The sequence below is a fragment of the Musca domestica genome, unplaced genomic scaffold (assembly GCF_030504385.1).
Source record: "Musca domestica strain aabys unplaced genomic scaffold, Musca_domestica.polishedcontigs.V.1.1 13, whole genome shotgun sequence".
NCBI classification, from domain to species: domain Eukaryota; kingdom Metazoa; phylum Arthropoda; class Insecta; order Diptera; family Muscidae; genus Musca; species Musca domestica.
In genome coordinates this window covers 9,366,645-9,438,733 of record NW_026712172.1, presented here as the reverse complement: position 1 = coordinate 9,438,733, position 72,089 = coordinate 9,366,645, and the positions used below count along the sequence as shown (strand labels likewise).

The 72,089-nt window shown below is 36.9% G+C and overlaps 4 protein-coding genes across 5 annotated transcripts in view; 3 read left to right on the top strand and 1 right to left on the bottom strand.

Annotated features, from left to right (window-relative positions):
• The window catches only part of LOC101893400 (protein NipSnap), a 6,992-nt gene extending 6,323 nt beyond the window's left edge, over positions 1 to 669 (top strand). For both annotated transcript variants that reach the window (XM_005176595.4, XM_011297902.3), the window contains exon 7: positions 42 to 669. In XM_005176595.4, coding sequence (XP_005176652.1) covers positions 42 to 190 — 149 coding nt within the window. In that variant the 3' untranslated portion in view covers positions 191 to 669. The remainder of the gene's footprint in view (positions 1 to 41) is intronic.
• Positions 670 to 3,333: 2,664 nt separating this feature from the next.
• Positions 3,334 to 32,662, top strand: LOC101892997 (dual specificity mitogen-activated protein kinase kinase hemipterous). The gene is made up of 11 exons (XM_011297899.3): positions 3,334 to 3,650; positions 3,711 to 3,995; positions 10,116 to 10,591; positions 10,677 to 10,856; positions 10,919 to 11,139; positions 13,098 to 13,241; positions 16,872 to 17,641; positions 17,708 to 18,163; positions 21,240 to 22,031; positions 25,155 to 25,728; positions 28,281 to 32,662. The coding sequence occupies exons 2-11, from the start codon at positions 3,875 to 3,877 to the stop codon at positions 28,417 to 28,419; spliced, it is 3,873 nt and encodes a 1,290-aa protein (XP_011296201.1). The 5' UTR covers positions 3,334 to 3,650; positions 3,711 to 3,874; the 3' UTR covers positions 28,420 to 32,662.
• Positions 32,663 to 38,406: 5,744 nt separating this feature from the next.
• Positions 38,407 to 56,234, top strand: LOC101892826 (mitochondrial 2-oxodicarboxylate carrier). The gene is made up of 3 exons (XM_005176591.4): positions 38,407 to 38,870; positions 48,550 to 48,732; positions 55,438 to 56,234. Exons 1-3 carry the CDS (start codon positions 38,718 to 38,720, stop codon positions 56,008 to 56,010), a joined length of 909 nt encoding a protein of 302 aa, XP_005176648.1. The 5' UTR covers positions 38,407 to 38,717; the 3' UTR covers positions 56,011 to 56,234.
• A 3,026-nt stretch (positions 56,235 to 59,260) lies between these two features.
• LOC101894737 (translation initiation factor IF-2) lies at positions 59,261 to 61,012 on the bottom strand. The gene is made up of 2 exons (XM_005176603.4): positions 60,076 to 61,012; positions 59,261 to 60,014 (listed from the first exon to the last, which is right to left on the bottom strand). Exons 1-2 carry the CDS (start codon positions 60,935 to 60,937, stop codon positions 59,422 to 59,424), a joined length of 1,455 nt encoding a protein of 484 aa, XP_005176660.1. The 5' UTR covers positions 60,938 to 61,012; the 3' UTR covers positions 59,261 to 59,421.
• Positions 61,013 to 72,089: the final 11,077 nt, after the last annotated feature.

The following is a 72,089-nucleotide window of genomic DNA, read 5'->3' as shown; positions in this document are numbered from 1 at the left end:
TTTTCAATTAAATTCCAATAATTTTGACAATCCTTTTTCAGGTTACAAATCTTTGCAAGATCGTAAAGAAACACGTGAAGCTGCCTGGCGTTCACCCGGTTGGGATGAATGTGTTGCTTATACCGTCCCCCTTATTAGAGAAATGCATTGTCGCATTTTGTCTCCTACAGTCTTTTCACCAACTCAATAAAGTGGTGGATGAAATATGGTTTCTGCGTTTGGGTTTTTGTTTTGTGACTGAAGCCAGCCCCCCCTGTAATACTAACGAATAACGTACATAGAAAACCAAAATGTTTAAACATTGTGATTTGAGCTTCAACGAAAACAACGCACATTTATGCATTCATTATTTTTTTTTTTTTTTTTTTTTTTTTTTTTTTGTTCTTTTCTGCTCTTATTAGCTTTGAGAATTATTGTTATCATATACATACACCCATATATATATATTCATATACAGAAATGGTTATATTGAAACGAAAAATCATAGAAACTTTGTTGGTATATTTGAAGAAAGTGTTTGAAACAAAAATTGTTAAGATTTTAATATAAAGTGCATATTATTAATTATAAACAAAGAAAACTGTAAAGCAGCATTTATATTATAAAAAAAAAAAACAAAAAACAATAAATTAAGAAAAACAAATATGTTTTGTAAACAAGAAGAACCAATGCTATATTTTTGAACTATTCCTAGGTTGAGTCGTGGGAGTTTCATAGCATACATTTACTCTTAATGATTCCAGAATCGATGAAAAATCAAAACCATTGACGTAACGGCTGTAGTTCACATTTTGAAAACTAATTTTAGAAATCGTCAGCAAAGTCGGGAAAATCGGTTACTGTAGTAAAAACTTTTACATTCTTGCAGTTCTGGATTAGACCCTATTTTTTGTGGTAAAAAAAGCAAAATATGCTCTCAAAAATGAAAAAGTACGGGAACGGAACAGTAGCAACACTGAGCTAATAATAATAACAAGTTGAAAGATATGTGTGTTTGCAGATTTTTATACCCTCCACCATAGTATGGAGGTTATATTAAGTTTGTCATTCCGTTTGTAACACCTCGAAATATACATTTTAGACCCCACAAAGTATATATATATTCTTGATCAGCATAAAATTCCATGTCGATTTAGCGATGTCCGTCCGTCTATCCGTCTGTGGAAACCACTTTAGCTTCCGAACGAAACGAAGTAGATTGATAAAATTTTACTCAAATGTATTTTATGTCTACAGGACTTTTGGTATTAAAAATGTATTAAAAAGTTCGTAATGGATACTGCAGCCTAAGGCAGAAAATTGTTTGTGCAAGTCCACATTTTGGTATAGCCCCCAATAGTACCTCTCTATATTGATGATTTTAGCTTAATTTTTTAGCTTTTATTATTATAATACGATCCAAATGGAGAAGGGTATTTAAAGTTCGGCCCGGCCGAACTTACAACTTTTTTAAGGTGCAAGTACATAAAAAGCTTGAAGTCATGGCTAGGCATATTAATGTCAAATTATCATTGAAAACGACGGCAGGACTTTAGTGCGGCTCTGTAATCCTTATATGAAATGTCACACAATATGCCTGGCCATGACTTCAAGCTTTTTATATACTTGAACCTTTACTTGTTTTTTTATAAATTTCAATTTTTAGAACCTTTTAGTTCTGGAACACAACTATAGTTTTACCGCATATAATCCAGTGGTTTTCACCTGAAAATTCCGCGTACGGCATATGTGAAATCCAGTTGATTCCCATGCAAGTACGTTTACATTTACGAAATCTACTCGATCTCAAATATCAATTCCATAGCTTATAGTCAGTAGAGGTTTTTACCATCCACTGTATTAATTAATAGGATGTACCTGATGGAATTGTCATTTTAAATCGAGTGGATTTACTAGACTAATCGCGCCCCACGGAGAGACTTGTAATTCAGTTGAGGCACAGGGTAAAAAAAAAGCGCAACAAAGTGAAACGACATAATTTTTACATTTTTTTAATTTTCATTGAATGAAAGCAAAAAAAAATGTCGGAAATAGCATCAAATTTTAGAATAAGTTTAGATTTCTTTGAATTGGTCACCTTTGGCACGAATTATGGGCTTCAAACGGCCAATGAAACCGTCACACGCTGCCCGAATGTTACTCTGCGGTATCTTGGCCAATTCCAGGCGAAGCGCTTGTTTGAGATGATCGACACTTTGGTATTTTTTAGTGGCAACCTTGCTTTCTAAAATACTCCATACACAATAGTCCAATTCGTTGGTATCCGGAGATTTCGTGGCCATTGTGCGCTGGAAATGAAGCGAGGAACCTCATTTTGTGACCATTTTTGGGTAGCGTGTGTTAAGTACGATGGTGCTGAGTCCTGTTGGAATGTACAATGTCTGCGGCCAAAATGTTTGCGTGCCCTGGGCTTTAATTCACCCTCCAGAAAATCTTCCCGATAACATTCGTCATTTATTCTGAGACTCGGTCGATTAATACGAGCGGAGAGCGACCATCGGCTGTTATGGCGGCCCACACAATCACCATTGCCGGCGCTTGAGTTTTGGTGGCCAACCGAAGGTGCACATTTTCAGCTGACCTCTTTGGCAAGTAAACACGATCATTTTGGCTACACTACCAGTATCACGGTGACGAGCGATGGTACGAGACACAAAAGATTTATTCACATTTAAATGCTGGAGTGCTCTAACGATAGCCACTTGTGGTTTCCCTGCCAAATATAAAGAAGTCACACTATCACGCTTGAATTCCATCACGAATAACTTTTTTTCTGGAGCAACGTGAGCAACGTTTTTTATGTAAAAGTATTTGAGTTGAACTGGTAATAATTGGACTGTTCCAGAACTGCAAGAATGTTAACGTTTTTACTACGATAAGGGATTTTCCCTTCAAGAAATCGAAGAAAATTTGTAAATCTAGTAGATTCCTGCAGGTACTGGAACAGATCAAATATTGGCCGAATTTGAATTAAAATATTAAAATTAAGCAAATTGTTAAAATCAGCAAAATCAAGAACTATCGAATAAAAAAATATACTGCTTTATAAGCGCCAATTGTTGCGGATTTTGCTTTACCTTTACAATAAATAATATATTGTTGTGAAAAACACTTGGTATTGCATGAATTTTTGACTAATATGCTTTCTTATTGGATATCATGGTACTTCTAACTAATTTTCATTTTCATATCAATAACCATAATATAAGTAATGGACAAATAAAACACGACTAAAATTCGATATTTGTTGGTTCAAAAATCGTAACATTTCATAATCGATAAATTTACTTATCGAATTATAACAAAAAAAATGTCGCATAAACGACGAAGGTCTAATAGGTCGGCTTTGTACTCCTCGATGGGGCGAGTTTTTTTTTTACCAAGGAATTGTGGATTTTTTTAAGTAAATTATGGCTAAAACAAAACATGAGGAGAAAATATAATGTGAAAAAATAAAACTCGACAATATACTAAAAAGAATTTGCCATAAGAATAATATGAAATATTTGTACAAGTGAAAGAAAAACGGAATTGCAATTACGGCCACAAAACAAAGGCAAAAAATTGGAAAAAAATATAGATGAAAAAAGAAAAAAGGCAGAGAGAGGAGCAGAGAAAACGAGCGCCACCATCAGTGTCATGTGTATATAGTGTGTTTACCCTGTGTTGTGAAAAAGTAAGATTTTTATATATATATTTTTTATATATAGAATAGAATTGCTTGGTCAAGAATCAAAGAATCGAATCGAAAACGTAACGAAAAAGAAAATAGTGCAACAACCACTGAAGTGGGGTTTTCATATTTCTGAAAGATTATTTTCTATTGCTTGGCTGGTGGCTGAAAAGGAGCAGTGCATATACACTTGTGGGGAAAATGGATGAAATAACTTGGAGACTGCAGTCGCTGGAAAAGCGTTTATTGGAGCAAAATGATTCGTCCAGACTGGTTTACGACACATCACCCGTACCCGAAGTTCGGAGACGGCCTGCAGGGTGTAAGTATTATACGTTGTTGAGCAGTGATTTTGAAAGATGGTCTTCGATGTCCTCGCGCATCTTGCATTGGGTCAAAATGCCAGTGATTTGTGATTGGATTTGTAAAGAAATGTTTTTTTTTTTGTTTTTGCTCCCATGTCGCATTTGAGGGATATTTGTTTGTCTCCGTTCGTCCGCGACTAACAATGAACGTCAATGGGCATATAAATATTTGTTCGATCTCACAACATACTTATGTATCGTACATATAATGCGACGTACATATATACAAACACACACACGCACATATGCTTTTACGTTTCTTGGTTATATTTTATTTTCTTATTCTCTGTTGATTGCTACTTCCACCACTTTTTACCTTCTTCGCTTTGAAAATGTTCAATTAATGTTTGTGCTAGCTGGCTATACCACCCTCGCCACCACCCTCAAAGACGTGATATTAGGTTGGTTGGTTTTTTGCAAAGAAAAACGTCTTCCAATTGTCTATTGTTGTTGTTTTTGTACTCTGCTTTCGCATGTCGCCTTGGTAGGCGTCGCTGCAGTGTTATGCGTGGATTTGTTGAACAAAGTGAGTGTTTGTGCGTGTTTTGTTTTGCTTTTTCATTTTTTTTTAAAGATTCGAGAGAGTAATTTCATGTGACAGGGTATCACGGAGAGAATAAAACGAAGATATTTGACTTGTTGTTGGTTTATTTTGAGATTGAGATTTTTGTTATTTCCGGAGCAAATACTTGGCTTGCAGTTGATATGTGCATATTTTTGGTCGTTGTTTTTGTTGTTGCGGTTTTTATGGTTTTTATGAATGAAAAACAGGAAAAAATGCCTTGAACAAAATATAATGATTGTTTTTTTTGTTGTTGCATTGTTTGACTGGGGCTTGGATTTGGGTTAAATGTGACATACACGTCCTTTTCATTGAAGAGGTTAGGTTTTTTAGGATGTGTGTTTGACATGAGGCCCTTAGCCTATTATCTCATTGTGGTCTGGCAGCAGGGGAAACCAACAAATGTTTAAAATATGAAGGTTAAGATGTGCATTAAGGGAATAACCCAACGATAAGTACGGATCTACGCTGACACTAGTCAAATGTCTGCAACCAATATTAAGAACCCAAGTCTTTAACTATAATCTTTAGAAACTCTTTTTTAGAGTTTCTACCACTGTCGCTTTGTTTTTACAAATAAAAAGAGCTGACATTCTTTCTTTAGTCAAATTGATAAAAAAAAATCATTCCATAATAGGGGTATGAAGGTCTCTTTGGACCAAATCCGTTTCAGGATATTTGGAGTCGCTGGTGCGCACGATAACACTTGAAGGAAGTACCCGACTTAATTCAAACTTGGTGCATCGTAATATTATTTTCAAACTTCGATCGAGTTCGGAGATGGTCAATATCGTACCTTCTGGTACCTTCCCCAAAAAAATGTCAACATTTTCAAAGAAAATAATTTACTGCACAGAAAGGGAGATGATAATCCGATTTTGCTCCAGTTTTGGAAATCCTAACATTTGCAGAACTGCTTGAACTGGTGCGAAAAAAGCGGTCCACTCCATCAAGTAACTCCAACATAAAGGGTGAAAATTTTGACTAATTATAACTCATAGAAAATGATGTAAGAGTAAGAGCATAAAATCCGAAATAAGCATCCGGTTCTCTCCAAATTTCACACATCTCATTATTTCTACCAACACAAGATCTGCTGTGAAGATGGGATCTATAGGCTTATGTTAACTCCCCCACAAAGAGGTCAACATTTTGAATATCCATGAAGCTCATAAAACGCGAAATTAACATCCGATTCCATTCTGACTTGTTACATTTCAATATTTTCTTCAACACAAGATTTGTTGTAAATATGATAGAGATCGAAGCATTTCTTCTGGTACCTCCTCACAAAGGATTTAAGATTTAAAAAAACGAAATGAAAATTGAACAAAGCATCCAACTCTCTTCAAATTTCACACATACAAACGTTTTTGCTGACACAAGATCTGTTGTGAAGATGATATGTATCTGCGAACCTCTTCTGGCACCTCACCCACAAAGGGTCACAATTTCTCTTCTTTTATCTGTCATAACTTGCAAAACAATTCTCTTTATTTTGCAACTTGCTATATCTAAATATTTCTCTCAACCACAAAACCTGAGATGAATTTCACAAGAAATTGGATATAAATGTTCGATTTTCTTGTAATTTTGCACATACCAATATTTTTATTCTATATTAGCTGAAGTATGAAAATGGTGTACTTCCGTCAACATATCTGGTACCTCACCCACATTTAAACATTTTCTAAAAATTATCACAGATCTCATGAAAAGTAAAGGAAGTAACCAATATAGTCCGAACCCGGCATGTCGCAGTATTTATATTATATTTATTTAGGACCGATACGAAATGGACAATATTGGCCCATTCCTTCCGAACCTACCTAGAGGGTCAACAATTTGAATAATCATAACACACGTCATTCCCGCCCATTCCCGGCGAAGCGCTTGCTTGAGGTGATCGACACATTGGTATTTTTTAGCGCCAACCTTGCTTTCCAAAATACTCCAGACACAATTGTCCAACGGATTGGTATCCAAAAAAATTGGTGGCCTTTATGAGCTGCAAATGAAGCGAGGAATCTCATCATTTTGTAACCACTCTTGGGTGGCGCGTGCTGAGTGCAATGGTGCTGAGTCCTGTTGGAATGTCCAAGATCTTCGGCCAAAATGTTTGCGTACCCAGGCTTTAATATGCCCTCCAGAATATTTTCGCGATAATATTCGGCATTTATTCTGATACCACGGTCGATTTATACGAGCGGAGAGCGACCATCGGCTGTTATGGCGGCCCACACATTTTCAGCTACCCCTTTGGCAAGTAAACACGATCATTTTGTTTGTTTACAAACTGTTGGACAACGAATGTTTTCTCATCGGAGAAAACCAAATTCGGCAGTTCATTACTTTCGGCCAAGCTAAGAAACTCTAACTCTTTTGAGTCTATTTTCTTTTTGTTGCGGTGTAAGTTCTTGCACTTTATGGAATTTCAATGGCTTTACCCCGGTCTCATTTTTCAATATTTGTCGGAAATGGAATGTTGCGATATGTTCAGCTCACGAGCCATTTTTCGGCCACAGCGAAGCGGGTTTGGATCAAGTCGCTTCTTTACTTTTCGACCCATTTCTGCTGATGTTGCTGTTTTCTTCCTTCCAATACCTTAACGTCGGGCTACGCTACCAGTATCACGGTAACGGGCGATGGTACAAAAGATTTCTCACATTTAAACGCTGGAGTGCTCTAACGATAGCCACTTGTGGTTTCCAGCCAAATATAAAGAAATCACACTATCACGCTTGAATTCCATCACGAATAACTTTTTTCTAGAAAATTCTCACCAAAATGCTTTTGTACGCTTGTAAACAATATAATAAGCTGTCACTGGAAAAATTTTAACAGCTGTCGGACGAGTGGTTTAGTAATGACAGCAGTCTGAAGTTGGTTGCATCTTTTTCATCTCACGCTGTTCTTTCCTTAACCAGATAGTTCGATTTCATAACTTCTGAACGATGTACTTTTCTAAACCATAGGGATGCTCATTGGTTTGACTTCAATGAGCTCACAATGGTAACTACATAGAACCGTCCACTACTTTTTTGATACCCGTATATCAGAAATGATTTTTCAAGAAATCATGAAAGCTTCAAGAAGCTAATATACAACAGCGGGGATACGTCAAGGCGTTTCCGCAGCTATGGCTCAACTATTTTCAGTATAATATGGCCGTTTTAATTCGTGTTGGGAGCATTATACTGATGTACGAGAAAATGTTAAAGATTTTTGGCTATGATGTCAAGTAGCTGAATTTAGAAATTTTGAATAAATTTGAATTTAGAAACTTAAACTAAATTTTATTAAATGAAGGCAAAAAATGTCGGAAATATCATCCAATTTCAGAATAAGTTTAAATTTGTTCGAGTTGGTCTCCTTTGGCAGGAATTATGGCCTTCAAACGGCCAATGAAACCGTCACGCGCTGCCCAAATGTTGCGATATTTTGGTCCATTCCCGGCAAAGCGCTTGTTTGAGGTGATCGACACTTTGGTATTTTTTATTTCCAACCTTGCTTTCAAAAATACTCCAGACACAATAGTCCAACGGATTTGTAACCGGAGATTTTGGTGGGCATTGTGCGCTAAAAATGAAGCTAGGAATATCATTTTGTAATCATTCTTGGGTGGCGCGTGCTGAGTCCTGTTGGAATGTCCAAGGTCTGCGGCCAAAATGTTTGCGTGCCCAAAGCTTTAATACACCCTCCAGAATATTTCTCGCGATAATATTGGGCATTTATTCTGAAGTCGATTAATACGAGCGGCCCAGACCATCACCATGGCCAGCGCTTGAGTTCTGGTGGCAAACCGAAGGTGCACATTTTCAGGTGACCTCATTGACAAGTAAACACGATCATTTTGTTTCTTTACAAACTGCTGGACAACGAATGTTTTCTCATCAGAGAAAACCAAATTCGACCGTTCACCATTTTCGGCCAAGCGAAGCAACTCTTTAGCTCTTTCGAGTCTATTTTCTTTCTGTTGCGGGGTAAGTTCTTGCGCTTTTTTGGAATTTCAATGGCATTATCCCGAGCTCACTTTTCAATATTTGCCGAATGGAATATTGCGATATGTTCAGCTCGCGAACCATTTTCGGCCACTGTGATGCGGGTTTCGATCAAGTCGCTTCTTTACTTTTTGAACCATTTCTGAACTATGATGTTGCTGTTATCTTGCCTCCACATCCTTGACGTCGGGCAACCCTACCAGTATCACGGTAACGAGCGATGGTACGAGACACAAAAGATTTATTCACATTTAAATGCTGGAGTGCTCTAACGATAGCCACTTGTGGTTTTCCAGCTAAATATAAAGAAATCACACTAACACGCTTGAATTCCATTACAAATAACTTTTTTCTGGAAAATTCTCACCAAAATGCTTTTGTACGCTTGTAAACAATATAATGAGCTGTCACTGGATATATTTTAACAGCTGTCGCTTAGAAATGACAGCAGTCTGAAGTTGGTTGCAGTTTTTTCATCTCAACCTGTATTCGAAAATTTAGAACTCGAGATCGAATGCAAAAAAAAAATTGTGATACAATGGTTTTCTCAATACCTGAATTACTGGCATTTACTGCATCGAAGCCAAATAATGTTGGAATGTGCTCACTAACAAGTTATTTACTCCCTCTATTTTTATCTCACAACACCGTCTAAGACCTTAGCCTGTCAAATTTGCAAAGAATTTCATGAAACTGGTCTAGTGACAATCAATTGCCTAACGATCCACTAATTGAAGGTTGCGGAATATAGTTTTATTTGTTTACTAGGTTTCGTTCCATAATATCCATCTACGGTTTACCTATCCATTTTTTGCTGAAAACTGATAACGCCTGACTAGGCTACATAAAACTGAAAGTTTTCTTTTTTAGTTTTGGACTTAAAGCTATCATGCAAGATGTTTACATTACTTGTTATTCTGGTGACTGAAAAGCCCTTAAGTTTGGAATTTGTTTTTGATCTGTTTCGAAGGAGCAAATTATTTAATATATTTTTCTTTCACAACCATCGGTGTTTGTTATCCGGCAATTTTGCAATGAAATTCGGAATAAATGGACGATTTCGACAAAAAAAAAAAAAAAAAAAAAAAAAAAAAAAAAAAAATGATAGGCATATTAAGCCAAATTCTCATTACGTCTAAAGAAGCACTTTTACTCCACTCTACTTAGATTTCCATAACTAAGCTCTAATCTTGTGGATGGTGTAAGGTCTCATAGATTTTGTAACGTTCTTAAAATTTTTTGATAATTGAGAACAGTAATGAGATATGATTCCTTAGTGATTTACAAAGGGATCTTGCTTAACGTTTGTAGTCTGAATGAAGGTTGTTAATATAAAATTTTATATTTTCCTAGGTTAATGTCATCGAAGACCACCTCTTCTCCTTGAGACTCACATTGTACTATTAAAGCTAAAGTTTTTTTTCTCTTTGTCTTTGTCTTTTACTTTTACATTGGTTTTACATTTGATAAAAATTGGGAATAACTTAAATGCTCCATGTTATTATTCTTTCCAGTGGATAGCATACCAAATCGTAGCAGAATGACATTAAACTTACCACATTCACCTGCCCCAGCTACCGAATCTGAAACGGAACGCAAATTGAGGAAAATTCACAAACAGTCTGGTATTTTAACAATAAATAATAACAAATACAAATCCGACATAAAAGATCTCGAACATCTGGGTGACTTGGGTAATGGCACCAGTGGGAATGTTGTTAAGATGCGCCACAAACAAAGTGGCACCATTATTGCGGTGAAGCAAATGCGTCGTACCAGCAACATCGAAGAGAATAAACGTATTCTCATGGACTTGGATGTGGTACTGAAATCACATGACTGCCCATATATAGTACAATGTTTTGGATGTTTTATAACGGATGCAGATGTGTGGATATGCATGGAATTGATGTCGATGTGTTTCGATAAATTACTAAAGCTATCTAAAAAACCGGTACCAGAACCAATTTTAGGAAAGGTGACTGTGGCGGTAAGTTTCAAAATGATCGTATATTTATGAATTGAAAGAATTTACTAATTGTATTTTGTTGTATTTCCACCTCCCCACAAAAAAGACTGTAAAAGCGTTATCCTATCTTAAGGATACACATGGTGTAATACATCGCGACGTCAAACCTTCAAACATTTTAATCGATGAACGTGGTAACATAAAACTCTGTGATTTTGGCATTAGTGGACGTTTGGTCGATTCCAAAGCAGCCACTAGATCGGCAGGATGTGCCGCATATATGGCCGTAAGCCAATTTGATGTGGTCCTATTGGGAAACATATATAATATATTTTGTTTTTATTGCAGCCTGAGCGCATCGATCCCAAGAAAATCAAATATGACATACGGGCTGATGTTTGGTCTTTGGGTATTACCTTAGTGGAATTGGCAATAGCTCGATCACCATATGAAGGTTGTAAAACAGATTTTGAAGTTCTAACAAAAGTCTTAGACAGCGCTCCACCAACATTACCAGAAGATGAACATTTTCATTTCAGTGACGAATTTCATAGTTTTGTGAAAAAATGGTAAGTAGTTCTTTTTAAATCAGATGATAAAAGTGATATTTTGTAACGACAATAAAACAGAAGGGACTTAAGGGGATCAGAAAAAAATGTAAACTTCTTAAGTGACAAGTATTGTCACAGTTCGTGATATATATAATTGTTAAGATATTCATATCGATTTCAGGATGAAATCAATGTAGTATCTTTAGATTTTTTACAATAATATCAAAACAATCCATAACTAATCTAATTTTAAAGCAATTACAGGGTGAGATAAAAATCTGCAACAAAGTCAAACGACATAATTTTTACATTTTTTTTAAATTTTAGTGAATGAAAGCAAAAAATTTTGGAAGGAGCATCAAATATTAGAATAAGTTTAGATTTGTTCGAATTGGTCACCCTTGGCACGAATTGTGGCCTTCAGACGGCCAATGAAACCGTCACACGGTGCCCGAATGTTGCTCTGCGGTATTTTGGCCCATTCCGAGAAGCGCTTGCTTGAGGTGATCGACACTTTGGTATTTTTTAGTGCCAACCTTGCTTTCCAAAATACTCCAGACACAATAGTCCAACGGATTGGTATCCGGAGATTTTGGTAGCCATTGTGCGCTGGAAATCAAAGTTGGGTGGCGCGTTCTGAATGCGATGGTGCTGCTTTATGGTGTGATTTCTTTATATTTGGCTGGAAAACCACAAGCAGCCATCGTTAAAGCACTCGAGTATTTAAATGTGTATAAATCGTTTGTGTCTCGTACCATCTCTCGTTACCGCGATACTGGTAGCATGTGTACATGCGAAAGAGGTCAGCTGAAAATGTGCACCTTCGGTTGGCCCCCAGAACTCAAGCGCCGGTCATGGTGATGGTGTGGGCCACCATAACAGTCGATGGTCGCTCTCTGCTCGTATTAATCGACCGTGGCATCAGAATAAATGCCGAATACTATCGCGAAAATATTCTGGAGGGTGCATTAAAGCCTTGGGCCACAAACATTTTGGTCGCTGACCTTGGACATTCCAACAGGACTCAGCATGCGCCACCCAAGAATGATTGCAAAATTAGGTTCCTCGCTTCATTTCCAGCGCACAACGGCCACCAAAATCTCCGGATACCAATCCGTTGGAATATTGTGTCTGGAGTATTTTGGAAAGCACTAAAAAATACCAAAGTGTGGGCCAAAGGAATGGGCCAATTTTTATTCGTGGGAAAATGTGCCAAAAATCATCAAAATCTCGAATATCGGGAGGTACCGCTATGTGGGGCTATACAAAAACGTGAACCTATACATACAATGTTTCGCCAACGGAGCTAGAACCCATTATGACCAACAAATACCAATTTTTAGACAAATCCGTGAAAAAATGGTTCAAAAATCATCAAAATACCAAAAATAAATACCAATAAATATGCGGACTATACCAAAACGTGAACCGATATATCTCATTTTCAATACCAACCATCCTAGACACAATACAAATTGTTCTGCTAAATTTTGACGCTCTACGTCAAATAATGTGTGCTGTATCGGGATTTCAACAGACAAACAGATAGACGGACGGACAGGCGAACATCGTTAAATCGAATTAGAATTTTATGCTGATTATGAATATATATACTTTATGGGGTCTACGACGAATATTTAGGAATGTTACAAACGGAATGACAAAGTTAATATACCCTCCTTTCCAAGATGGAGGATATAAAAATTTTAAAATTATGGCGTTTGATTTTGTTGCAGTTTTTTATCTCATCCTGTATATTAGTTTGGAACTACCCATCCAAAATAGTTCAGAAGCAACCCCCTTAAGCAAAACATTTAAGGAATACTAAAATACTATTCTTCTATAATTATGGCATTTCATGACATTAAATTGAAATTGAAATTTCAAAAATTGAAATTAGATTTTAGTTTTTGAAATAACTATTTTATATTTAAATTGTTATGCCTTATTTCGCATTATTTCTGTTTTCATTTCAGTTTGAAAAAAGATCATCTTCAACGTCCCAAATACCCAGAACTTTTGGTGCAGCCTTTTATTATCTATTATGAAAACGCTGAAGTCGATATACCGAAATGGTTTAAATCTGTTGTTGATTCAACGAGTATTAAGACACATCGTAGGTGAGTAATCATGAAATTTATATAGAATTCAATACAACCAATATTGATTATTTTAATTTTGAAAACCAACAACAGACTAGTGCTTGCTTTGAATAATTTTGAAATATAATTAAAAATTATATTTTTTTACATAAAAATCTAATTTTGTATAAATTTAATTTTTCTTTATTTTTTTCTTTATTAACAAAATTAATCATTTCCCTTTTTCGGTTTAAAATATTAATTGGTTATGTTGTTATTTTATTACTTATATTCCGTTTTGTTGTTATATTTGTTGTTTTTATTTTTTTTTTATTAATCTTTTTATTTGTAGGTAACTTTAATTCTAATCCCTATAAACAAACAAACTCCCCTACATACAAAATAAAACAGAAATGAAATAATAAACTGAAAAAAGTTATTATTTTTATACAAAAAAATAATAAAACTGCATCAAAAATCGAAACAAATAAACGTTAAACTTAACAACAACACACATAGTTTGAGTTGTTTTTAAAACAATACAAACAAATTGTAGAATACATTTACATGAATGTACTTTTGTTCGTTCTTCCCCCCCCCAATGTCCCCGTAAGTACTACTTTTTTATTTATTTAATTTCATTGTGATACTTTTTATTTAACTGTTATAAAATGAAATATGGAAACTTTCGAAAAAAATATGTTTAAAAGAATACTTCAAATTATGTAAGATTTAAAATTTAATATTAATTCATTATACTCTTTCAGTAAAATAGAGAAAAAACTTGTTTCCATATTTTTTTTTTGCTTATTTATTATAATTGCATTCTACTTGGTTTCGTGTCTATTTGCTTACCATACTAATCAGATTTGCATGTTTTATATTCCCAAGTAATTAAGATTTCTTACTATTGATTTTTATTTCAATTCTTAAATGTAAATATTTTATCGAAATAAAAAACGCAAATATATTTAAAATCAAACACATTTAAAAACACAAACAATGACAGGCTTATGGAGATAATTTATTTAGATGCCCTTCAGTTTCTAAGAAGCGCACATTAGTGCAGACATTACTGTCAAGTGTCAAGGTTTAAGACATTCTCTATGATAAAAGTATTTTTTGGATTGATTTAGGGATGGGCAGCTTCACGGGAGTCAGTAACTGCTTTACTAGAAGACCTTTGGTCTATTGTTTTCACCTTATGAAGGATAAAGTTGTTGGTGATAAGAGAGATAAATTTTTACATTTCTTTTTAAATTTTATTGAATGAAAGTAAAAATGTCGGAAATAGCATCAAATTTTAGAATAAGTTTAGATTTGTTCGAATTGGTCACCTTTGGCACGAATTATGGCCTTTAAACGGCCGATGAAACCGTCACACGCTGCCCGAAGTTACTCTGCGGTAATTTGGCCCATTCCTGGCGAAGCGTTTACTTGAGGTGATCGACACTTTGGTATTTTTTAGTGTCAACCTTGTTTTCCAAAATACTCCAGATACAATAGTCCAACGGATTCGTATCCGGAGATTTTAGTGGTCATTGTGCGCTCGAAATTAAGCGAGGAACCTCATTTGGTAACCATTTTTGTGTGGCGCGTGCTGAGTCCTGTTGGAATGTCTGAGGTCTTCGGGCAAAATGTTTGCGTGCGTAAGGCTTTTAATTGGTTGCACCTTTTTCATCTCACCCTGTATGTATGAATGAACGTTAGAGTTTTTATCTCCCACCTGCCAAATAGCCTATGTCTCTTGTTGGATAACATGGGACATCTGCATATTAGGTGTTCAATCGTTTTTACTTCTTCATCTTTACATAGTCTACAGTAGTCAGTTATTTCATCTTGAGATCAGATGTGTGATACTGGAGTGGCCAGTCAGTATGCCTATCGCGATAATTAGATCAAACCTACTGAGTGATAGGAGATAGCTTGTTCTTCTTCTCGAAATTAAAGGGCAGATGACCTTAAATATCCTAAAACCGGTCTTTAAGTGCCATATTATTCCAGCTTCTATGATGAGAGATTTTTTGGAGCAGCTGACAGAATAACTCATTGGTGGTTTATTAGTCTCATCACTTGTTGTTGTTGCAGCAGTGAAAGCCAAAGATCCCCTGGACGGAGTTGGGTAGGCTGGACAATTAAACAGGTGCAGCGTATTGTGCGGGCCTGTTTCGCACGCTGGTTAGGCGTGTTCCGTACATCTTTATCAATCCGTGCCCAATATGAATTGAGACGGCTGCACCATCCTTAACGTAGTTGGACCAAAACTACCCTGGTTTGCCGTTGACCGTATCAAAGGCCTTTGGTAGATCAAGAGTCACCGCTACTGTTCTATGGCACGGCCTGTTCTGGTTGAGTCCTCTGACGGATATGTGTGGATCTGGCATGCAACGTTGTTTTGGTACTATTTAGTGGATGGAAACCATGTTGATGGTTAGCAAGTGAATAGCTTCCTCTGATACTCGAGAGTCTTTGCTACTGGCAACAAACGAAATTGGCCTGTATTATTCGCTTTGCTGGCATCTTGCCTGACTTCAGTAGCGGGACCACCCTGTCCATTTTCCAGGCATCGGGAAGTATGTGGGTGGCTAACAACAAATTAAGGACTTTGGTTAAATACTCAACTCCCGGCGTATCCAGTTGCTTCAACATCACCATTGATATTTCGTCCGGGCCCAACGCTTTAAATGACTTGACGTTTCTGATGACATTCGCAACATCACCCATCGTAAACTGTGGAGGTACATCCTCGGCGGGAAGAGGTCTTATACGACGTAGTACTCTCATCAGTCGGTAAATCAATCGACTGAAAACATTATCGAGCTAATTCATTAGCTATCGAGCTAATTTATAAGCATTCCCCACTATTGCAATCACGTGATTCAATGAGGACCAAAGAGTAGACTGATGTGTGAATAGATTCTGAATCCAAGTTTATTTTAGACTCCTGCCAACACTTGAAAATATACTAAGGAAATCTTGTTGATCTCTTAAAACGGGATCTATAGTAGTTTTTGCGGTACCGATGAGATCAACCCATGTAAGTGGTATACAATGAAGAAATATTCAATACTGCCAGAAGAGACCGAAATAGGGTGCCTATTACATCGAAATAGGGGGCCTCCCCATGACAGCTTTTGATAACTGGTTGGTCTCTTAAAACGGCGTCTACCGTAGCTTTTGCTGTACCGGTGAGATCAACCCATATAAGTGGTACACAATGAACTGCCTACCCATGGCACCCATCTTCCGATAACTCACATGTACGCCGACTCAATAGATTGCTTTAGATCAGCAGGACTCAATAGTATTCTGTAATTAAAGAATACTTCCAGCATAATAATATCATCTACCTGCTTGAAATTAGATTTGTATGGAAATAGTTAGGAAATGGTTCTTCTTCAAAGATATTGCCAAATACTTTGAAAACTTGCAGCCAGACACCTTTGGGCCCCCTGAAGGTTCTGTAAATCATAAGTATATTTACACTATACTTGATTTTAATTTTTATGGGATCATATTACGCGCATACTCAAATTCCGATCTTAAGTAGCGCCATTGTCATTGTTTTCAATTGAAAAAACTTTATAAATGTCCGTAAATAACAACTAAAATTGTATTGGATTCAAACATACTTGTAACAATATTTTCTCTTTCCCCTAATTTTTTTAGGACTCAAATACCCACATCGATGATCCCGGCAACATATGATGCTACCAAACATTATAGGAGTCCACACAATGCTTTAATTTTCGATACATCAGCATCGTCGTCGTCATCTGCAGCAGCAGCATCATCATCGTTAAATACTAATCCATTTGTAACAGGAGCTACAACAGCAACAGCAACGACAACAATGACAATAAATACAACAAAATCCTCATTAGCAACAACAGCAGCATCGGCATCATCACAACAATCACACTCACAGATACCAAGCTATTACGGCACAGGAAGCCATTATCAGCCACAACGTAATAACAGTTTTCATAGAGAACATCAGAAGCATCAGCAGCCGTCACAACTACCTCAATCTATAAATCAATATAATGGCAGTAATGCAACAACAAGCACAGCAACGATAAACTACAATCAGGGATCAACGATGACAACAACAACAACAGCAGCAGCAGCCGCTACATCAGGATCAACACCTAACTTTGGTACTGCGAGACCGAGCTTGGAGCGACTACCAAGTGGGTCGGGCAGTAGCAGTGCCACTAGTTCAAGTCCTTTATCACCGCCAAGCATAACTACGCTCACCACAAATCCAGACCGGGATACAAAATTAGTTAACGAAATGCATAAATTATGTCGCAAATCACCATTTATGCCAAAGAAATACAATGGCTCATCTTCAAACAATCGGTACAATGCATCGGCAGCGACAGCGGGTGGAGGTGATGAAAGTCCCAAAAAGGAATCTGTATTGTCTTCAATAGGTAATTCTCGCAATGTAAACGATGACTTTTCAATATCTTACGCATTTGTGTTTTCTTTATTTTTAGGCCAATCAATTTTACGCAACTTAACAACATCACCCTTTAGTCAGAAGAAAAACACTTCCAATACGGTGCAACCGAATCAAATCGATCCACTATTTCGTATGCCTTGTGCCCAGGATGTTAGCTATTCAGCATTTGATACCATGGATCATGCATCAAATGTGAATAAATCGAATGCTACAGATTCACCAGCCCTTCAGCGTAAAAGGTATCAAATGGGCAGTGATTCGAAATATAATACGACCGCTGCCAAAAAACCTTCCACCGACACTAGTCCCAGTACTATTGCTGCATCAACCGGGGTGGATATATTCGAGAGTTTCCAAGATAAACCGCAAGAATTTCACGAAGGCAAAACATCTTCAGTGATACCACCACCAACGACAACAGCAGCAACAACAACATTGACCAAAAATGAAGCTCAACCGCAACGTGTTCCAGGCAATCATAGTCCTTTAGGTAAGTGTGACAAGAACTACAGAAAACAATAAAATAAACGGATGTGTGTCGTCTTCACAAAATCTTAGTTCCAATATTTTATAAAAACTTTATTTTGTTTATCTTGTTTATGTAAAGTTTTTATACCCTCCACCATTCTATGGAGGGTATACTAACTTTGTCATTCCGTTTGCAACTCCTCGAAATATTAATTATAGACCCTACAAAGTATGTATATATTCTGGATCAACGTAAAATTCTAAGACGTCACTGTTGTAATCACGCTATTTTTCGAACAAATTGAGATAGAAGGCTAAAATTTTGCATGCATGCATAGTTTACCAGTAGGCAGGTTCAGTTCGTAAATGGGTCATGTCGGTTCAAGTTTTCGTATAGCCGCCATATAACGGTACCCCCCGATATTCGGTATTTTAAAATTTTATATTTGAACTTCGTAATGGGTACTACAGCCTATGACAAAAATTTTTGTATGCAGGTCCAAGTTTTCGTATAGCCCCCATATGACGGTACCACCCAATACTCGGTATTTTTATGATTTTTGCGACATTGTTCACCGGAATTGTAACAAATTTCGTATTTAAAGTTCGTAATTCGTACTACAGCCTATGACAAAAAAAAGGTTTATATTTTTTTTAAATTTTATTGAATGAAAGCAAGAAATGTCGGAATAGCTTCAAATTTTAGAATAAGTTTAGATTTGTTCGAATTGGTCACCTATGGCACATCAAACGCTGCCCGAATGTTGCTCTGCGTTATTTTGGCCCATTTTGTAACCATTCTTGGGTGGCGCGTGCTGAGTGCGATGGTGCTGAGTCCTGTTGGAATGACCAAGGTCTGCGGCCAAAATATTTGCGTGCCCAAGGCTTTAATACACCCTCCAGAATATTTTCGTGATAATATTCGGCATTTATTCTGATGCCACGGTCGATTAATACGAGCGGAGAGCGACCATCGGCTGTTATGGCGGCCCACACCATCACCATGGCCGGCGCTTGAGTTCTGGTGGCCAACCGAAGGTGCACATTTTCAGCTGACCTCTTTGGGAAGTAAACACGATCATTTTGTTTGTTTACAAACTGCTAGACAACGAATGTTTTCTCATCGGAGCGGAGAAAACCAAATTCGGAAGTTCACCACTTTCGGCCAAGCGAAGCAACTCTTTAGCTCTATTGAGTCTATTTTCTTTCTGTTGCTGTGTAAGTTCTAGCACTTTTTGGAATTTCAAAGGCTTTTACCCGAGTTCATTTTTCAATATTTGCAGAATGGAATATTGCGATATGTTTAGCTCACGAGCCATTTTTCGGCCACTGCGACGCGGGTTTCGATCAAGTCATTTCTTTAATTTTCGAACAATTTCTGCTGATGTTGCTGTTTTCTTCCGTCCACTTTCTTGACGTCGGGCTACGCTACCAGTATCACGGTAACGAGCGATGGTACGAGACACAAAAGATTTATTCACATTTAAATGCTGGAGTGCTCTGACGATAGCTACTTGTGGTTTTTCATTGTGCACCAAATGTACTGAATTTTGGCAATTCCGACTTAGTTTATCCTAGAAACAAGTACTTTAAATTTCGAAAATCGGCTCAGATATAGCTATAGCTCCCATATATATGTTTCATCTGTTTTGGTGTTCCTCATATATGTTATATGAACTCCACAACAATGATATTTTATACCGTACACCAGATACAGCTCCACCATATATGTAATTTCAGCCCAAATTGAATAGATTTTTTCATATCCAACCGAATTTTCCATTTGGTGAAACTCGGTCTGGTATTGCTCCAATAAATATATTTTTAATATAATTCTTATCGAAGTCATATCAAGCACTATACGGCAATGTTATTTGGTACTAAAGGTACAAAATCCTCCGTCAAATTTGTTGAAAATCGATTCAGAGTTGGATAGTGGTCCCAAATTGCGACTACTCTACATGATACGCATTCTAATAAGGTTCATAGTTGTTACGATCTACTTCACAAAAATTACCAATATAAACATTTTTTGGTTACGGGAGATCTATCACAAAGTCGGCCCGGCCGACCTTTGATCTTATTTTACTGGTTTTTAAATGACAAAAAACTTGGCCTTGGTTTTTCTACATGATTGATTATAAAAGCCGTACCACTATACAGAATAGTCTCTGACTAGACATGGTAGAGCAAATTGACATCCTTATGGATAAACTGAACTTTTCCAGTTGTTAAACCCTCCTTCTTGGAAAGGAGGGTATATTAGCTTTGTCATTCCATTTCTAACATCTCTAAATATTCGTCGTAGACCCCATAAAGAATATATATTCATAATCACCACAAAATTCTATGTCGAGTTAAAGGTGTCCGTCTGTGTGTCTGTTGAAACGTAGAACTTCAAAATTTGGCAGAACAATTTGTATTGTTTCTAGGATGGTTGGTATCGAAAATGAGATATATCGGTTCACGTTTTGGTACAGTCCGCATATTTATTGGTATTTATTTTTGGTATTTTGAAGATTTTTGCCACATTTTTTCGCGAATTTGTATTTGTAGGTTACAGGGGGTTTTTGCTTGTGTGGCGAAACATTGTATATATAGGTCCACGTTTTCGTTTAGCTCTCATATAACGGTACCTCCCGATATTCGGTATTTTGATAAAAAAAAAAATGGTATTTGCAGTTCATAATGGGTTCTAGCCCGGTGGCAGAACATTGAATATTTAGTTCCACGTTTTTCTAAAGCGCACATATAACTATACCCACCGATATTCGGTATTTTGATACTTCTAGTCACATTTACCCACATAAATGTTTTAAATTTGGTATTTTAGAACATTTGATAGCCGTTTTGGTATGGCCCCATATAATGGCCTCATTCACTTTATGGTTTTTTGATAAATTTAACGGTATTATGCAAAAGGTCTTACTGGTATATGAAGTTTAAAGTGAAACACGCTTGAATTCAGATAATTTATATAAAAATTTTTGCTTTACCCTAAGGTGGAGGGCATTGCAAGTTCGGCCGGGCCGAACTTAATGTTTTTTTACTTGTTTTATTATATTTTCTTCTAATAAAAACTTGTTCTTTTCTTTCAGTCCTTCAACGTTTCTATCATCAACAAAATCAGCTGCGCGAAAAGGAGCTAGAACGACAACAATATCAACAAAGTCATCACACGTTTTATAATAAAAATTCACCCTCATCATCCAATGATATCACAAATCCCTTTCATCATCCAAATTTGTATCATACATCTGCGTCGTCGCCACAACAGCAACAGCAACAACACCAACATTTTAGTTCTCACATACCAATTGCCTCATCCAGCACACTGTCATCGTATTCTACGTCTAGTCAATCATCTACACAATCTTCTCAATGTTCACAAGTTGGCGGTGATATGCCATCATCAGCTCAACAACAACAGCAGCATCATCACCATGGACCAAGAAGTTTACCATTAATGTCAAGTTATGACAGTAAATTATCTTCATCGCCCACATCACCCCCACAAGCGCAGACAGCAACAATGGGCTTTGGTACGAACGCAACGCAAGCATCACCAACTTCGGCGTCAATCAATGCCACAGGACATTTGCAATATCAACCACTGCCTCAACATTATCTTACAAATACTCCCTATGCAAATGTTATGCGCGGTTCAGGATCACCGCCAATATCGCCACCCGACGATGCGGGTAATCAACGAATGGGTGTCACAAGTCCTACAGTCTCCAAACTAAGTAAACTCTACAATCAACGGCATCAGGGTAATATGTCACCTTCAACAGCTGCTGCGGTGGCAGCCTCAGCTTCAATAACCAATGCAAATAATGCTGGAACATCGTCAGCTGCCACAAAGGAAAATAACTATAAAACGGAAAGCGGTAAGTGTTGTAATGCGTTTTTTTTCGGTTCTTTTTTATTATGGTTTTGTTTTCAGTTCAGTTCTTTTGCATTTCAAAATATTGCTTGGCTTTACATTTGAATATACATGAAAACACATTGCATAATAAGGAAAGGATTAACTATGAAATTTGTATGAAGAAAAAAGGTTTTTGCATTTGTTTGTTATGCTGATACACAAGGTTATAAATAACGAAATGGCAATAAAAGGGTTCATCCAAAGTAAAAAAAAATAATTGTAGGAGAATTGCAGGTTACTATTTTGATTTTGCTTAAAGCAACTCAAGAATAATTGTTCCATCGTCAGGCTCTTAATGAAAGATAAAAGTATACAAAAAAAAAAAAGAAAAAAAAAAAACATAATCCTCCCACTAATAGGAAAAATTGCAATTCACCAATTTCGGCCAAGCGAAGCAACTCCTTAGCTCTTTTAGTCTATTTTCTTTCTGTTGTTGTTGCCATGTAAGTTCTTGCAGTTTTGGAATTTTAATGGCTTTATCTCGAGCTCAATTTTTTCATCACACCTTGTATTTATTGCTATGCCTGGACTTATGTGTCACGACGACTGTACCAGCATGAACGTTGTTGATTTGATTGGACAGCCTATGTTCTTCAACAGCCATGAATTCAACAGCCAACATTCATGCTGTATTAGCTCATAACTATAAATACTACTCAGACCTGTCTTTGTGGGGGAGTTCTATCCACCATACAATGATTTGGATAATTTCCAGGTTAACACTAATGGGGGTACTGAAACGAAAGAATTTGTAAATAATGACGTACGGGAAGAACCTTTGTCTCCTCATGTAAATGGTCCACTGGTGTTGATGAAAAGGCAAGTTTTCAACATATTCATATTCCTCGCCTGGGAGAAGGCGATAAATTCCATGAGATAACTATTAAACCACACAACACATAATGCCATAAATGATAGGATCTAAGTCCAAGATTGTGCAATCGCTCCCATACATAATGATCTCAATTTCGTCTGTTGTTGTTGTAGCAGCTCATACTGCTGTGTTCGATCTCACTCTTCTCATTCGGGTCCTGCCTCCAAGTCCAGTCTCAAAACAAAAAAAAAAAGCAACCTGCAAGTGGGTTGGGTCCACAACGAGACTGGAGTTAGGTGACTAGGTTTGGCCTGACAGCGAAGAAGGTGCAGCGTGTCATGTGGTCCTATGCTACAAGTTGGGCAGAGGCGGAGGCACCATGCGGATCTTAATTGAGCCAAAACTACTCTGGTTTGTCGGGGTAGCTCTCGCTCTTCAGTTGCGATGAGAGGGGGATGGTCTTCTAATACAGTATTCACTCTTTCTTCCATAACATCTGAGACCGCGTTAGATTGAATACTATTCAGTCCCGCTTATAGGACTGTTGATCTAATCTGATCCTTTGTACCTCTCTCTCCTCGCCTGGGCGCAGGTTGCCTATCCACCAGATGGTGATACGGATGGCTACGTCGGTAACACCCAAGCAGGTATTGCATTGACACCACACCGGAGCCGCATAGTTTACGACAGACCGGCCTATCGCGTTGTAAGAGGTCAACAAGGTTTCCTTATCAGCTCCCCAAGTGCTGCCGGCCAGAGACTTGAGAAACTTGTTCCTATTTCTAATCTTATCACAGATGGCTGTGGTATGCGGGGACTACTTGAAAAGCTTATCAAATGTTACCCCTAAGACCTTAGGGTAGTTGGTGGTCGGAATTACAACTCCATCGACCTGCACATTCAAAGACAGCCTCATCTCCGCAGTCCATGTGGTGAAAAGTGTGGCCGTCGATTTAGTGGCGGATATCTTCATATTCTTCGCAGTTAAAAAGGCGGTTAGATCCGCTAAGTAAGCAAAGCCTACAATTTCTTTGATCTTACCTCGGAGACCATCGCAGTTGAATTGGAGAAACGATGCCTTATCCGATGCCGCGCGACTTTCTGTTGTGGAGATTGCGGGGGAGTCTCATACTCCGACGACGATGTAGACGACGAAGATGGCAGGAATCAATGTAGTCCCTATCGCTATACTCCTGTATCAGGTTTAAGCCGGAGCAGTTGCGGAAATGCAGCCACTCCATGCATTTGTTGCATCACACCGATACCGATCTGTGGTGGATGCGATTACGACAAACGGAGCAGAACCATGTTCTGGGGTTGGCCTCGATTCCGGCTCGGACCAAGAGAATACGGAGCAAACATTCCGGGCAATGTTGCTTCCACATCAGAAAAATGGACGAACACAAACGTGTATTTGCTGGGTTGGCGGCCATGGTTGAAGATTTGTTCTTCCGAGTCAATCCGGTACATAGAACCGGCCTCCGTGGGATTGATTCCGTCTGTAATGGGCGGTGGTTGAACAATTGCGGTGATATCACCAAATCTTGGGGAACTCCGTGTTTTACTCGATGGGGTTTGTGTGCATATAATTGATTATCCAACATTACAAGCTTGACCGAAGGGGAGATCTCTCGAGATCCTTAAACAGCGCAACAATGATCATGCGTGGGGTGGTATATGAATATGGCTTTTCTCTCTTCACCTCGAGGATTTTACTTATCTTGTGTGTCAGCTTGTCATTCCATGTCATTCCAACCTTCTAATGGAGAACCAAATCAAAAACAAACTTCAAGAGCTTTTCCTTCCACCTGCTTTGTGAGACATGCCTTTTTTCATTTCTTAACAAATTTGCAAACATTTTCATGACATTAATTAATATTTCACAATATTTTCACTCACAATTTATTTTATTTTTCACTATCTGTTTTTTTCTTTCTTTTTCTCATCACCAATCATTTTGAAACCAAACCAAAACAAAAACCAAATACCAATCCAAAACTTTACCCATAACACGGCTTTGTTGTTGTAATCCATATTTTTACTGCCTTGCACTGCACTGCTCGCTCTATTGATTGTTTGAAAATGCTCTTCTTATGCAAACGAAAAACCAAACCAAACTCAAACACAAATATGTTGCACTTTTGAATTGCAATTATATTTCATCTCGCTACATGCTATGCGTTCCGTATTATATGTATGTTTGTCTGAATGAATGTACGCTTGAAAAAAAAAACACCAAAACAATACCATATCCCCCAAAATAAAACACAGGCTGGTTTAATACATTGGCCGGTGCCATGAAACGCCAGCTGTCCAATTACGTTAAAATACAAACATCCAATAACAATTCTCCTTCAAACTCAGCCACAACATCGCCAACAAATGGAGATACGAATGCACCTCCTCCAGCTGATAATAACAAAGCGAATCTATTTTATCGTACCATGTCAACGGGGAGCAGTAGTTCACCCAGTAATAGTCAAACAACGTCACCTTCGGACGAGGCCGCATTGGCAACGGGAACAGCATTAAAAACTCCAAGCGCGAATGGTTCTGAGGGCTTCTATGAAGGTTCAAGTGCTGGTGGTTTCATACGACGTTATGCGGCATCAACCGGTAGCGGTGGATCAACAGGTGCCGGTTCCAATTTGAATGCTTCGGGTACAAATACATCGATACCAGCGACGCACACACCCCCGCACATTTTGGCAAATTTGGATAGAAGGCATCGTTCGCCAGATCCACCACCACGTTACAATCGTGGTCAATCGCCGTTGCTGTTACGTAAGAATATCTTGGAATTGAGTGGCCAACCACCAGGCACATCACCATTGTTAAATAGAAGGTAAGATATTTTTAGAATTAAGAATTTTCATCACATATATTGGATAAAAGTGGGAAGGATAGAGGCAGTGAGTATCAATCGATTACCTAAATTTTGGATTAAACGATGCTTGTTGTCGGTGTCCACTGTGTGGTTTTTTGGAAACATCACAAAACACTACTCCAGAATCTACATTAAGAAATATAAAAGAACAAAGAGTAAATATTTGATTACACCGAGATGAGAGCAAAAAATGACGGAAATAATATCAAAGCGGCGAATAGCTTGCTTGAACTATGGTATGTTTTAATGCCAACCTTGCTTTCCAAAATACTCCAAACACAATAGTCCAACGGATTAGTATCCGGAGATTTTGGTGGCCATTGTGCGCTGTAAATGAAGCGAGGAATCTCATTTTGTAAACATTCCTGAGTGGCGCGTGCTGGATCCTATTGGATCCAGCTTTAATACACCCTCCAGAATACTTTCGCGATAATATTCGGCATTTATTCTGATGCCACGGTCGATTAATGCGAGCGGATAGTGACCATCGGCTGTTATGGGGCCACACAATCACCATGGCCGGCGCTTGCGCTTGAGTTCTGGTGGGTCTATTTTCTTTCTGTTGCGGTTCTTGCCCTTTTTGGAATTTCAATGGCTTTGACCCGAGCTGGAATATTGCGATATGTTCAGCTCACGAGTCATTTTTTGGCCACTGCGATGTCGCTTTTTTACTTTTCAAGCCATTTCTGCTGATGTTGCTATTTTCTTCCGTCCACTTCCTTGATGTCGGACTACGCTACAAGTATAACGGTAATGAGAGATTTATTGACATTTAAATTCTGGAGTGCTCTAACGATAGCCACTTGTGGTTTTCCTGCCATATATAAAGAAATCACACTATCACGCTTGAATTCCATCACGAATATTGTTTTTTTCTGGAAAATTCTCACCAAAATGCTTTTGTAAGCTTGTAAACAATATGATGAGCTCTCACTGGAATAATTTTAATAGCTGTCGGACGAGTGGCTTAGAAATGACAGCAGTCTGAAGTTGGTTGCAGTTTTTTCATCTCATCCTGTAGTTAGCAGGGTGGTCTGTTTAGCCAGGGAATGCTTTTAGCACACTTTTAGATGATTTATATCTGAAAAGAACGTTAGAGTTTCTATGTCCCACCTCCAAAATAGCCCATATCCCTTGCCCATATATCTACCTCTACTTCATCTTCACTTATACTACAGTAGTCAGGAACATTGTTTTTCCCATCTGGAGGTCAAATATCTGATACTCCAGTGATCAATCAGACCTATTCTTAGATCAGACCTACTTGGTTAGGTTAAAGGATGCGCGGTTGTATTAATAACCACTCCACTCGGAGACCTATTGGTCCATTGTGATCATCCTAATTTAAAGAAGATAGGAGAATAGAATAAAGAGAAGAGAAGGAGATGTATTACGGATAGTGAAGAAGCGAGAATCTGAATAAAGAGTAGAAAAATAGTAGGTTTGCATCCACGGTGTAATCAGCGTGTCGTCCTTTCCCATTTTAGTCTCTTGGCTAACTGAAAAATGACCGCTGGCTCTATGTCGGATTACAAGTCTGGCAGAATTTGCTTACCCAGTAGCCTCAGTCGCTTATAAGAGTTAGGCAGTGGCAGAGTAAGTTCTATACCTTCTCACTGCCCCCTCGTCCTGACAAGGCCTGCAGTATTCAGTGTCGTCACCCCCCATTTGGATGTCATGGCCTTTATGTTGCAGTGTCCTATAATTAGGCCCACGCAAGCTTCAAATCCAGCTATCCAGCGACTAAAGATTTTTTGAAGAAGCTCACAAAATAGCTTTTTGGTGGTCAATCTGTAGACCAGTAGAGTGGGGACCTCCCAACAACAGAGCTTAATGTAATCAAATGAGGGCTTTGGACTTAATGGGACTTGAGTTGAAAGCTTTAAGGTCCTTCTATATATCGATAGTCACTGGCCCCGTTTTGCTATTGCAGAGTTCTTTTACAGTCCTAATGCCTTTTTGTTTGCAAGTATTTCTGCCCGAAACCGATGCAATTGTCAATAACTTATATGAGATCTTAATTACTATATTAGGACAAAATACTCCAGCACCGGTACCTTTATCCATCTTGGTTCTTTGGACAAAATACCGAGAAAAATTAAGGTTTGGTCCTTTGAAAATTTTGCTTTTGAAAAAAATTCTTAGAAATACTCGTTCTGTCCTTTGAATAATATTCTTAAAAAATTGCTTTTTCTTTTTTTAAAAAAATCTTTAACAAAAGGTTTTGTCCTTAGAAAAACTATTTTTTTAAATCCACAGTTAGCTTTTGTTTTTTTTTTATTAAAAAAATTCATGTTTGGTTCTTTGAAGATATTTTTAAAACTCCCTGATTGTTCCTTAGAAAATTATTCGTACTGATTCATTCCAAGATATTACTAAAAAACCCACGTTTGGTTATTGAGAAATTCCTATTTGTGATTTCCAAATAAATCTTGGTAATCCTTATAAATATACGTTTTTTTCTGAAAAATATATTTAACATATATTTACATTTCTATTTCCTTATCCAGATTTGTTAATGCTTCTCCACCACTTCCACCACCAAGACGCGGCTCCGAAAGTGTACCCGGCTCACCACAACACTTCCGTACACGCATCCATTATACACCCGAGCCACAGAGGCGTATCTATCGGACTATAGATCAATGAGTGGCACTACAAATAATGGTTATGTGATATTGGTATGGTTTTGTTGATGATGATAATGTTGATGTTGCTGCTGCTGCTGCGGCCGCAGCTGCGGCCACCACACCCAATCCCCATGCAACGGAGGACCTTGATGTTGATTTCATTATGGGCGGTGGTGCCAATGACAGCAATGCATTGCCTTTGTCATCATCATCTGCCCGGGATTTCTTAACGACACGTTCCTTTAGTCATACGGGCAGTGTCAGTGAACGTTTGGACTCTATGGTGGCATCGTCATCATCATCGACTACACAATTGAATGAAGATTTTCACAATACCCCAGCATCGGCTCCAGCATTTTCTTCATTGTCCTTGGATGCGGCCGATATGTATACGGCCAGAATGCGGCGTGCCAAATATTGGTTACAGAAATAACAACCATTAGCAATGGAGGCGGCGTTTGTGGCTAGTGATTCTAGTGAAGCTGCTGGAATACATTGTGTAAAAAAGCAAGAGATTAAAGAAGGGTCCAAACACAGGAAACAAATATTTATGTTTATTGTATGTTTGTTTTGAAAAAGGAGAGAGTGAGAATGAAAATGAAAATGTAACGAACGTTTGCAACAACTATTTTTGTAAATTTGAATAGTTTGTTATGACCAAACAACACCTAAGAAAATAATTGTAACTCTCCTCAAGAATTTTTGTATTATTTGTTTGTTTTTTGCTTTCCTTGTAATGTTGTAACATAGAAACAAACTCCCCAAATAATTGTTGACGCCGCCTATATATGACGTCTTAAAATTAAAATTAAAAAAAAAAAAACCTAAAATGAAAAGTCTTACGCCAATGCTTTAATGTAAAGGCTTTATATGCCTGCATAAATATATATACAAAAATATATAACGACAAATATTATATAATGGAAAATATTCTCAAATACAAAAAAAAACTACAAAAATAATCACCATAGAACACCAAATTTAAGCAATATTTATTTAAACAAATACATACTTATATCTTATATTGAATAATAGATATAGAATAATATATGAATCTGTAATGGCTCTATGTAGCGGACGTGTACGGAAAATGGAAAAATCTTATATAAGTTGTTCATATGCCTACCCACACACAAACACACTTTTTTGCATGCAACTGTTTGTGAAAAAAAATCCGGAAATGGTGGAAAGCACATAATGTCTTTTTTGTATTGTAGGATTCGTTGTTGCTTCCTTAGCTTCTGACCCGCCCATTTTTAATTTCAACGTTTCTGTTTACATTTTTAGATTAACAAAACAAAAAAAGCAAAATAGTTCCTTTGTAAATTTCTTGTTTAATGCAAAAAAGTTTGCGTTGCTCGATTTTAGGACAGTGGCAAACTTTCTTTATTTTAATTGTCTTTTAAAGAAGCAATGTTGTTTTTTTTTCTCAGTTTTCATTTTTCTATTTTGTGTAAAGTTTTACTCTGACTGAATAATTTTAATTATCTTGTTTTATAATTTAACGACTCACTTTAAACGACCACTGACATAACTTGTATAACTACATACAAAATCGAATTAAATATAAAAGAAAAAAAAACTACTTTTAAAGAAGAAACACAAAATGGACATCTTAAAATGACAATCTTAATTTATTAAAAAAAATGTAAGAGGATATAATATTTTTTTTGTTATTACTACACAACCCTATACCACATAAATATGCTATGGGATACGAATGAGCAGGCAGTCTTATGCATATCTAGTATATGGATTATTATAGTCGAAACGAAAACGCCTTTGAAACGGATCCTGAAACTAAGTATTGTGTTTTGTTTTAGTTAAAGACATGACATTGATTCGCAGACTTCTAAAATTAGTAAATATGTTGCCTTGACTGCAGTCTTACCATCAAATTTCAATCCTTTCCTTAAAACTATCAGAATCTGCAGAATGAGGTAGCGCCATAGCCATCCTAATTACCAACAAGTGGATACACCTCTAACTTTCCGAAATTCCGAGCCCTCCAGACGCCATCGAGATCGTAACATATGCGATACCATCATGGCGTCGGGTCCTGTAGTTGATGACATATGTGTCAGGGTGAACAGCTATCTAGCGGAGCTTGTCGCCTTCTTCCATGCGAGGAATATGAAAATATCCGTCACTAAATCAACGGCCACACTATTTACCACATGGACTGCAGAGATGAGAACACAGCTGAATGTGCAGGTCGAGAGGCATATAATTCCGACCACTAACTACCCCAAAATCCTTGAGGTCACATTCGATAGCATGTTCAAATCTTTCGCGCAAGCCACAGCTATCTGCGATAAACTGAAAAGAATGAACCAGGCCCTCAAGGCCCTAGCCGGCAGCAATTGGGTTGCGGATAAGGAAACCTTGGTGACCCCTAATAAAGCAATAGGTCGGTCTGTGGTTAGCTATGCGGTTAGCTGGCACATCCAGATCTGCCAGAACGCTGCTCTGAGAACAGGTGTCTTCTCATGACACCGGTGGACCATCCACATGAGGAGGCGAAAGTTCTTCCCTTACGTCAGCATAATCATATGCTTTCGTTGCAGTACCTGCTTGGGTGTTACCGAGAGAGTCTTCCCAACCACCGTATGGTGGATAAATCTCCCCCACCAAGGCGTGTTAGGAAGAACAAACACTATCTAGAGAGGGAGGTCCAACGCTATAAGGGAGAACTTCTAGATCGAGAAGCCTATCAGGCAGGTCTGAGTGGTATTCATACCGATGCAGTCGCGGATGCTATCAGCAGATATAAAATGAATGCCGTCCTCGGGGTCAACACCCAATAAATTGTAGCTAAAAAATGCCAGCTGCTTAGACAAACCAGGGTCGTTTTTGCGTAATTGCGCAGGATGGTGTAGTTGTCTCAATTCGTATTGGGCCCGAATTGATGAAGATGTGCGTGACGCCTGCCAGGCGTGTGATACAGGCCCGCACAATACTCTGCACCTCTTTAATTGCACAGTCAAACATACCCAACTCACTCCTGAATATCTCTAGCTACAGCCCATTAAAGTAGCAGAATTTCTGGAACCAGATTAGCAGAACGCAAACATGTACTACTGCTGCAACAACAACAACGATCTAGAGAGAGATGATCATGCCTTTGAAAAGGATCTGTGTAGTATTCACCGAACACCATGCTGCATCTTTTCAATTCCCATGTTAAGTCTATCCAACTCACTCCCGAAGATAGCCGTATTTTTTTAGATATGTAGTTAAAAAGCAGAACCTACAACAACATATCCCATATATTGAGATATGGAATAAGAAATTGGGGTTTCCAGACAATTGTACTCAGTCAAATTGTCTATATTAAATTCTGTTATGCCAAAGGTCTCATTAATATTTTTTATTCGTTTGTATTCGCTGCCTTAGATTCACTTCAAGAACAATTTGCTCAACGTTTTTTTTTATAAAATATACTGGTATAGGTTCCATTCTCCCTTATTTTGTTATATATCTTTCAGATAAGTATAACACAAGGCCTTCTTGACCTGTTTTTACAAATGTGGTGTAGAAAATAATACTGCTAGACCTTTCCTAATATATATTTTAAAGTCCGTTCTGTTTTTTTCTCTCTCTATAAAAATTTTGAATATTCGTTTTGTGTATGATTTGCCCCAAACTTTTTAAAAATAATTTTTTTTAGACATAGGTCTGTAAACAAACATAAAATATTTGTTACTCCTACAGATCCTCTTCATATATAAATTATAATTGAAATTAAGTGGTAATGTATTCATATTTATCATACACACACGCATACATATTTCATACTGTAACTGTTCTTTATTTATATTATATAAAAACAACTACAACAAAAAAGCATAGGAAAAAAGAAAATCATATTATTACACTGTATTCGAAGAAAACAAAAAAAAAAAAAAACGATTTATATGAAACTATCCTTGAAATCAATATTTAACTTGCTCCCGAAATTAAGATCCGACTCTTAAACACACACCCACATACCATTAGGAATTATTACAAACTTAACGAAAAATATTGAATAAACAAAAAACATTGTTTTCTTTCGTATTTAAGTAAAAGAAAAACTAAATGTATATATTGTTATATACCATATAAACAAACAAACCCAAGTAGTAAGTAATAAAATGCTATGTAAAAAAATTATAAAAAAAAAAATCATGAAAAATAATTCGAAAACATACAAAAAACGAAAATAAAACATTAAAAAGTACTAAATTTTAGTACGCGAAAAAAACTATACCACATAAAAACGAATTGTTTGTTTTTATTTTGTTGACTGAGGTTGACTGGAGACATACTGACCCATGGAAAAATAGATTTTTAAACATTTGGAAGGATTTTGGCAATTTTTTAAAAAATAAAATCCATTAAAAATTCTGTTAAAATCTTAAAAATACCGAATATAGCCATAATATACGCCGAAGTGGACATGCCTAGGCAACTTTTGTCATAAACCATTACAATATTCAAATGCGAAACTTGAATAAAAAATTCGGTGAATAATGTACATTGGGGCTATACGGAGACGTGGACCTGCACAGACAATTTTCTGTCTGTAGTTTCCAATTCGAGATTCAAACACCAAATTTGAAACAATACCGGTGAATAATGGCGCTAAAATCATAAAAATACCGAATATCGGGAGATACCGTTATATGGGGGATATACGAAGACGTGGACCTGCATACAAAAATTTTTGTCATATGCTGTAGTACCCATTACGAACTCCAAATACAAAAATTGAAACAATTCCGGTGAATAATGTCGATTAAATCATCAAAATACCGAATATCGGGAGGTAGCGTTATATGGGGGCAAAACGAAGACGTGGACCTGCACAGACACTTTTCCGTTATAGGCTGTAGTATGAACTACGAACTTCAAATACGAAATTTGAAACATTTCCGGTGAATAATGTCGGTTAAATCACAGAAATATCGAAAATAGAGAGTGGCCATTATATGGGGGTTATACGAAAAGGTGGACCTACATGGCCCATTTTCAATACCAAAAGTCCTGCAGGCATAATATACATTTCAGTAAAAATGTATTAATCTACTTCATTTCGTTCGGAATCTAGAATGATTTCCACAGACGAACGGACATCGCTATATCGACATATAATAGGCAGTAGGTATGCCGGACCGAGTTTCACCAAATGATAAAATTCGGTTGAATATGAAAAAATCTATTCAATTTGGGCTGATATTACATGTATGGCGAGCAATAACCATAAAACCGGATGAAGATGTATATTCGAAGCTATTTAAAAATCAGAAGCGATTTCTATTGCTTGCTTGCTTTCCGCCAGAAGTGCTAAAATTCTGTTCATTTGTACTGATATTAGCCATTTGGTGCACAATAAACCTGAAACCGGACAAAGATATATGGGAGCTATATGCAAATCTGAACGGATCTCGACAAAACTTAAAATACTTATTTCAGAGCTGAATGTGATATCTGGTTCTAAAGATTATTGTCGTGGAGTGCATATTACGCATGTGAGGGACTTAAAACACCAAGTCGGATGAAACATATATATGGGAGCTATAGCTTTAAATGCGACCTGCATTTTGTTCACAAAAATACATTTACAGACGGCCAGAAATGCATAAAACGACTTAAAAAGTTATTCTATGAAGATCCTCAAAAGTATTTGTTTGTAACATGGAGAAGGAAGCGAGATAGACCCATAGTTACTTTTGAGGATCTCCATAGAATCACTTTCTGAGTTGATTTATGCATGTCAGTCCGTCTGTCCATGTATTTTTGTGAACAAAATGCAGGTCGCATTTATTATCCGATTAAGATGAAATTTTGCACAAATCATTTGTTTGGCCCAAGGACGAACCCTATTGAAATGGGAGATAATTTAGATATAGCTCCCATATATATCTTCGTCCGATTTGCCTTTTATTGTGCACCAAACGTGTAATATCAGCCCGAATAATATGGAATTTTGCACATACAACAAATTAGGCCTGAAAATAAGTATGCCAAATTTGATCGAAATCGGTTCAGATATAGCTATATCTCTTATATATATTGTTCATCCGATTTGTTATTTTTTGTCCTCCGCAGTCGTAATATGCACTCTGTAACAACAAAATTTGGGGGAAATATATCAAATGCAGCTCAGAAATACCTTTGCTAAATTTTATCGAGATCGGTTCAGATTTGGATATAGCTCCCACATATAACTTCGTCCGATTTACCTTTTATTGTGCACCAAATGTCTAATATTTGCCCAAATAGGATGGAATTTGGCACATACGACCGAGTTTAGTCTAGAAGCTAGTATGCCAAATTTGGTGAAGATCGGTTCAAATATAGCTACAGCTCCCATATATATTGTTCATCCGATTTGTTGTATTTGTTACCCACAGCCATAACAGGCACTCTGTAACAACGATATTCAGGGAAATATATCAAATACAGCTCAGAAATATCTTTGCCAAATTTTATCGAGATCGGTTCAGAATTGGATATGGCTCCCATATATATCTGTATATGATTTCAAATTAATTTTGCACCAAATGGGCAATAAAAGTCCGAATTTAAAAGATACAAATGCTTCGGCACATTTAGTCATTTGAAAATTAAATTAAATTATAATCATGGCGTGTATGATTGAATTCTCCCATAAAAACTTTTAATTGTTATGTGGAGTTCTACTAAATTAGCAAAATGATGTAGGATATCATAAAGTCGGCCCCGCCCAACTTTAGGACTTTCATTACTGGTTTAAATTGGAAATGTATGAGTAAAAGAAAAAGTCTGCCACTGTGCGAGTATTGAACTGTTCTCTTTATTTTAATCGCCATATAAAATACATGTTTGTTTGTATGTATGTATGTGTACACCCCCTACTTATCGAGACACCACAAATATTTGATCAATTTTCATTACGTGGGTCAACGAAACTCAATGCTAAATAAAAAAAATGTTTGTTTTTGCTTCTTGTATTTTCCTCTCTCAGCAAACTTGTTCCATTTAATGTTTGACAAAATAGAACCCAACAACAATGGCAAGTTGTTACTATGTACAGTGGAGCGGAGAAAAAATAACGTGCACTAAAGCATAGCTGGCGTTCTAGTGCACCAGTTGAAATTGTGTTAAAAATTTCCGAAGCAGTTAGACAATATTTACCATTTCGTATCTAAACTAAGAATGACATAAAAATCTTTGGAAAATGTGGAAATATGTGTGATTTAACAGATATAGGGGACAAGGTATTCCATTTTCATACTTCATCTCATAAAGACAACATTTGCAAAATTTGAAGGAAATCGAACATTTATATCCAATTTTATGCGAAACCATAAATTCTATATTCATCTCAGGCTTCTGGTTGAGAGGAATATTTAGATATAGCAAGTTGTAAATAATCGCCGAATCGTTTCATAAGTTATGACAGATATAAGTATTGGAAATTGTGTCCCTTCGCGAGAGAGGTATTAGAAGGGGTCGGCAGATAAAGGGTGTTTTTTAGGCTGGATAGAACATTAAATTGTAAAAAGTAACACAAACACTTAAATTTTGATGAGACTTTTTTATTTGTTTCAGTATACCCTGACAAATCATCCTGAATAGACTCACGCTTGAACAACGCTACGAAATTATCCAAATTTACTTTGAAAATCAGTCAGAGATCAGAGAACCTACAAACTCCATTACATCTAGAAAAATGCATCGTATGGTGCGGTTTTCACGCTGGTGGCATCATCGGACCTTATATCTTAAAAAAAAAAAAAAAAATGAGGCCGGAGCTCGCGTTTCTGTCAATGGAGATCGTTACCGCACCATGATCAATGATTTTTGCTTAAAAATATGGATGACATTGATCCGGGGGAGATGTGGTTTCAACAGGATGACTTGAAATCTTGAGCTCTATGTGGGTGAGGTACCAGAAGTAATGGTCCAATCTCTAACATCTTTATAACAGATCTTGTGTTGATGGAAATGTTGAGATGTACCAAGTCTGAATGAAGTTGGAGATTAATTTCGCGTTTTATGAGCTTCATGAATATTCAAAATTTTGACCCTTGGTGGGGGAGGTACCTGAAGGAGTGGACGGACATATTCTATCTTCACACCAGGTCTTGGGTTAATAAAAATATTGTGATTTGTGTAATTTGAAGAGAACCGGTTGCTTATTTTGGATTTTATGATCGTTTTCAAAACTTTGACCCTTTGTGGGGGAGGTACCAGAAGGAATGGTCCGACCTTTACCATCTTTATAACAGATCTTGTGTTGACGAAAATATTGGAATGAGTCAAGTCGGAATGGAATCGGATGTTGATTTCGTGTTTTATGAACTTCATGAATATTCAAAATTTTGACCCTTTGTGGGGGAGTTACCAGAAGGAGTGGAACGACACATTCTATCTTCACACCAGACATTGGATTAATAAAAATATAGTGATATGTGTAATTTGAAGAGAATCGGATGCTTATTTCGGATTTTATGATCGATTTGGTCATTCAAAACGTTGACCCTTTGTGGGGAAGGTACCAGAAAGAATGGTCAGACCTCTACCATCTTTATAACAGATCTTGTGTTGATGAAAATATTGAGATGTGACAAGTCAGAGTGGAATCGGATGTTAACTTCGTGTTTTATGGGCTTCATGAATATTCAAAATTTTGACCCTTTGTGGGGGAGGTACCAGAAGGAGTGGAACGACATAGTCCACCTTCTCACCAGGTCTTGGGTTAATGGAAATATTGTGATGTGTGAAATTTGAAGAGAACCGGATGCTTAATTCGGATTTTATGATCGTTTTGGTTACTCAAAACTTTGACCCTTTGTGGGGAAGGTACCAGAAAGAATGGTCCGACCTCTACCATCTTTATTACAGATCTTGTGTTGATAAAAATATTGAGATGTGACAAGTCAGAATGGAATCGGATGTTAACTTCGTGTTTTATGGGCTTCATGAATATTCAAATTTTTGACCCTTGGTGGGAGAGGTATCAGAAGGAGTGGACCTATATGTTTCATTTCATTAATAAAAATATTCCGATGTGTGTTATTTGAAGACATTCGGACCTTACATATATGAGTTATAAATTTTCAGAATGTTGACCCTATGTGGGGCGGTACTTGATGAAGTGGACCGATATTGACCATTTTCGCACTGATGCAAATATTAGGATTTGCAAAGTTGGAGCAAAATTGGATTATCGTTTCTCTTTTTTTGCAGTAAAATATTTTTTGGAAATTTCGACCTTTTGTGGGGGAGGTACCAGAAGGAGTGCGCTGATATTGCCCATCTCCGAACTCGAACTAAGTTTGACAATAATATAACGATGTACCAAGTTTGGACTAAATCGACTACTCCATTCGAGAGTTATCATGCGCAGATCGCCTCCAAATGACCTGAAACGGATTTGTTCCAAAGATTCCTTGGGCCTAAAACCGTTATTTTGATAAAGAACGTTTAGGCCGTATCAAATGATATAAACCCTCTATAGCCAAATGGCTGAGGGTATAAAAATTGTCTAGACTTTACATATTTTAATAAACAAATAATTGGTTTACTTCTATTGACTAATATTTTTAACCGGGTGACTTGTTCGATTATAACCGTTGTTCTAACAATTTGCCGACCGAACTAAAAAACTCTTTTGAATTTAGTATGTCTAAACGTATTTACGTACGAACACTGCAATCGGTGGTAGCCATTAAAGAGATTTATTGGAGCTAGAAGACCAATTACATTTGAGAAAGAAATATAAAATGAATTCATAGCCGACGTTGGGCGCCACTAATGCACGAAACTCAAATCCATTTTCCCTTATATTATCTGCACCGAACCACTGTGGTAAATATATTCGAGTACATACTATAAACTACGAAGATGATACGACACATGAATGAGCGAGCGAGCGTAGCGTAGCGTTGATGGACGTGTTGTTAAATACACAAGAAAGCAACCCCCTTGTCGCGTGGTTAACGTTTGGCATGGAGAAACAATAGAATCCAAAAAACATATGGGAGATCGACGCAAAATATTCAACAGCCAGAGTCATTCAGTAACATGCCTGAGTTCTAAGCACTTAAAAGTGTGGCGTATTTTGAACGGGACGATCGTGGAACGGTAGTAACCGCTGGAAACGCAAATTCACAAAAAAGAGAAAAAAAGTTGTCCAAAAATTAGTTTGATTTTAATAACGAAACAATTGTGGAAAGTTTTTTCAAGTGTGGTGTTCCTTAGGGTCACAGACAAATAAATAAAATATATTTTTTTTGATAAATAAATTTTTTAACAAATTGGAAAATAATTAAACAACACACAAAAATGTCCGCAACACATAATCAACAGAAAGAATTGACACCTCTAACCAGGGCTGCTTTACAAGTTGTAGCCGGTGGTTCGGCCGGTTTTGTCGAAGTTTGCATTATGCAGCCCCTCGATGTGGTTAAGACCCGCATGCAGTTGGGCGGTGGAGTGGTGAGTATCTATCTCGCTTACAGATGATATAATTAGGCGTAATACGTCTGTCTGTTTCGGTAATTAGATAATGTGTAAACAAGTCTCGTCGCACTTTTCCTCTTGTAAGTGTGTAATTTTGAGCGCAAAGAGAATTTATATTTGCGTCGTCGTTGCTGCCTTTTTCGCTCTTTCTCCGCTAAATCGGAAAACGTAAATATTTATTTACATTTTAGCCGGTTTTATTTCTCACGTTACAATTGCTAACCGATGAATGTATATATTTTTGCGCTGCTGATAAGATGCTTGTAGCGACATACATACCTACCTTTATTGAATACACTCAGAAAAAAATTAAGTAAATTTTATAAGAAAATAAATTTAAAATTCATTGAATTTGTTGATAAGCCAACGGTATGGTATCTTGTCATTTAAACACATTTAATGCTTTCTATACTGATTGGGGTATAAAAATCAATACCCCTAAGACCGAGGCCATATATTTGAGGAACGCTTCAGAAAAATGTAAGAAATGGTTTGTACCAGAAAGCAAGTCCTTGGAGTTGTCTTTAAGTGGAGTAGAAATACCATTCAGAGATAGATTTAAATATTTGGGTGTTTTGTTCAACAAGTTATTCAAATTTAGACCTGCATTGGTGTAAGCACCACCTATATGGTTTCTAATCTCTCCAACAGTAATGAAAGCGTTTGAGATATTTGAAAGAAAAATACTTCAGTATCATAATAAGCGTTTCTCAAATCGATATATACAAGGTGAGATGAAAAAAGTGGAACCAACTTCAGACTACTGTCATTTCTAAGCCACAGCTGTTAAATTATTCCAGTGACAGCTCATTATATTGTTTACAAGCGTACAAAAGCATTTTGGTGAGAATTTTCCAGAAAAAAGTTATTCGTGATGGAATTCAAGCGTGATTTCTTTATATTTGGTTGGAAAACCACAAGTGGCTATCGTTTAAATGTGAATAAATCGTTTGTGTTTCGCACCATCGCTCGACACCGTGATACTGGTAGCGTAGCCCGAAGTCAAGGAAGTTGACGGAAGAAAACAGCAACATCAGCAGAAATGGTTCAAAAAGTAAAGAAGCGACTTGATCGAAACACGCATCGCAGTGTCCGAAAAATGGCTCGTCAGCTGAACATATCGCAGTATTCCATTCGGCAAATATTGAAAAATAAGCTCGGGGTAAAGCCATTGAAATTCCAAAAAGTGCAAGAACTTACACTGCAACAGAAAGAAAATATACCCAAAAGAGCTTAAGAGTTGCTTCGCTTGGCCGAAAGTGGTGAACTGCCGAATTTGGTTTTTTCCGATGAGAAAATATTCGTTGTCGAGCAGTTTGTAAACAAACAAAATGATCGTGTTTACTTGCCAAAGAGGTCAGTTGAAAATGTGCACCTTCGGTAGGCCGCCAGAACTCAAGCGCCGGCCATAGTGATGATTTCGGCCGCTATAACAGCCGATGTTCGGTATCCGCTCGTATTTTTCGACCGTGGCATCAGAATAAATGTTTAATATTATCGCGAAAATATTCTGGAGGGTGTATTAAAGCCTTAGACACGCAAACATTATAGCCGCAGACCTTGGACATTCCAACAGTACTCAGCAACATCGCACTTAGCACGCACCACCCAAGAATGGTTACAATATGAGGTTCCTCGCTTCATTTCCAATGGCCACCAAAATCTCCGGATACCAATCCGTTGGACTATTGTGTGTGGAGTATTTGGGAAAGCAAGGTTGGCACTAAAAATACCAAAGCGAATGGCCAAAATACCGCAGAGCAACATCCGGGCAAAGTGTGCCGGTGTCATTGGCCGCTTGAAGTCCATAATTCGTGCCAAAGGTGACCAATTAGAACAAATCTAAACTTATTCTAAAAGTTGATGTTATTTCCAATATTTTTTTGCTTTGATTCAATAAAATTAAAAAAAAAATTAAGAGTTATTGCGTTTGACTTTGTTGCAGTTTTTTTATGTGACCCTGTATATATGTATATACCCCGCTTCATATCCAGTTTCTAAAGTTTAAACATAATTGAGGGTGTTATCTGGAAGCTTCGGAACACATTTAATGCAGAATATTTATAATTTGTCCACTTATTCGAAATACTGTTTTCCCCACACTTGTGAACCATAACTTTGGATTGAACGGCATACAGCCAAAAACATTAGCACTTGGAGATATAGTAGTCTTACCAATGAACTTCTTCCAGGTAGTGTTTAAACACGATTTGGCTGCTTCATTTTTATATGTTTAGTGAAGAATATATATTATATTCCCATTTATCGTCTGCACTTAATCTGCTTCCTTTTCGAAAAATTATTATTTCTGATTTTGCTTGGTTGACTTCCATTCTCCATACACAGACAGATTATTGACAATTGTTTGTACTTCAATAGGGTTTTCTGTAAGAGTGACGATGTCATCTGCATGCATTAATAATCTGATGTTCAGTTAATCTATATATAGACTATATCTATATATAGACCACCCTCAAATGCGTCATAAAGATCGTTTAGATGTAATGTAAAAAAATTAATATAACATCTCGATATAAGTATTAAAATAAGGTTAATTTCTGTTTGATTTCACTTCCTATTTGAACTGCCAACAATTTTCATAGACTTTTCCTAGTGCCGTATGGTCTATTAAATTCACATGAAAATCTAATAATTAAATTATTGTTGTTAAAAAAGTAATAATCATTTTTCATTTCATGTCTTTGTATATTTTTTTGTTATTGTTGTTATTATTTCTTGGACAAAAGCAACAATCTGATCATTTAACAATTCAATGTCCAACAACTGGTCGGAAGTGTAACAGAGGCAGTGGTAGTATGTGTCATATCAATTATAAATGTCGGTCATGCTGTACACGCTCATATGGCCGGCCAATGATATTGGCCACAACAAAGCACAGCATTTAATTCTTCCGTGGAAATTTTCTTATTTTTTTTTCGTTTCTTGTTTTTCTTTTCACCTTTCGTTACTATTTCAGTGACAGTTCGGTTGCTTTGTTTGTGGAAATGTTCATGATTTTTTTTTTAAATTTTTTTATAATTTAATATATACGTTTGTGTATATGTACATATATATGCGCATGTATTGTTTATCTGTTTATATTTTTTCATATCTGATGATTATATATGTGCATAAACATGTTGTATATCTATAAAATTATTAAACTGTCCGTTGAAACCAAAACCAACATACGTACATACATAAATATTCCATACGACTTTTTTGGCCTGTCTGTCTAGCCAAATATGCTTATCGTCTCCGAAAACGTAATCCAGTGTTATCACACTCTCCCAGTACCAAGAGTCATGCTACGCTATCAAAAAAAAATGAAAGAAACTTCCACCAACAAAAGTGTTAATTATCACTTGCACTTTTAATTGTTTATGATAACGGAATTGTTTGCTGTTTAAATAAAACATAAACACTTTGTCAAATAAAAAAAAACACTAAATTTAGGATTATCAACAGTGGTTGCTGATGCTAATCTCTTAATCAGGTTTATGGTGGAAAATGTACACCGGGTACTAATAAACTTATCACCCACATTCAAATGAGCTCAGGCTAAAATAAGTAAAAGAGGCCGGATTTTGGGTACCCACCAGTATTGGGTAATGAGAATTGCCCATAAGAAGTAGTTCTTGATAAAATTCTTCTTTTAGAGGGATTTTTCCAAAAAAAATTTGTATTTTCAGTTCTCACCATACAGAATACAGGGTGAGATGAAAAAAACTGCAACAAAGTCAAATGCCATAATTTTATTTTTTTTAAATTTTATTGAATAAAAGCAAAAAATGTCGGAAATAGCATCAAATTTTAGAATAAGTTTAGATTTGTTCGAATTGGTCACCTTTGACACGAATTATGGCCTTCAAACGGGCAATGAAAACGTCAAACGCTGCCCGAATGTTGCTCTGCAGTATTTTGGCCCATTCTCGGCGAAGCGCTTGCTTCGGATGATCGATACTTTGGTATTTTTTAGTGCCAACCTTGCTTTCCAAAATTCTCCATACACAATAGTCCAACGGATTGGTATCCAGAGATTTTGGTGGCCATTGTGAGCTGGAAATGAAGCGAGGAACCTCATTTTGTAACCATTCTTCGATGGCGCGTGCTGAGTGCGATGGTGTTGAGTACTGTTGGAATATCCAAGGTCTGCGGCCAAAATATTTGTGTGCCCAAGGCTTTAATACACCCTACAGAATATTTTCGCGATAACATTCGGCATTTATTCTAATGTCACGGTCGATTAATATGAATGGAGAGCGAGCATCGGCTGTTATGGCGGCCCACACCATAACTATGGCCAACGCTTGTGTTTTGGTGGACAACCAACCTTATTTTCAGCTGACCTCTTTGGCAAGTAAACACGACCATTTTGTTTGTTTACAAACTGTTGGATCGGATAAAACCAAATACGGCAGTTCACCACTTTCGGCCAAGCGAAGCAACTCTTCAGTCTGAAGTTGGTTGCAGTTTTTTCATACATAGGTCCAAGTTTTGGGATAGCCTCCTTATAACGGTACATCCCGATATTCGGTATTTTGATGATCTTTGCCACATTTTTTCACAAATTTGTCTAAAAATCGGTATTTGTAGGTTATAATAGGTTCTAGCTTGTGTGGCGAAACATAGTATGTATAGGTCCACGTTTTGGTGTAGCCCCATATAACGATACCTCCTGATATTCGGTATTTTGATGATCTTTGCCACATTTTTTCACGGATTTGTTTATAAAATCAGTATTTGTGGGTCATAATGGGTTTTAGCTCCGGTGGCTAAACATTGTATGTATGGGTTCACATTTTTGTATAACCCCATATAACGGTAACTCCCGATATTCGGCAATTTGTCTAAATTTTACGGATTTGTCTAAAAATTGGTATTTGTGGGTCATAACAGGTTCCAGCTACGGTGGCGAAACAGTGTACGTATAGGCCCACATTTTGGTGTAGTCCCCATATAACGGTACCTCCCAATATTCGATATTTTGATGATTTTTGCCAATTGTTTTTTCACGGATTTATCCAAAAATTGGTATTTGTAGTTCATAGTGGGTTCTGCCTCCGGTAACGACACATTGTATGTATAGGTTCACTTTTTTGTATAGCCCCCATATAATGGTACCTCCCGATACTCGATATTTTGTTGATTTTTGCCACATTTTCCCCGAGGGTTTGTCTAAAAATCGGTATTTATGGGTCATAATGGGTTTTAGCTCCGGTGGCGAAACATTGTATGTATAGGTCCACGTTTTGGTATAGCCCCCATACAAGGGTACCTCCCGATAATCGGTATTTTGATGACACATTTTTTCACGGATTTGTCTAAAAATTGGAATTTGTTGGCCATGATAGGTTCTAGCTCCGGTGGCGAAACATTGCTTGTATAGGTCCACGTTTTGGTATAGCCCCCATATAACGGTACCTCTCGATATTCGATATTTTAATGATTTTTGCCACATTTTTTCACGGATTAGTCTAAAAATTGGTATATGTAGTTCAAATTGGGTTCTAGCTCCGAAACATTGTATATATAGATTCACGTTTTGGTATAGCCCCCATATAACAGTACCTTCCGATATTCGATATTTTGATTTTTCGATTTTTGCCAAATTTTCCCACGGATTTGCTTAAAAATTGGTATTTGTGGGTCATAATGGGTTCTGGATGCGGTGGTGAAACATTGTATGTATAGGCCCACTTTTTGGTATAGCCCCCCATATAACGGTACTTCCCTATATTTGGTATTTTGATAATTTTTGACACATTTTTTCACGGATTTGTATAAAAATTGGTATATGTAGTTCAAATTGTGTGGTTGCTCCGGTGACGAAACATTGAATATTTAGGTCCACGTTTTCCTATAGCGCACATAAACCGATACCCACCGATATTCGATATTTTGATAATCCTAGTCACATTTACCCATGAAATTATTTCAAATTTGGTATTTTAGAAGATTTGACAAATGACAATCCTTGAAGTATAAATTTGTCTGTAGAGGTTTCCGTTTTGGTATGGCCCCATACAGCGGCCTCTCTCACTTTATGTTTTTTTTATAAGTTTAACTGCATTATGCAAAATGCCTTACTGGTATTTGTAGTTTAAAGTGGAGCTCACTTTAATTCAAATATTTTTATATTAAAATGTTTCCTTTACCCTAAAATGGAGGGTATTAAAAGTTCGGCCCGGACGAACTTAATTTTTTTTACTTTTTCTTTACTTAAATTTGCAATCAGTCGTTAATTTAATGAAAATAATTTACAAAGATATTTTAATATTTATCTAAAGGTTAATGACTGCAGCTGATTTTGCGTTTAAAAATTTCCAGACGACAATGACGCATTTGCTAAATAAAACGTTTATCACAATCACTCTCAGGCCCAATATTTACGCACACACACAACCCCATAGAAATACTTTTGATTGTACTTTAATTTTTGGTAAGGACGGTTCAAGGTTATACTGTTTAGAACCCATTCTATTCCTTTACCATTGCAATGTTTTGCAGCAATAATTCATAAAAAATTCAAGAGTATTTTGGAATACCTAGTTTCGATCGATATTTCGTTGATCAGCTGAGAGTTGCATGCCAATTGACCGGTACTTAAGTTCTCTCACATAACTTGTGATTAATGATAAATTTAACGCCACTTCATACCGCGCGCTGTTTCCACCAACACGGACAAGTTTTCCAATATGTTTACTGTGTGGAAGTGTGTCAAATTTTATTAGCTCCGGCAAGCGTGTGCTTTGCCGTACACACATGTCCACAGCTATTATCTGTATAAAATGAAATGAAAAATAAATGTTTATAGTTTTTTTATTTTTATACACAGACATTGGTTTATACGACAGGTACACTCAGACCTCGATATGCCGATATGTGTATTTTGGTATTCTACAGAGAGATTAATGGCATTAGAACATTATTTGAGAATAGAAAAACCAATAAAGAAAGGTCAAAAGTCGGGCGGGGTTGACTATATGATACCCTACACCCCTTTGCGTATTTAGTAGATGCAAATACCAACTATGTACCTTATTTGAATGCGTATCATTGCTTTAGAGAAGTCACAATTTGAGAACTCTTTCCAACTCTGAATCGACATTCAACAAATTTGACGGAGGCTTTTGTACCACTAGTACCAGATACCACTGCTGTATAGTGCATGATATGACTTCTATAAGAATTATATTAAAACATATTTATTGGAGCAGTAGATATACCGGACCGAATTCTACCAAATGGAAAAATTCGGTTGAATATGAAAAAATCTATCCAATTTGGCTGATATTAGCCATTGTATTGCCTAGCCATGGTGCACAATAAACCTGAGACCAGATAAGATATATATAGACACTGTATCCAAATCTGAAACGATCTTGGCAAAATTAGGCACTTATTTCTGAGATATACCGGATATCTGGTACCAGAGATCATTGTTGTGGAGTGCATATTGCGCATGTGAGGGACTTAAAACTCCAAATGAATGATGAAACCCATATATGTGATCTGAACCGATTTTCAGCAAATTTGAAGTACTTATTTCTAGGAAGAATTCAGTCGGAATTGCCAAAAACCAGTTCTTTTAGGCTTATATTAGCTATTTGGTGCACAATAAGCCTGAAATTGGAAAAAGTTATATATGTGATCTACATCCAAATCTGATCCGATTTCGATGCAATTTTACAGAGATATTTTTCAGCTCCATAAGTTATCTGGTACAAACTATCATTCCTGTGCATATTACACATGTAAGGGACTTAAAACCCCAAATCGGATAAAACATATAAATAAGCTCGGGGTAAAGGCATTGAAATTCCAAAAAGCGCAAGAACTTACACCACAACAGAAAGAAAATAGACCCAAAAGAGCTAAGGAGTTGCTTCACTTGGCCGAAAGTGGTGAAATGCCGAATTTGGTTTTCTCCGATGAGAAAACATTCGTTGCCCAGCAGTTTGTAAACAAACAAAATGATCGTGTTTACTTGCCAAAGTGGTCAGCTAAAAATGTGCACCTTCGGTTGGCCACCAGAACTCAAGCGCCGACCATGGTGATGGAGTTGACCGCCATAACAGCCGATAGTCGCATCACCTCAAGCAAGCGCTTTGCCGGGAATGGGCCAAGATACAACAGAGCAACATTCGGGCAACGTGTGACTGTTTCATTGGCCGTTTGAGGGCCATAATTCATGCCAAAGGTGACCAATTCGAACAAATCTAAACTTATTATAAAAGTTAATGCTATTTCCGACATTTTTTGCTTTCATTCAATAAAATTAAAAAAAAAATAAAAATTATGGCGTTTGACTTTGTTGCAGAATTTTTAACTCACCCTGTATATCAAAGTTCATGTATAGCGCCAATATAATACCAGATACCGGTAATTTGAAGATTACAGCAAATTTATTATTTGGAGATCGTAATGTACACCTAATCCATATATCCACAAGTCCATATAACGGTACTTCCCTATATTCGGTATTTTGATGATTTAGCTGCATTTTTCACCGGAATTATTTAAAATTAGTACTTCGCAACGGATAATATTCCCTTCGTATACCCTCCATATGCGATATTTTTATGTTATTAGCTAAATTTTTCAACAGAATCATCTCAAACTTGGGTTTGGAGTCCGCTCTCACTGGCAGAATCATGGCTGCAGAGGTCCACGAAATTCGATTTTTTTTTTAAATTTTAGCGACATTCCTCAATGGATTTTTTTACATTTTGGATCTTTTCTGTGACTTATATTTGAGCAAGCCATTTTAAAATTTATTTATTTTGGAAAATGCGGAGCAACTTGATTTATTTTCCGGCTCATTGCAAGTTTTTGCAGGGATTTTAAGCCAATTGTGGCTTTAGTGCGGTTTGTTTTTATACCCTCCACCATTCTATGGACGGTATATTAGCTTTGTCATTCCGTTTGTAACTCCTCGAAATATTCATAATAGACCTTAAAAAGTATATATATTCTGGATCAGTATTTTAGCAATGTCAGTCTGTCTGTCTGTTGTATACACGCTATATTTCAAACAAAATGTGTAGATAGGTTTAGTTCGTAAATGGGTCATGTCGGACCACGTTTTCGTAAAACCCCCATAAATGGTATTTCCCGATATTCGGTTTTTTAAGGGTTTTAGCGACATTATTCACCCTAATTGTTTAAAATTTCGTATTTGAAGTTCGTAATGGGTACTACAGCCTATGAAAAAATTACTTATGCAGGTCCACGTCTTCGTATAGCCCCCGTATTGAGGTCATTATTTAAATGGTATTTTTGGACGAACTTAGCTCTTTTCTTACTTGTTATTTTTCAAACTTAAGCCTGGTATTTCACGGCACAAATTCGCTTCAAAACTAGTTTCCGGTCTGTAATTTAATAACACATTGCAGTACATGCGTTTGTACGTGCAAACTCTTCTCAAATATCAGATTGATTTCCCACCCAGTCGATCACTGCATCCACTGAACAGTTGTTTGATTGATTGAAAAACGTGCTGAAATTCAATAAGAGCTATTGGAACAGGTGTTGTGTTGAAATATTAAAAGCTTTTATGCAAATGTATGTGTGTCCAAACAAAATATTAAATAATAATACTTTTAGTGTTGAAAAAATTTTTAATTTTAAATAATGTTTTTCCTATTTTCAGCATCAATACAAAGGTGTCTTCGATTGTTTTGGCAAAATGTATCGCCACGAGGGTCTTTACTCCTTTTGGAAGGGCATTTTGCCACCTGTCATAGCGGAAACTCCTAAAAGAGCCATTAAATTCGTGTGTTTCGAACAAACTAAGCCACTATTTTTGTTTGGAGCTCCGGCGCCCACACCATTGGTAAGTGGATATGACGCTGTATAATATATTTTTACACATTTATTTATTTTTTTATGCATATATATATTTTTATACATTAATTATACTATAGTATGTTTAAAGTAGATCGTTGTAACCTCTTTTATTATGATTTGTTTGATGTATATACTATGGAATTGGCAATTTAAGTCCACTGTGTTGATTAAATCCATTCAGCTGTAATACCATATAATATACAGGGTTTCCCATATTCCACCGGCCTTTGGGCCCATTCTAATCGACGAGACTTGTCCTCTATGGCCTCTTCGGATTAGAAAGAGCCTTACCAGTCGAAAATTTTTCGTATAAACGCTTAATGGTGTTCTTAGAAGGCGCACTTCTCACATTTTTTAATGTTTTACAAGCACGTTGAGTTTTCACTTCTTCTGTTTTATGTAAATTTCAACTATTTCAGAGCGTGTGTATTGGTTCACGGTAAAAATCTGCTTGGACTGACGCTTTAAACGCGGTATGTCATTAAGCGATGTGACATCTCTGTCAAAAGTTATGGCGTTGCCAGATGGGTTCGTCGAATATGGACAATCCTGTACAAGGTGGCGCAAAAGAAATTCTCCTATCAGAATTTCAAACTTTCTGCTTTTTAATTTTGTTATCAGAAAATGCTATAAATTTTACGATTGGCCCCTAATGTCTTAATTACAGACAACAAGTAAAAAAGCAGTAAGTTCGGCCGGGCCGAACTTTGAATACCCTCCACCATTTGGAACGAATTAGAAAATTTTCAAAAAAATTAAATCCAATAAAAATTCTTTAAAAATCTTTAAAATATCTAATATAGGAAGGTACCGATATATGGGGGGATATACGATATTGTGGACCTATAAAGACAAATCTATGTCTGCGTGTAAAGTACTCACAAGGAACTCCGTGTGTGGATTTTCAGACAATACGATTGGAAAATGTGGCTAAAATCATCAAAATACCGAATATCGCGGGGTACCGTTATATGGGAGCTATACGTTATCGTTAACCTATATAGAGAATTCTCTGTCGGTGGGTAAAGTGCTCACAAAGAACCCCTTGTGTACAAAGAACCCCTTGTGACCATTCCGTTGAAAAATATGGCTAAAAACATCAAAATACCGAATATCGGGGGTACCGTTATATGAGAGCTATACAATATCGTGGATCTATATAGATAATTCTCTGCCGAGGTATAAAGAACCCAAAAGGAAAATGTGGGTAAAATCATTAAAATACCGAATATCGGGGGGTACCGTTACATGGGGGATATACGATATCGTGGACCTATATGGACAATTCTCTGCCGAGGTATAAAGTACCCACAAGAAACTCCTTGTGTGGATTTTCAGATAATTCCGTTAAAAAATGTGGGTAAAATCATCAAAATACAGAATATCGGGGGTACCGTTATATGGGGGCTATACGATATTGTGGACCTATATAGATAATTCTCTGCCGAGGTATAAAGTACCCACAACGAACTCCTTGTGTGGATTTTCAGACAATTCCGTTGAAAAATGTGGATAAAATCATCAAAATACCGAATATCGGGGGGTACCGTTACATGGGGGCTATACGATATCGTGGACCTATATGGACAATTCTCTGCCGAGGTATAAAGTACCCACAAGAAACTCCTTGTGTGGATTTTCAGATAATTCCGTTAAAAAATGTGGGTAAAATCATCAAAATACAGAATATCGGGGGTACCGTTATATGGGGGCTATACGATATTGTGGACCTATATAGATAATTCTCTGCCGAGGTATAAAGTACCCACAACGAACTCCTTGTGTGGATTTTCAGACAATTCCGTTGAAAAATGTGGATAAAATCATCAAAATACCGAATATCGGGGGGTACCGTTACATGGGGGCTATACGATATCGTGGACCTATATGGACAATTCTCTGCCGAGGTATAAAGTACCCACAAGAAACTCCTTGTGTGGATTTTCAGATAATTCCGTTAAAAAATGTGGGTAAAATCATCAAAATACAGAATATCGGGGGTACCGTTATATGGGGGCTATACGATATTGTGGACCTATATAGATAATTCTCTGCCGAGGTATAAAGTACCCACAACGAACTCCTTGTGTGGATTTTCAGACAATTCCGTTGAAAAATGTGGATAAAATCATCAAAATACCGAATATCGGGGGGTACCGTTACATGGGGGCTATACGATATCGTGGACCTATATGGACAATTCTCTGCCGAGGTATAAAGTACCCACAAGAAACTCCTTGTGTGGATTTTCAGATAATTCCGTTAAAAAATGTGGGTAAAATCATCAAAATACAGAATATCGGGGGTACCGTTATATGGGGGCTATACGATATTGTGGACCTATATAGATAATTCTCTGCCGAGGTATAAAGTACCCACAACGAACTCCTTGTGTGGATTTTCAGACAATTCCGTTGAAAAATGTGGATAAAATCATCAAAATACCGAATATCGGGGGGTACCGTTACATGGGGGCTATACGATATCGTGGACCTATATGGACAATTCTCTGCCGAGGTATAAAGTACCCACAAGAAACTCCTTGTGTGGATTTTCAGATAATTCCGTTAAAAAATGTGGGTAAAATCATCAAAATACAGAATATCGGGGGTACCGTTATATGGGGGCTATACGATATTGTGGACCTATATAGATAATTCTCTGCCGAGGTATAAAGTACCCACAACGAACTCCTTGTGTGGATTTTCAGACAATTCCGTTGAAAAATGTGGATAAAATCATCAAAATACCGAATATCGGGGGGTACCGTTACATGGGGGTTATACGATATCGTGGACCTATATGGACAATTCTCTGCCGAGGTATAAAGTACCCACAAGGAACTCCTTGTGTGGATTTTCAGACAATTCCATTGACAAATGTGGGTAAAATCATCAAAATACCGAATATCGGGGGGTACCGTTATATGGGGGCTATACGATATTGTGAACCTATAGATAATTCTCTGCCGAGGTATAAAGTACCCACAAGGAACTACTTGTGTTGATTTTCAGACAATTCCATTGAAAAATGTGGCTAACATCATCAAAATACCGAATATCGGGGGGTACCGTTACATGGGGGCTATACGATATCGTGGACCTATATGGACAATTCTCTGGCGAGGTATAAAGTACCCACAAGAAACTCCTTGTGTGGATTTTCAGATAATTCCGTTAAAAAATGTGGGTAAAATCATCAAAATACACAATATCGGGGGTACCGTTATATGGGGGCTATACGATATTGTGGACCTATATAGATAATTCTCTGCCGAGGTATAAAGTACCCACAACGAACTCCTTGTGTGGATTTTCAGACAATTCCATTGAAAAATGTGGGTAAAATCATCAAAATACCGAATATCGGGGGGTACCGTTATATGGGGGCTATACGATATTGTGAACCTATATAGATAATTCTCTGCCGAGGTATAAAGTACCCACAAGGAACTACTTGTGTGGATTTTCAGACAATTCCATTGAAAAATGTGGCTAACATCATCAAAATACCGAATATCGGGGGGTACCGTTACATGGGGCTATACGATATCGTGGACCTATATGGACAATTCTCTGGCGAGGTATAAAGTACCCACAAGAAACTCCTTGTGTGGATTTTCAGATAATTCCGTTAAAAAATGTGGGTAAAATCATCAAAATACACAATATCGGGGGTACCGTTATATGGGGGCTATACGATATTGTGGACCTATATAGATAATTCTCTGCCGAGGTATAAAGTACCCACAACGAACTCCTTGTGTGGATTTTCAGACAATTCCGTTGAAAAATGTGGATAAAATCATCAAAATACCGAATATCGGGGGGTACCGTTACATGGGGGCTATACGATATCGTGGACCTATATGGACAATTCTCTGGCGAGGTATAAAGTACCCACAAGGAACTCCTTGTGTGGATTTTCAGACAATTCCATTGAAAAATGTGGGTAAAATCATCAAAATACCGAATATCGGGGGGTACCGTTATATGGGGGCTATACGATATTGTGAACCTATATAGATAATTCTCTGCCGAGGTATAAAGTACCCACAAGGAACTACTTGTGTGGATTTTCAGACAATTCCATTGAAAAATGTGGCTAACCTCATCAAAATACCGAATATCGGGGGTACCGTTACATGGGGGCTATACGATATCGTGGACCTATATGGACAATTCTCTGGCGAGGTATAAAGTACCCACAAGGAACTACTTGTGTGGATTTTCAGACAATTCCGTTGAAAAATGTGGATAAAATCATCAAAATACCGAATATCGGGGGGTACCGTTACATGGGGGCTATACGATATCGTGGACCTATATGGACAATTCTCTGCCGAGGTATAAAGTACCCACAAGAAACTCCTTGTGTGGATTTTCAGATAATTCCGTTAAAAAATGTGGGTAAAATCATCAAAATACAGAATATCGGGGGTACCGTTATATGGGGGCTATACGATATTGTAGACCTATATAGATAATTCTCTGCCGAGGTATAAAGTACCCACAAGTAACTCCTTGTGTGGATTTTCAGACAATTCCGTTCAAAAATGTGGGTAAAATCAGCAAAATACCGAATATCGGGGGGTACCGTTATATGGGGGCTATACGATATTGTGGACCTATATAGATAATTCTCTGCCGAGATATAAAGTACTCATAAGGAACTCCTTGTGTAGATTTTCAGACAATTCCGTTGAAAAATGTGGGTAAAATCATCAAAATACCGAATATCGGGGGGTACCGATACATGGGGGCTATACGATATCGTGGACCTATATGGACAATTCTCTGGCGAGGTATAAAATACCCACAAGGAACTCCTTGTGTGGATTTTCAGACAATTCCATTGAAAAATGTGGGTAAAATCATCAAAATACCGAATATCGGGGGGTACCGTTATATGGGGGCTATACGATATTGTGAACCTATATAGATAATTCTCTGCCGAGGTATAAAGTACCCACAAGGAACTACTTGTGTGGATTTTCAGACAATTCCATTGAAAAATGTGGCTAACATCATCAAAATACCGAATATCGGGGGTACCGTTATATGGGGGCTATACGATATCGTGGGCCGATATAGCCCATCTTCGAACTTGACCTGCCTGCAGACAAAAGAGAGATCTGTGCTTCCTATCTTTAGCTTCCTATCTTAATTCGTTTAGACTGTAGCGTGATTACAACAGACGGACAGACGGACAGACGGACGGACAGGGCTAAATCGTCTTAGAATTTTACGCTGATCAAGAATATATATACTTTGTTGGGTCTAAAATGATTATTTCGATGAGTTACAAACGGAATGACAAAGTTAATATACCCTCCATACCTTTTTTGGTGGAGGGTATAAAAAATATCGGAATGTCTGTCAAGTACAAATGCATGTACAAGGTGGCGCAAATCAAACTTCCGATGTTTTCTGGCTTTAATTAAGACATTAGGTGCCAATCGTAAAATTTATAGCATTTTCTTATAGAAGAATTTCTTTTGCGCCACCTTGTATATTATATGGTATTACTTTGGCCGAAATTTGAATAACCTCCACCATTTGGAACGAATTTGGAACTTTTCAAAAAATAAAACCTTTAAAAAGTTCTGTTAAAATTTTAAAACTACCGAATATAGCAATTATATTGGGGTCTTTAAGACATGGACCTACATAGCATCGTTTGTCACAAGCCATTACGAAATATAACGAATATAGGGAGGTACTGATATATGGGGCCTATGCGAAGACCTGGACCTGCAAAATTCCGAATATTGGGAGGAACCGTTATATTGGGGCTATACGAAGACGTGGACCTACATGGCTCATTTTCTGTCATAGGTTGTAGTATTTATTACGAACCTCAAATACCAAATTTGAAACAATTCCGGTGAATAATGTCATTAAAATCATCAAAACACCGAATATAGGGAGGTACCGTTATATGGGGGCTATACGAAGACGTGAACCTGAACAGACAATTTTCTGTCATAGGCTGTAGTATCCATTACGAACTTCAAATACCAAGTTTGAAACAATTACGGTGAATAATGTCGCTAAAATCATCAAAATACCTAATATCGGGAGGTTGCGTTATATGGAGGCTATACGAAGACGTGAACCTGCACAAGCAATTTTCTGCCATAAGCTGTAGTATCCATTACGAACTTCAAACACCAAATTTGAAACAATTCCGGTAAATAATGTCGCCTAAATTACCAAAATACCGAAAATAGGGGGTACCATTATTTGAGGGCATACCAAAATATGGACCTACATGTCCCATTTTAAATACCAAAAGTCCTGCAGACATAATATACATTTGAGTAAAATTTTAACAACCTACTTCATTTCGTTCGGAAACTAGAGTGATTTCCACAGATGGACCGACATCTCTATATCGACATAGAATTTTATGCTGATCAAAAATATATATACTATATATACTGTGGGGTCTTAAATGTATATTTCGAAGTGTTACAAACGGAATATCCTCTCCAAACTATGGTGGAGGGTATAAAAAGTAATAAGTTTCGCTTAAGTTTAAAATATATTTTTTTTAAATGGTGTCGGAAACTTTCTCGTTGATCTGTTATATTAAACTTATGGAAGACAGTAGAATATTTTTTTAATTCAATTCCTAATGTGGGAAAAACTCTTTATTTTAACTGATTTTTCCCTCTTCTCTTTTGCAGACCTTCTCTTTGGCTGGCTTAACTGCCGGTCTTCTTGAAGCCATTGCCGTTAATCCCTTTGAAGTGGTTAAAGTTGCCCAACAAGCGGATAAGACCAAAATGAAGGAGGCCCAAAGTACGTGGGCGGTGACAAAGCAAATCATACAAAAAGATGGCTTCGGTTTTCGTGGTCTCAACAAGGGTGTCACCGCCACCATGGGTCGCAATGGCGTTTTCAATATGGTCTATTTCGGTTTCTATCACAGCGTTAAGAACATTGTGCCGGCCTACGATGATCACACCAAAGAATTTTTGCGCAAAGTATTGATTGGTTTCACCTCCGGAACATTGGCCTGCTTCGTAAACATTCCCTTCGATGTGGCGAAGTCACGCATTCAGGGACCTCAACCGCAACCGGGTGTTATCAAATACAAATCAACATTTGGTTCAATGGCTCTGGTGTATCGTGAGGAGGGTTTCCGTGCCCTGTACAAGGGTTTGGTGCCGAAGGTGATGCGTTTGGGTCCCGGTGGTGCTATTATGTTGTTGGTATTTGAGTACGCCTATGAGTTTTTACAACAGAAATGTTTATAAAGTCAATGCATGTTGTTTGTTAGTGATAAATGTATTTAAGTGAATTAATGATAATTATAAACTATTAACTAATTGTTTTTTAACTGCCTTTTGCTATTTTGTTAATGTTGCAGATCTATTTTTTCGGAAAATTGAACTTTTTTTAATTTTTTATACCTTTTTTTGTATAAAATGATGTAACGAAATTGCGAAATAAAATATGAAAGCATTTAAAGGAAATAATCGATGATTTTTGTTGGAATTTTAAAATTTCATTATGTTATCAGCACCGCGAGAAAAAAAACCTGACTAAAATGACCCCACATCATGGTATATGACAGGTGATTTTGAGTTTGTTTGTCATGACCTGAGTTAAGAGTTTTGAAATCTACAAGTAAGTCAAAGAAGTACCTTTTTGATCAAGCAGTAAGGTAAGTGAGATTCTGACATCAAATAATTTTTGGGGTAACTGAATTTTTGTGGTCGAAATTGAAGTTTCTAAGGGAATTTATCCACGACACCAAAGGCCGAACAGAAAATCGAAGCTTCTTTGATCAATTAGTAGTTCAGAAGGATTTGTGATTAAACGGTAGGTCTAATAGTAGGCAGAGGGCTCTATGACACATTTTGAAAACTACTGTTTGGATTTAATATTTAACAGAAGCGTCTATGCCCTACACCACAGAGGCATTGGACTTATGAAGTGAATAGAAGCACTTCACAAGTCCAACGCCTCTGTGGTCAGTTCATAGGACTGCTCAAAGTAAGTTTTTTATGGCTGATTGTCCATTGTGGAAGGAACAGCCGTGTATTCTTATGAGAAACAGGTCGTCGAAATCTCTGTGTCGTCAAAACTTGAACTTTATAATGAATGAAGGATTTGTGGAACCAAGGTCTAATACTAGGCAGAGGACTCTATGACACATTTTGAGAAGTATGGTTTCGATTTAATACTTAACAGAAGCGTCTATGCCCTAGAAGCATCTATTCACATCACAAGTCCAACACCCCTGTGGTCAGTTCATAGGACTGTATGTTCTTTATGACTGAAGGAACAGCCGTAGGTTCTTATGAGTAACAGGTCGTCGAGATCTCTGTCTCGTCAAAACTCGAAACTTATGTTGGAACTTCTAGTGTCATACAGCGCACCGAAGTTTTTTTAGCAGTGGATAGATAATCCTGGTTCTAAGCACCTTGCTCCTTGAGTTAGTACCTGTTATATTTTGCTTGTCTTTCAACAGATAAGGAATGCCAACAACTTTGGAATCAGGGTGATTACTTCGCTTTGACTAGATGCTTGTATAACTGCGAAGTTTTATTCCCAGTTTGCGGTTTTTGATTTATTATTTCAAAACTCCACACGCAAGTGGCGCCCAAACATGTAACCAATATATCAAACGTAAATACAGGGTGAGATCAAAAAACTGCAACCAACTCATCCGACGGCTGTTAAAATTATTCCAGTAACAGCTCATTATATTGTTTACAATCGTACAAATGCAATTTTCCAGAAAAAAAGTTATTCGTGATGGAATTCAAGCGTGATAGTGTTATTTCTTTATATTTGGCTGGAGAACCACAAGTGGCCATCGTAAGAGCGTCGAAGTGGCCGAAAAATGGATCGTCAGCTGAACATATCGCAATATTCCATTCGGCAAATATTGAAAAATAAACTCGAGGTAAAGCCATTGAAATTCCAAAAAGTGCAGGAACTTACACCGTAACAGAAAGAAAATAGGCTCAAAAGAGCTAAAGAATTGCTTCGCTTGGCTGAAAATGGTGAACGGCCAAATTTGGTATTCTCCGATGAGAAAACATTCGTTGTCCAGCAGTTTGTAAACAAACAAAATGATCATGTTTACTTGCCAAAGAGGTCAACTGAAAATGTGCACCTTCGGTTGGCAACCAGAACTCAAGCGCCGTCCATGGTGATGGTGTGGGCCGCCATAACAGCCGGTGGTCGCTCGTTTCGTTTGAGGTTCCTCGTTTCATTTCCAACGCACAATGGCCACCAAAATCTTCGGATACCAATCCGTTGGACTATTGTGTCTGAAATATTTTGGAAAGCAAGGTTGGCACTAAAAAATACCAAAGTGTCGATATAATTATATCGATTAGATTAATCCGCAGACCTTTTCTGCCGTTGGAGAACACTTACATTCATTTGCGAATCTAAGATTTCCCAATACAAATTGTGTGTACGTGTGGCGCCCAAACAACGTTTTATTCAATTCAGTAGAGGGATTTATAGCACCATTGTTTCTACGTTTCCTAAAGCCTTGGAGAACCATAACAAAAGTTGGCTGTCGTAATGAAGCCACGTAAGTATGTTATTAAGATCCTCCAAGGGAAATTAGGAACTCCATCTAATAGCCGTTCGTATTGATAAAAGAACATTCAGAAGTGTTTTGACAAAAAAAAAAAAAAAAAAAAAAAAACAAATAAAACAGCAGTAAGTTCGGCCGTGCCAAAATTTGAAATTTGAATACTCCTCGAAATATTCATAATAGACGCTACAAAGTATATATATTTTGGATCAGCGTACAAGATGATCTAGCGATGTCCGTTTGTCTGCCTGTTTTAATCATGCTGTCTTTCGAAGGAATTGAGATAGAAGGTTAAAATTTTACATACATGCATAGTTTATCGGTAGGCAGGTTAAGTTCGTAAATGGGCCATATCGGTCCACGTTTTCGTATAGCCACCATATAACGGTACCTCCCAATAATTCGGTATTTTCATGATTTTAGCGACATTATTTACCGGAATTATTTTAAATTTCATATTTGAAGTTCGTAATACGTATCACAGCCTATGACAAACATTTTTGTAGCCCCCAACCTAGGGTAAAAAAATTTCGTACAGCCCCCATATAACGGCACCCCCCCCCCCCCGATATTCGGTATTTTCATGATTTTAGTGACATTTTTTACCGGAATTATTTCGAATTTCGTATTTGTTAGTTTGGCATAATTTTGGCGCCCAAATGACTTGGATGTATTCTTTTCAACATCCTTCACAGCCTGGAGTGGTTTTGGTATATTATCTTGGTGTTGTCTGTATCTTCTTTCTGTCGCCGCATCTATCCTTCCATGTTACGCTCTGTTGTAAACCTTACATTGTCTTCATATTTATTTTAGAATAAATTTAAATAGATCACTGAGCCCCGAGTAACTTAACCTGTTGAATTTTCCCTTCATTAAAATAAGATTCTTCATTTGTAATAAATGATTTTGTTTTTTATATATTTTTTAGAACTATGTATGTAATATTTATAAAAGAGAGTATATTAAACAAAATTTACAAATGTATCTATGTCTGTGTGTATGTATGTATGTATGTATGTACAATGTATTTATTTACAATGATGAACCAATAACTTAGAGCCAATTACATTTTCATATCCAAAATATCGCCACCAAAAGACCTAGCTCAGTAGTAACGCACCGAATAGCCAACCGGCGAAGATGGCTGTTGATATTGCGGATCGAAATTTCTGAAGCCGGGTACCAAACCAAATGGGCTATTGAATTGTGGCCCTAGGGGACCACCACGGATGTTGACAAAACCACGACCAGCATTTTGATTGGGACCATTGAAAAATTGTCCACCCAAATTTAACTGCGGCCCTGCTGCTGCCGATGGCGGTACATCTGGGTAATCAGGTGACGAATTATCATTATCGAGTGGAATTGGTGGCTGTTGGGCTTCTGATTCATCATTGCCATTGTCTGCATCGTCTAAACTAGTATTGCTATCATTATCATCATTGGAACCATTACCATTTGAATTAGAAGGATTAGAATTATCACTAGAATCATTATAGTCCGCTGAGTTGCTAGGATCAAAGGCCGTTGCATCGGAATAATCGGGGTAGTCGTCAACGGCTGGTGCATTGGTGTCTGGAGGTGAGGTGTCATCGGATGATTGATTGGGGTTTCCATTGCCAGTAGAACTTGGAGGTGCTGCTGCTGATGCTGCCGGAGGTTGCTGGGCACCCGCCGCATTATTATTGGTAGAGAAATCTACAAAGTGAAGGAGAAAATCCAATAGTACGGCAATTAGTAACTAGTTGAGCTATTTTACCGTTAGTCTGGGCGAAGCGATAGATCAGGGGATTCCTCAGACGATTCGGACGATCTTGTCGTATGCCTCCACGAGGTGCCATAGGTCGCCCACCAGCAGCCTGTGGTCTTCTTTGGCGAGGACGTGGGCGAGATGGTGGTGGCGGTGGAGGGGGTGCAGCTGTTGTTGTAGTTCTTGGAGCTGCCGGAGTTGATGGATCCAATGCGCCATAATCATAATCGTCGTAATAATCAAAATTCAAAATTTGTGGTCTTTTCGGTAATGGTCGCCGTCTTGGTAATGGTACTGCTGGGGGCGGTGTTGCTGTAGTTGGTGCTGGTGCTGGTGCTGCAGTGGTAGTAGTGGTTGGCCTTCGTCGTCTGGCTGCTGGGGCTTGTGCAACCGGTTGTAACCGATCGAAATAATCATAATCAACGTTGAATGCAGCATTACCCCGAGGACCACCCGCCCTTGGAGGAGCCGGTCTGGGACCAAGTCTACCTGGTCCACTTGGTATGGTAGCAACTGGTGGTGGAGCACTCAAGGATGCACTAAACGGAAACCAAAAGGATTTCAGTCCCGCAAATGGTGCAGCCGTTGTTGCCACTGGACGTCGTGTTGTTGTAGTGGTAGGTCTTCGTGTGGTTGTCGTTTTCAGATTAATCAAATTCCTGGAAGCCGCCGCCTTTGCATTACTGGCATAGGCACTTTTCATCAAGAAATTACGCACCAAAAACCCCAAATCTACAGCTCTTTTGTCCCGATCATCAACATCATCCACAGCACGGAAAACATAGCTTTGTTGGAAATCCTGTGCTGCTACATGTGTCACTGCATTGTAAAGCAATAACAACAGCGCAAGAGATTGTAAATTAAATCTCATATTTTTTTGTTTGTGTATGTCTTAAGTTCCAAAAAACGTGTGCTATGCCGCAGGTTTGTTTTCGAGTCAACCGTTATGTTTAAAGTCTAAATAAGAACTGTGACTTATAATTTGTTGTGGTAAAAATGCACAAAATTGTCCACATTGTGGTGCAAACTAAACATAATCATAATCTAACTAACTAGGGCACAGTGTTACGAAACCGCTGTCTTTCGTTGGAGGGAAGATATTTTTATTACAATGTAGTTTATCTCAATTAGGTAAAAAATCTCTAGGAGGTACCGAGATCACTTGAACAATCTTCACAATTGGCAAGAGAAAATCAGTGGTTCATAGAAATGGCGCCCAAATATTGTTAACATATATAAAGATTTCTTCTCCTATAGATTGAAGACCCTTGTAAAAGTCCTCTGGAATATTTTTTTTAGAAGTCTTATGAAATTAAAATATATTTTGAGTTTCTTCTCAGAAATATATTTTTTTAATTTTCCTTTTAGATGTGAGACACTTCGGGAGGGTTTGGACTGAAAAGGTTTATTACTTTGGCATTCAAATGCTTGTAGATGTCATTTGAAGATATAAGATATGTTACGTATTATTCTAAAGTCTTTATGTTTAATTTTAGACTTATTCTACAGACAGAATGTTCTTCAAATGTTCTTCTGTATTGAGAAAACGCCATTCAAAAGCCAGTATGTGTGTGTTGAAAGATATACTTTACAGTGGTTACTTGGGAATGGAAATGGCGCCCAACTGTAAGTTGAGTACTTGTACGGATGCAAGTTGCCGAAAACATTATTAAACCATTAAAGAAAGTCTTAAAGTCGGGCGGGCCGACTTTATGATACCCTTCACCACTTTGCATATTTAGTAGAGCTTCACATAACAATTAAAATTTTTGTGGGATAATTAAATCATACAAGCTATGATTATATATATAATTTAAGTTCAAAGGACTAAATTTGCCGAAGAATTTGTATATTTTCAATTGGGGCTTGTATTGCCCATTTGGTGCACAATTAACTTGAAATCGGTAAAGATATATATAGGAGCTATATCCAAATCTGAACCGATCGCGATAAAATTTGGCATAGATATTTCTGAGCTGTATTTGATATATGTTCCTGAATATCGTTGTTACGGCGTGCATATTACGGTTGTGGGTAACAAATATAACAAATCGGATGAATAATATATATGGAAGCTATAGCTATATCCGAACCGATCTTCACCAAATTTGACATACTAGCTTCTAGACTCAATTCGGTCGTATGTGCCAAATTCCATCCCATTTGGACAAATATTAGACGTTTGGTGCACAATAAAAGGTAAATCGGCCGAAGTTATATATGGGAGCTATATCCAAATCTGTCCCGATCTCGATACAATTTAGCAAATGTATTTCTGAGCTGTATTTGATATATTTCCCCAAATATTGTTGTTAAAGAGTGCATAATACGGCTGCGGAGGACAAAAATAACAAATCGGATGAACAATATATATGGGAGCTATAGCTATATCTGAACCGATTTCGATCAAATGTGACATACTTTTTTTCAGGCCTAATGTGCAAAATTTCATCTCAATCGAATAATAAAAGCGATCTGCATTTTGTTTACAAAAATATATGGACAGATGGACGGACATGCATAAATTGACTCAAAATGTGATTCTATGCTGATCACCAAAAGGAACTATGGGTCTATCTCGTTTCCATCTCCATGTTATAAACAAATGCACAAAGACATAATACCCTTACCACTATGTGGTGTAGGGTATAAAAAGAAGACATCTGCCACCACTATAAATTTTAACGGATATGAGCGTTTACTTCTCAAGCTAGATGCCCCTTACCTTAAGAATAGAAAAAAATCCCTTGAGAGACCTAATAAAAATAGATAGCCCTTTTAGGCGTCTTTTACAGGTGGAAGTCCCTTATTTAAGAAACATTTCCACAGTCGAAGACATAAAAGGGTGAGATAAAAAAAACTGCAACCAACTTCAGATTGCTGTCATTTCTAAGCCACTCGTCCGACAGCTGTTAAAATTATTCCAGTGACAGCTCATTATATTGTTTACAAGCGTACAAAAGTATTTTGGTGAGAATTTTCCAGAAAAAAAGTTATTCGTGATGGAATTCAAGCGTGATAGTGTGATTTCTTTATATTTGACTGGAAAACCACAAGTGGCTATCGTTAGAGCACTCCAGCATTTAAATTTGAATAAACCTTTTGTGTCTCGTACCATCCCTCGTTATCGTGATACTGGTAGCGTAGGCCGACGTCAAGGAAGTGGACGAAAAAAACTGCAACATCAGCAGGGATGGTTCGAAAAGTAAAGAAGCTCGTGAGCTGAACATATTGCAATATTCCATTCGGCAAATATTGAAAAATGAGCTCGGGATAAAGCCGTTGCAATTCCAAAAAGTGCAAGAACTTACACCGAAACAGAAAGAAAATAGACTAAAAAAAGATAAAGAGTTGCTTCGCTTGACCGAAAGTGGCGAATTTGGTCTTCTCCGGTAAGAAAACATTCGTTGTCCAGCAGTTTGTAAACAAACAAAATGGTCGTGTTTACTTGCCAAAGAGGTAAGCTGTAAATGTGCATCTTCGACTGGCCACCAGAACTCAAACGCGAGCGCCGGCCATGGGCCGCCATAACAACCGACGGTCGCTCTCCGCTCGTATTTATCGACCGTGGCATCAGAATAAATGCCGAATATTATCGCAAAAATATTGTGGAGGGTGTATTAAAGCCTTGGGCATGCAAACATATTGGCCGTACACCTTGGACATTCCAACTGGTCTCAGCACCATGGCACTCAGCACGCCAACCTAAGAATGGTTATAAAATGAGGTTCCCCACTTAATTTCCAGCACACAATGATCACTAAAATCTCCGGATACCAATCCATTGGACTATTGTGTCTGGAGTATTTTGGCAAGCAAGGTTGGCACTAAAAAATACCAAAGTGTCGATCACCTCAAGCAACAGTCGAGACATTGTTTCTACGTCCAATTACCATTCTCAAACCCCCCAAAAAGTCTTCTAAATATAAAATAACCTTCCAGAGTAATTTAGAATAATCAAAAATAAGATTTAGAAGACTTTCTGAAAGAATTTAATTTTATTTAATTCTTTGGTTCCTTTTCTATTGAGCTTACGATCTCGTCACTTGGGTAAAAAATGTTTTTTGTCATAGAAGTTATTTTTAAAATTCTTCTGGGGAGAATATCCCAGACAAAAAACAAGGGAACGGATGAGGATTGGTGGCTCTTTCCGGTAAACATTACCATCGTTCTCCACTAATAAACAAACGTTGTTTTTATAAACACAACAAAAAAGGGATAAAGCCTGACCAACAACAAAATTCTTGAAAATAGCATGGCGTCCAACAGATACCTGATTTTGGGTCTTAATGGTAAAGACATGCACTTTTGTCGCGAACCATAGGTTATACCTTGGACAGGACAAGAATTGCCACTTCGTTCGTTCTGAGTTTTAGTTTTTTACCATTCACAGAATCTGAGTAAGTTAATAGTAAGTATTTTTGCAGAACTATGGTATTTCCTCTGGATGTAATTGTCTAAAACTTTCTCTATGTTATGGGAAATCATCCAAGTCTTTGAAACATTCTTCTATCTGCAGATGAAGATCAAATTGATGGTAGTTTAGTTATCAATGGGAATCTAATAGAAAATTATTTTCGCCCTTCTTAAATCAATTTTTGTGTCTTCTAATAGCACTATGGCACCCAACATGTTACTGGTGTTTTGAAATGAATAAAGGTATAAAAAAACATAAAATTTGGAAAAAAAAAAATCCTATGATCTTTTTTTCAATTAATAGTACGGACCATATAACTGAATGTTTGAAGATTATTTAATGCACATGTATAGCTCCCATCCAAATGTGAACCGATATCTATAAATCTCTGTTAGTTTTTTTTTTTTCTATTTTTTTTTTCGTTCGGTCCCAACGCCACTCTTACCCGCCCCTGCCGACCGAGGGGGTCACCTCCCAATACGTAGGGAGCGCGTACACCCCATAGTCCGCACCATGGAGGGTTAGTATTGTAGGGAAACACCAGCTACAGTAAAACATCAGCCGGTTTTAGTAAAAGGATTAGTATTACAAATCACACACAACGAGCAAAAATACAAATCTGGCAGCTCCTAATACTATAATTATAAATTAAGTATTGATATTTTTATTGCATGCAAAGGTTCAGATAGTGATAAATTATTATAGAGGTTGTAATATATTTCACATAAAGATCTAAGGGGGTTGCTTAGTTCGTAGTTAGATCTCGCCAAGGAAAGATTTAGCGGTATATAATTACGAGTTATTCTAGACGGAACATTAAACTTTATTTCACTAATTGATAATTGGCTGTAAATTAGGTTATGAAATAAGTGAGGAAGTTAGACTTTTTCAGCTTAGTATCTAACGCCCTGTTAAAAACATTTTTTGCTATAAACTATATTTATTATACCCTCCACGATAGTATGGAGGGTATATTAAGTTTGTCATTCCGTTTGTAACACCTCGATATATACATTTCAGACTCCACAAAGAATATATATTCTTGATCACCATAAAAATGTATGTCGATGTCCGTCCGTCTATCCGTCTGTGGAAATCACTCTAGCTTTCGACATTATTCACCGGAATTGTTTCAAATTTGGAATTTGAAATTCGTAATAAATACTACAGCCTAAGACAAAAAATTGTCTGTGCAGGTCCACGTCTTTGTATAGCCCCCATATAACGGCACCTCCCGACATTCGGTATTTTGATGATTTTAGCGACATTATTCACCGGAATTGTTTCAAATATGGTATTTGAAGTTCGAAATGGTTTTCACAGCCTAAGACAAAAAACTGTCTGTGTCGTTACCTCCCTATATTTGGCATTTTGATGATTTTAGCGACATTATTCATCGGAATTCTTTCAAATTTGGTATTTGTATTGGATGTGGTATTTCGCAGCCTAAGGCCGAAAATTGTCTGTGCAGGTCCACATTTTGGTATAGCCGCCATATAATAGTACCTCCCTATATTGATGATTTTAGCTACATTATTTTTTCAAGTTTCGCATTTGAATATTGTAATGGCTTATCACAAACGTTGCCTATGCAGGTCCACGTCGTCGTTTAGACCCTAATATGACGGCTACATTTGGTATTTTTTAGATTTTAACAGAATTTTTAACGTTTTTTTTTTTTTTTTGAAAATTGCCGAATTCGTTCCAAATGGTGGAGGGTATTCAATGTTCGGCCCGGCCGAACTTACTTTTTAACTTGTTTTAGAATAAATTTTTTTATCGAAAGTAGATTTTATTGTAAATAATAAATTTTGGCTTCCCACTATGTTATTTCTGAAAGATCTAAAAAAGCATTATTTTTTCCTTGAATTGTACAGGGCTTGAATTTCAGAGGGACTCGTGTTATTATTAACACCCAACTAGTAAGTTTTTAGTGGCCTTATCAATGTTGCAGTGAGATTTTATTGGGTCTATTGATGACCTGTAGGAGTATCAATATTTCTTTTGTATTTTAAACTATTAATTAGACTATTATATATCATCTGTTGATCCTGCCAACAAACACTGTATCCATCAAAGCCTGTAACAAGTTTAGCTGGTTCTTTAATATCTCTTGATTTTCTGGCCCAGGCAAACACATGCAGAGCATAGACTTACTGACTTATGTACGTACATGTGGAGGCCATAACAAGGCTTTCGTTTTCTGTGGCACACAAATGATCTGCGGCAGCAGCAGCGGCAGATTAACATTAGCATTCACCAGACATCGATACAATTGCATAGATTAACAGTTTGTTTGTGGCAGTTTGTTCATTGTACGATTTGCTATGGTGCTCTTGCGGCCGCTACTGTAGCATTAGTGGCATGGTTGCTGTTATTACTATTGATGCTTTGACTTACCTCGTTACCTCTCAGCCAAACAAACACATAAAAATCCTTCGCCATCGCCATCTCTTCCCCCCTTCATCTCCTTGTCGCAGTGAATGTCGGTCACACAGTGTACACCTAGCTATGGCATAAATTAGTTCAAGTCGTCAACTTCTACTTTTTTATTACTCCGGTTTTTTGTTGTTATTGTTGTTGGTGGTGGTGTTTAACGGAATAATTCAAAAGTTTTATTTCAATTATATAAGCTTGACAAGTTTGTGTGTCAGTGTGTGTGTGCGTGAGTTTTTCTCATGGCAATTTTCCTCTTGGAAAAATACTTTGTTACTGAAATTGCTAGTCTCAAACAACAGCAACAACCACCATCACAACCACAACCACAATCTACACAATACGTGTCCATAAAATTGAAAAATCCAAATAATGTTGCCAATGACATTGTCTGTTGGTTATTTTGGAGTATTGCATCCAAATAAAGTATCTTCTGTGATTTGTTACCAAAGATAGCATGGCAATTTTTATTTCCTCATTCTAAATCCCAAGTAAAGATACCTAGCGTGTCGAACCTTCGAAAATATGGCCACAATTATCAAAATACCGAATATCGGGGGGTACCGTAATGTGGGGGACATACGATATCGCGGACCTATATAGACAATTCTCTTACATGGGGAAAGTACTCAGAAGGAACTCCTTGTGTGGCTTTTAAGACAGTTTCATTGAAAAATGTGGCTAAAATCATGAAAAATATCGAAAGATACCGTTATATGGGGTATATATTATATAGACAATTCTCTTCAGGGGTGAAGTACTCAGAAGCAACTCCTTGTGTGGAATTTCCGTTATATAGGGGCCATACGAACTTGAGCTGTCTGCACACAAAAAACTGATCTGTGCAAAATTTTAGCTTCATATCTTAATTCGTTTCGACTCTAGCGTGATTACAACAGACGGGCGGACGGGGAGAATATCCCGGACAAAAAAAAAAAAAAAAAACAAAGGGAACTGATAAAGATTGGTGGCTCTTTCCGAAACCTGGGTATTTCCTGCCTTACCCCCTGATAAACATTACCATCGTTCTCCACTAATAAACAAAAACAACAATAATGGGATTAACCCTGACTATTTTGCAACAACTCATCAAGAATATATATACTTTGTTAGGTCTAAAATTATTATTTCGATGAGTTACAAACGGAATGACGAGCTCAATATATCCTCCATACTATGGTGGAGGGTATAAAAATGAGTTTTAGAGTGTGTCTTCCAATTGCACAATGGCGCCCAATATGTTACTGGTGTTATGAAATAAGTGAGGGTTCTTAACTTGCTAACATTTCCATTCTGGATGTCTTGATGCGATGGTACAATGGTAGAGCTACCAGTTGATTGCGATTTTTTTTTTTTGAGTGTGCCGGACTTCTTCCGATTTCGTGTTTGTATTTGATTTAACAATATCAGCTGCCCAGCTAACATTTTTTCCGATTTCTGATTCAGATACGAATTCTGAACAAAATTGTTTGAGATTGTCCAAGATTCTGAATGTTTTTTTTTTCGGAAAAATATCGGAAAGAACATTAGAATTTCGTGACAAATTCGAAGAGAATTCGCAAAAGGAAAATTCGGAACGTTTTTGTATGTTTGATAAGAAATTCGCAACATTTCCGGATGTTTGATCCGAAATTCGGAAAAAAATCTTAATTTGTTATATATAATTTTGTACGAAAATCGGAGAAATATAGGACAAATTTCATTCGAAATTCTAAAAATTCTCGGATGTTTAGTCCGAAATTCGGAAAATTTTCGGATGCTTGATCCAAAATTCGGAAGAAAATATGAATATTTTCGATAGTTTTATCCGAAAATCGGAAATATTGTCCGAAAATCGTTTGATGTTCGTTGCTATGGTACATCCCATAGTTCCAGGAGTATGTTCCAATGCCGCATCTAAGTAATAAAAATAAAAAAATACAATGTCAGATATAAGATAAGCACATACACCTTTAAGGATACTAATTTATTGTACACGTGTTGCTGATGAAAAAATGATATTAAATAAAAAATCAAAATAAGAAGAGTGGTATACAAAAATGTTTGAAGTTCTCTTAAAAGACTATGTGCAGAGTACTCGGAAACTTTTCAGAAAGTACGGTAAAGAAATCTCTCTGCTGGCGCCGGTTTTTCTGTTTTGCTTCATTTTTTTTCAAACAAAACTAAAACACGATTATGTGCAGATTACTTAGAAACTCTCTGGAGAAACGGTAGAAAATCTTTACATACAAAAAATCGGATACCAGAGCCCTCGGAAAAAATGTTTGCTGGGTGATTACAATTTTTTTCTAAGTGTGTCCGACGGCGCGTGATTTCAACCACTGCAATTAAATGTTTGAAAAATTTGTATCCTATTTCTGAAAGGAAATCCAGGTATTTCATTCATCTTCATCTTTTAGGGTTAAGGCCGTACTTTATGTGAGTTTATGTAAAAAACTCCCACAGAACACAATTTAAAAAGAATGGCGTCAAGGACAAAACAGCTCTTTATCAAATTTCACAATAAGTCACTAAAAAACAGAAATCTCTTTTCCCATTTTATGTGAAGAAAAAAAAATAATTGCATTAATGTTCCAAAAAAAAAAAAAAAAAAACGAAAATACATAGGGTAAGTGTGCCTAAGTTCGGCATGTCCCAGTAGTCGGCAGTTTTGAAATTTAAACTTAAATAACTAAGAATAGAATTGATCAAATAATGAAATAATTGCAAAAAAACGTCAACAGTGTTCTCTGATCTCTTTCTGTAAAAAAAAAACAATGAGCTCCGATCATTTATTACGAGAGAATAACGGTTTTCGTCAGTGAGTGTCTTCCAATGCGAGCTATAGCGTTTGTAAAGCAAAAATTAGTGGTGGCGTCAACTTAATATTCAATTTAAGTAAATTAAATTTAATACTTTTGGAATCAAAAATATTTTATAATAGTAAATAACAGTCTAAATATCAATTTATAACTCAAAACTATACAAATCAAGCATTTTTCTGTTATATTATTTAATGCCGACATTAGGAACAGAAAAAGAGAGTAATCTGCACATACATTGATTTCCATTGAATTGCAACTTTTTATGTTTTTTTATATATTAATTTCCGTATTCCTTATATTTTACAAAAAACTGAATACAAATGTTCTGTCATTAAATTGAAAAATATAAACATAAACAATTATCTAAAAACTAGTTAAAGTTTTATTATTTCGGTTTTTCGATTACAACTATAGAATAAATTTAGATTTTTTTGCGAATTTCGTATCAAACATCCTATTATTTTCCGATTTTCGAATGAATTATTCGAATTTTTCCCGATTTTCGGATAAAACTATAGAATAAATTCAGTTTTTTTTCCGAATTTCGAATCAAACATCCGAAAATGTTCAGAATCTCGGATCAAACATCGGATACGTTTCCGAATATCGTATTAAACATCCTATATTTCTCCGATTTTCCGATTAAACTATAGAACAAATTCAGATTTTTTTGCGAATTTCGTATCAAACATCCGAAGATTTTCCGAATTTCGTATCAAACATCCTGTATCTCTCCGAATTTTCCTTTCTTCTTTGCCGAATTCTATACCAATTTGCCCCGAAACTCCTACGTTCTTTCAGAATTTTTTCCGCAAAATCTTTCAGAATCTGTAATCTCACACAATCTCACACAATTTTTTTCCGATTCCTTTCCGAATTCGACATCAGAGTCGGAAACTTGTGCAGATTTTTTTTCCGAATTCGGAAGAAAATCGGAAAAAAATGTTTGCTGGGTAGTCGGCAGGGGGTGCCGATTACTAGAAAAATATCATTTTTGACCAATTTCACCAAAACTTGAGAAAAGTATTAAAAAATGATCCAAAAACTACTCAATTAAAAAATAGTTTCGAGTCAGTAGTTGCTTTTATTTGTGTTTTTTCTAAATTAAGTAGGTTTTTTACATCAGCTATTCGACGTTTTAGATAGCGGTGGCATTTTTGAAAAAAAAAATGCTGGCTATCTAAAGGAAAAAGATCAATTCACAAATTCCAAATATAAGAAAAGTACTTTTTTGTTTTCTTATTAAATTTCATTTTTATTTTATGATAATTAAATAAAACGCTATTTAAAAACGAAATTAATTTCAAATTCTAGTAATATAGCATTGTTTTATACTATTTGAAATAAAAAAATATACAAAATAATATTTTTTTTACTGAAATACCATATGCCGACTACTGGCAAATAGACAGGCCGAGCATTGGAAAATGGTGCCGACTACTGGCAAAAAACTACTATTTTAGTAAAATTGCAAATTTTGCCAATTTAATAAAAACAAATTCAATTTTTGTTTATTATTTCGAAAACTAAATAAAATTTGTAATCTGAACAACATTATTTTTTAACAATTGAAAGATTTCACTCAGAATGTTGAAAGATTGAAAAATCGAAAATCTTAAAAGTGCCGACTACTGGTACATTTACCCTACTATTTTTTGTGTGTCTTTTTCTCTTCGGCCTTTTTCCCTGTTGTCGCCTTTAAGTAGCATAAGATTTTGTTTAAGGCAGAACATGTCAAAATAATAAATATTATACCTACACAAATTTCAGAATAAAAAGTTGAGAATACATAAAACGCTTTTTTGGCTGGCTTAAGTCATCGGCTGGCTTCTTCGGAAAGGAACAAAGGAGCGTTGGGGCAAAATTGAATAAAGTCAACATAAAAGTCCTTTGTTTCTTCTACGAAGAAGCCAGTCGAGTTGAAAGCTAGATGCCATTCATATACGAAAGATCGCCATTTAATACCGTATTACGCACTCATTTCATTTTTAATATTTTCCTTTCAGAATTCGAAACAATAAAAAATGTACGCTTCAATATAGTATGTCAAAATGAAAAAAAAAGGTTGCTCAACTACAAAGAAAGTAGAAAATGCAACTCTATGCTGGAGTCTTAGAGTGCCAATTAGACTTTTAAGTATGCAACAGTTTGCTTTGTTTATTTTTATTTTTTTAACAAAATTCTTAAATTGGGGAAAACCAACGAAAAAGGAATGGGATTTTGGAGTCATTCCACAAGATTGCATCTAAAATAATAGGACAATAAATTTTTATCCTAAAATTTTACAATATGTTGACCAATAACTTTGAAAATGTGCATTTGTTTTGCAACCGAATTTGAAATAATTTCAAATTATTGTATTTTTT

Excerpts from the sequence above, each read along its gene's own strand:
- LOC101892826 (XM_005176591.4), top strand. The coding sequence starts at position 38,718 with ATGTCCGCAACACATAATCAACAGAAAGAATTGACACCTCTAACCAGG. Across the intron at positions 38,871-48,549 it reads TGCAGTTGGGCGGTGGAGTG|CATCAATACAAAGGTGTCTT; the intron begins GTGAGTATCTAT and ends TCCTATTTTCAG. Across the intron at positions 48,733-55,437 it reads CTCCGGCGCCCACACCATTG|ACCTTCTCTTTGGCTGGCTT; the intron begins GTAAGTGGATAT and ends TCTCTTTTGCAG.
- LOC101892997 (XM_011297899.3), top strand. The coding sequence starts at position 3,875 with ATGGATGAAATAACTTGGAGACTGCAGTCGCTGGAAAAGCGTTTATTG. Across the intron at positions 10,592-10,676 it reads TAGGAAAGGTGACTGTGGCG|ACTGTAAAAGCGTTATCCTA; the intron begins GTAAGTTTCAAA and ends CCCACAAAAAAG. Across the intron at positions 25,729-28,280 it reads TCACCATTGTTAAATAGAAG|ATTTGTTAATGCTTCTCCAC; the intron begins GTAAGATATTTT and ends TTCCTTATCCAG.
- LOC101894737 (XM_005176603.4), bottom strand. The coding sequence starts at position 60,937 with ATGAGATTTAATTTACAATCTCTTGCGCTGTTGTTATTGCTTTACAAT. Across the intron at positions 60,015-60,075 it reads TCGCTTCGCCCAGACTAACG|ATTTCTCTACCAATAATAAT; the intron begins GTAAAATAGCTC and ends TTCACTTTGTAG.